Source organism: Notamacropus eugenii, chromosome 3, assembly GCF_028372415.1.
Source record: "Notamacropus eugenii isolate mMacEug1 chromosome 3, mMacEug1.pri_v2, whole genome shotgun sequence".
NCBI lineage: Eukaryota > Metazoa > Chordata > Mammalia > Diprotodontia > Macropodidae > Notamacropus > Notamacropus eugenii.
In genome coordinates this window covers 15,196,699-15,262,571 of record NC_092874.1, presented here as the reverse complement: position 1 = coordinate 15,262,571, position 65,873 = coordinate 15,196,699, and the positions used below count along the sequence as shown (strand labels likewise).

The 65,873-nt window shown below is 43.1% G+C and overlaps 2 protein-coding genes across 4 annotated transcripts in view; both read right to left on the bottom strand.

The window, feature by feature from the left end:
• Window positions 1-7,168: 7,168 nt before the first annotated feature.
• Window positions 7,169-36,289, bottom strand: GPNMB (glycoprotein nmb). Its single transcript, XM_072650917.1, has 11 exons — window positions 36,142-36,289; window positions 31,340-31,495; window positions 29,246-29,389; window positions 26,296-26,469; window positions 22,827-22,985; window positions 21,498-21,815; window positions 14,255-14,392; window positions 12,684-12,786; window positions 10,543-10,751; window positions 8,536-8,629; window positions 7,169-7,555 (listed from the first exon to the last, which is right to left on the bottom strand). The coding sequence occupies exons 1-11, from the start codon at window positions 36,209-36,211 to the stop codon at window positions 7,408-7,410; spliced, it is 1,713 nt and encodes a 570-aa protein (XP_072507018.1). The 5' UTR covers window positions 36,212-36,289; the 3' UTR covers window positions 7,169-7,407.
• Window positions 36,290-63,514: 27,225 nt separating this feature from the next.
• NUP42 (nucleoporin 42) overlaps window positions 63,515-65,873 on the bottom strand; it is a 12,873-nt gene continuing 10,514 nt past the window's right edge. For all 3 annotated transcript variants that reach the window (XM_072650915.1, XM_072650914.1, XM_072650916.1), the window contains one exon: window positions 63,515-65,124. In XM_072650915.1, the coding sequence (XP_072507016.1) occupies window positions 64,544-65,124 (581 nt within the window). In that variant the 3' untranslated portion in view covers window positions 63,515-64,543. The remainder of the gene's footprint in view (window positions 65,125-65,873) is intronic.

Here is a 65,873-nt window from a genome sequence, read left to right as displayed (position 1 = left end):
TTCCTAATTCATGTGTCATGGCAGAATAGGGCACCAGTGTTCTCTACAAGTTCATAATTCCCAGACATCCCTGGGAGGTGGATCAGAAATACTGTGATTGCCATGGGGAAATCATTGAATGCTAGACCCAGAGGGAACTTAGATTAAACATCATCTGGTTTAGCCAACCCCCTCATTTGCTAGGTGAGGTAGTTAAGGTATTGGGAAGAGAAGTGACTTCCTCAATGTCATGTCACCGATAGACATACCTAGAATGAAAGTTTCTTGGATCCCAATCCACTCAGTTCAAATCAACAAACATTTGTTAAACAGCTGCATACATGGAAAGCTGAGGGGACATGGGTAATTGGAGGGATATGGAGTTTAGCTAAGGTACCTATCATATAATGAATGAGAGCCAGAATTAGAATACTGAGATGGGTGTACCATATTCCACTCAATATCAACCTCAATCCCTAAAGCTTCACATCCTAAATGAAGGAATTGATGAGTGAATGAATCTGATAAATTCAGCAGAAATGCCAGGTGAAGAAATCTGGCAGAATCCTTTTATAATATGAATGAGATTGCCTAGAGAGATCTAAAGAGAGAATAAGGTGGAGGACCTTGGGAAAGGCTCATCTTCAGGGATCTAAGGGATCACTCATTTCCCCCTGATTTTCTGTTTCCTGATTTTTCTGTTTAATAAGTTTGTGATTTCACACATTAGCATAAATATATTCCCAGGATGAGAACAGTACTATTTGCAGGTTCTTTCACCATTGAAATTTTTCTCTGAATTTGTACTATTATTATCACTCTTTTTATGTATTTCCTAGAATTTTAGTCAGCAATTTCATGACGTTAAAGGTTCCCATAGAAACCATTAGCTCCTAAGACGTGGTTATGTTGCTCTGAATGTTCCCTTAATATTCTCCTCTTTGTTTGTGACTCATTGAGCTAGAAATTCCATATTTTCTATAGGACTAATTTTCTTAATCTCATCCAAAGTCACGGACAGTTCTTCCTTTTACCATGACCTCACCTTACCATGCCTTAGGACAGTTTATTTTGGCATTTGTTTGCAATTTGGAAGATATCTGACAAGCAGTTGGAAATGTAAGGCTGATTCTGAGGAGTGAAGCCAGGGCTAGAGATTCAGATGTTGGTATCACCTACATAGGATTCAAGACATCTCTGGTAAACCAATGGATCTGTGATCTCCTCAATGGGTGAATTATTTCCAGGATACATATCACAATACAAACACACCTATCCATCTTGGGTGATGTTCATCAATGTCTCCCAATAAAACATGCTAGGAGCTTTCTTCCCTCCTCTTAACACTGAGGAGATTTCAATGGAGGAAGGAGTGGACCATTGTTTCCTGCTTAAATTCTGTGATGGTCGCACCTTTTTGTTGTTGTCAATTCATTTTTTTGATCCTGAGTAAGTATTCATTTAGAATATATTGTAACCTGATTCTACCCACTAAGTATATCTCCTCTGAATACTCCTTACCTTCAGTTCTTTGAAGACTGTAGTACTCAATTAATCATTAGGTATTGATTAATCATTTATTAATCAATCTTTTAATCATTTATTAATCACAGGAGTCAGACACCATACTATTACAAAGGACCCAAAAGACAAGAGTAAAGCAGTCCTTGTTCTCCAAGAGCTTAAATTCTATTGGGGAGAGGGGAGTCAACATGTACGTAGATGGGCATAATATAGAATATAAATACAATGTATGCAATGATTGGGGAGTGAGGGGCACTAGCAGCTCAGGAAGGGGTGGGGTTAGAAAAAGCTTCATGTGTTGTTTGAGCTGTCTTGTAAAAAAAGTTTTTACCCATCTTTTTTGTTTTTTATATCACCATAGTTTTACCCGGTCTCTATCCCTTCCCTCTGTCAGAGAGGTATCCTATATAGCACATAGCATTTTTTAAGACAAAAGAAGAAAAGGAAGTTAAAAAAAACCTTCAGCACAACCGATGAAACCATTGACCAAGTCTGAAAGTCTATGCAGTGCTCATGGACCTCCCACCTCTGCCAAGGGTGGGTGGGAGTGTCTTCTCATATCTTTTCTTTTGCACTTGTTCTTTCAAATTTTGCAACATTCACTTTTGATTTTGATTGTAGCTGTCCCTTCTGTTTACTTTGTGGCAGTTTTTGTTTCTATTTGTTTTCTTGGCTCTGCTCACTTTAGTCTGCATCAGTTCATTTCACTCTTTTCATGCATCTCTGTTTTCAGCACATTTATTTCAGCTGTGAGGACGTAATGTAATGCTGTGAGAACAGCACAGTGACATTCACGTATCACCATTTGTTCATCCATTCTCCAGTTGGGGAGAATCTACTATTTTGTTTCCAATTCTTTACTATCACAGAAAGTACTGTTATAAATATTTTGGCATATAAGCATGGGGACTTTCTTCTTATCAATGGCCTCCTTGAAGTAAAAGCCCAGTAATGCAATCTCTAGGTCAAAGGGTATGAACATTTTAATCACTTTATTTGCATAATTCCAAATTTTCAATTGAGTCATCAAAGAAACTAGGAATTGTAAAGTGTAGAGGTGAGGATGGGGTGCCTTCTGGATGATGACAGGCAATGCAAAAGCAAGGAGCACTGTCTACGAAGATCATTTTGGTCTAAGAAAACCATCTTGACTGGATTGTAGAATTCACAAAAGGCAATTATGAGAAATAATATGTAGGATTCTGTGACTTACAGCCACTAAATATCATCAGAAGACTTCATCAGAAGACTCGTGTTAAAAGGGAGCCATTCCTTTTTGGGAAAAGTTTAACATGATTAATAGAATTCAGCAATTTCTGAAAGACAATTTCCCTATTTATATCTTGTTCCATTCTGGACTTTGTTTCCTGTCTGTCTGCAGTATCTGTCCTAGACTTAAGTATTAATGGATCAGTCCTATAGGTTCTCTATCCAAGAATAGAAATCCAGAATATTATTACATTCTGAGCAGGAGGTATTCTTCATTTTTTTTCCTGTGTGGACAGTTGAGTGGTTATATAGTTCATTTAGGAAGTTTGACGATGTTCGGGGATTTTATGCAATCAGCATGTTTGGGAAATCATCGTACCAGAATGTGAGCTCTTTGAGGGCAACGATTGTTTTTGTCTTTCTTTTTGTCATTACCAATGGTTAGCACAGTGCCTGACACAAAGTAGGTACTTAATAAATGTGGACTTGATTTCATCTTGAACTTAGCACTGATACTATGAACAAATGGATGATGTGGTGATATTAAGAGCTTGCTCTGTGCCAGATACTATACTGAGCACTGGAGATACAAGAAAGCAAGACAACCTCTGGCCCCAAGAAGTTTTTACATTCAAATGGAAGATAATACATGGTGGGGAGAGGGGCTGGGAGAGGGGCAGAAACATGTGTGAGGTGACCTCATGTGGATGTACGTGTCAGGAAGTGACAGGGAAGTCTTGTTCCTAACAAAGTAAGGCAGGAGTCACCCATCAGAGCCCAGGCTGACTCCAGGGACAGAGCCCAATGCTCTTTTGGGAGAGGGACAGGAACAACAAAGACAACGGTTTGGGACAAAAGTGGCCAAATTTGAAAATGGTGTCAGGAAGCGACTCCTTCCATTTCCAAGGTGATCAGTTTCTAATGACCCAATCTCATAGACTCAGACCTTGTAATGGGACATTCTGAACATTCATTTTGGTCCAGTCAAGAGGTGCTATTGGAAGGATTCCTCATTAACTCCCCACACAAGGTGATTTTACAACCCAGCATATGAAAAAACTCTCCCAAATTGCAGTATTGAGCAGATGGTGCGGCTCTGCAGCATATGCAGCAATGCCCTCCCTAGAATTTTGATTATGTTTGTGAAATGTAAACCTCATAAGGATGACTTGGTGCTGTTAAGGAGAAGTGTGCTTTCAACAGCCCCCTAAGTTTATCAACTTTTGGGGTTGTAGGCATAGCAGGGGCAATGAGGGATTTTTATCATGGCATATGTTTGGAGCCTACAGACTGGCAGGAGACTTGTGTTTGCTTCCAGAGAGAGGTGCTGTGTCTTGACGCCACCAGAATCCCAGAAACCAGGTCGACGCCGGGTTCTTGAGAAGGATTTCAGAGCAGCCTGCCATTTGAAGTTCAGGTCTGCTCATGTTCCAGGGTGGAGGCAGCAGCCACTTGCTCATGGGAATAGTACTTGAGTGTGGTATTCTATCATGTGCATTTGTGCCATTTTCACAGGGTCCCATCCACTGCCAGGATGAGTGTTAGGGCTGATATCAGTAACAGGTGAAGGGCTAGCAGACCTTCAATGTGACTGGACTTTATCCTGTAAAACCACTTGGGAAATCTGCAGTATCAATTACTTCACTAGAGCTTAAAAGATGCAGAGCTCTTAGCAACCGTCTGCTGTACCACAGTGCCCCCTGGCCATACAGAGGAACAGGAGCAGGAGCTTAGAAGCCTTAGCAACAAGCACACTCTAATTGAATTCATTGAATAGGCAATCATTTCCCAGAAACACAGTTTTAAAACTGGAAGGGGCCACGGGGATTACTGAGTCCAACCCTTTCTTAAGCTTGTAGATAAGGAAATGGAGGCCCAGCAATGGGGAACTCTGATTTATTTTTTCATTCTTGTAGGAAAATCACTATAAATCAACCAATCTATGATTTTCATGATATCAGGGACTGCTAACGATAACAAAACCAAGCTATATAATTTCTGATTCCATAAAAATGTATTGATAAAGGAGATGCAAGAAGAGATTTCTAACTACAGATATTTTCATCTTAAAACGACAAAAACCTGTGGATCTGACTGCACAGTAATTGGTCATTATTAACAGATGGGTAGTCAGAGGCGATGGGAGAAAAGATTAGAAGCGTGTGATAGGAAATGAGCATTTCTATGAGTACATGGGTTTGCCTTCAGTCTCTCAGGGGTTGACTATTCTTTTGTCACTTCTAAAAATAAATGATCTCCCTGCCCATCTATAACCTTGCTTTCTCAAAATTATGGAAAACCCCAACCACACACACATCAATCCGTAGTGTTAAAAATGAGCACAGATCTGCAGTTTCATGTGTAATCATTTTAAAAGTTATACTATGCTGTGGGAATGCTTGTTTTATTCTAGAAATTAAGAATAAATAATTTTTTAAATGAGTATAATGTATAAACAGATGCAGGGTTCCCATCTAGTGGTCTGGTCTGCATAATCCACTGCTCAAGGGTTCTGGTCAGCAGAAGTCAACCAGTCCAGAAATCGTAGCCCCTATAATGTGAATTTAAGGTTACTTTATAACGCAAGCTGGCATATTGCAAGACATGTGTTTTAGCTAAGTTATTATTCTATTTTTACAACTTCATCTGGGTAGATCTGCAAATACAAGGCTTTCCTGTTGATATTCTTCCTGTGAAAATAAATGCTTTTTAAAAAATGGCATGGGGCTTCATGCACTCAACATAGCTGAGGACTGCCAATGTCATAATCCATCCCTGCCACCGTAAACCAAATGTACTTTGGAGGCAAGATTTCAGAATAAATTGTTTTTTGTACTGAAAGCAAATTCATGCTGAGAGATTGCCTGCCGCGGCGAATGGAATGACAGCGCCACCTACCTAACGCTGGCTGAATTGCCATCCTTTCAGGGCATAAATAAAAAAGATACTAGAGATCTGGCCAGGCCCTCCGTGGCCATCCACCCTCAACGGCGTGTCGCCTAATAGCCCCAACCGGTGAACCAGCTCAATTCAGCAGCTGTGCTCCTGTATCCTTGAGCTACTGAGAAGACTGGCACCCACCCTTTCTCTCCAAGAGGATACAGACCATTTCCATTTCATCAAATTCCTGTTTGTCCTCATCCCCTCACCAAGGAGACAAAAAGCAGGTAACCAATTTACAGAAAAGAGGTTGTTTAAGTTACACAGGCCTATTTTGAGTCACATGATCAGTGAGGTTTTGGCAAAAGAAAACAGCGTTTTGATCATGTTTGACCACCTCATTCTGCATCTGTGGGTCACAATCTTTCCTCTAAAAGGGGGAGGCCAATCAAATTTCTATATTCCTCAATGGCCAAAGGGCCCATGGCCACCTGCATGTAAAGCCCACTATGTGCCATCTTGACCCAACATTTCTTTAAGGGAGAATTTAGATTAAAATGAATACCCAGGGAAGCCACCCATGTGAATAGAAATGGAGGACACATGAAGCATTTTTGGTAGTAGTGGAGACAGTAGGAAGAGAAAGGCAAGGAGGGCTTCTAGTCACAGATCCCTGAAGGGATAGAAGGCACTTTAGAGACCATCAGCCTGCAAGCTCTGCCTGAACAAGTGTCCCCTCGCCCATTGAGCCCCTGCCTGAAGGCCTCCAGTGACAGAAACCAAGACTTTCTTAAAGCACACCATTCCATTCGTGGACAGTGCTAATTACTAGGATGCTTTGCCTCCCATGAAGCCTTAATTTGTCTCTCTGCAAATTTATTCTTAAAGAAAACAAAAGCAAAGCACTACAAAAAGGCATTTTTCTCTCTGTGAAGTCAAGGACACCAAGATACCAGGTCATGGAATGTTGGCATTGACTGTCTCATTTGTCTGTCATCTGCAGTTCTCAAGGTACAGGCGAGCTCCCCACTGCATATGGTCTGTGGGCAGTGGCCTAAAAAGAGGCAAGCAGTTGCCGGGACAGATTCACACTCATTGTCTAGGTGAGCAGGACTGGGGCAGAGAGAATGTCATGATTATATTTATTCAGTCCTCTTGGTCTCAGGTGTTCTGAGTTGGAGCCGACCAGGCAACATCCTCCCTCCCCTGTTATGGCCTCAGGAAATACCACTAACCTCCTTTATTAGGACTTTTCCACAAGTATATGTGAGTACTCATTCCTTTTCTATAGGAGCTTGAATATATAATTTTTTAAAAACCAGGGTGAGGATCTGTTCAGAGAATCACCTAGAAGCAGTTTATTGTGTAGCTCTTTTTTTTTTGCTTTGGCAGTTTTCTAACACAGAAGATTGTGAGAAGTTGGTAGCTTTCTTGTTAGTACTGTCTCCTCCCTTAAAGAACAGCCTTTTTGTTAAGCTAGATAAGATCCAAATTAGGAAGGTTGGCTTCCCTGGGGAGGTGTCTACCCTAGGACAGATACTGGGAGTGCTTAGGGAACCATAAATCACAATGAGAGTAAAAGTTGTCAAGTGCTTTTATTAGTTATAGAATCTGACCAAGGCTGCCTCTTAGAGTCTCCCTCTTCAATTCCTCTACAATATCTTTTAGCCTATATAAAAAAGTTATACCTACAAGCAATGTATACCACTTACAATATGCCTTTTCTTATACAGTTATCAGTCATCCACTCAAGGACAGCTCCAATGTAAAGTACTGTACAGAGTGCACTATAAAGACACAGATTTGCTGGGAGGGTTAAACAATCCCAGCCTCTTTCTTCAGCAGCGGATCCTTCTCATTGTTTCCTGGGAAGAACATAGCCTTCTTCTTATGGAAAGAAACGTCCAGCCCATTGTTATTTGTCCCAGGGCAGCTTTCAATCGGTTTGTATTCTTTGAATCTTCTGTAAGTAATGATTAAAAAAGTTACTCAGAAAAGACCTTCACTGATAAAATGTTGCTCTCTTTAAAAAAAAAAAAAGTCCCTTACATGCTTTTATTAAACACAAAATGTGCTAAATAAAAATAAATAAATAAAAGGAAAGAAAAAAGTTAATTCTCTTTAGCCTCGATCTAATGCCAGCCAGTTGCTAGGGTGCAGAAAGAACATCTCTTGTTTGAGGAAAGCTTTCCTCTTTCACTCTCCTGGGTGAGAGAGAAGGGCTAACTTAGCATGGTTTTCGGCGCATGTTAAAAACCTTTTGAGACATTCAGCATGAAATAGTCACAGTTTTGTTTTTGAGAGAAGGAAGTAGAGCACAGTGGGCAGAGAACTGGCCTTGAATTCAAATCCTAGCTCTGATGTAAGTACCGTGTACAAGTCACTCACCCCATCTTTGCCCCCAGGCAACTCTCTAAAGACTCTAAGTTACAGGGGAGTGGCTGATTTACACCAGCAGAGGGACTTTCCACACTAGGACTTCTCTATACAAATGAAATCTTAGGTCCAGACCAAAAAATAAGGCTAGTTGTTACTAAAAACCGGAAGATTTTTTTAAACCCCTGGCTTTAATTAATGGAGTGTTTGAGCAATCAGAGCTCATTAAAATGGAAGGGGAGAGGAGAATTATAGATTGATAACTGGAAGGGTCTTTGAGGCCACTTAGTCCAATACCTTCACTTTACAGCAGAGGAAGCTGGGGTCCAGAGGAGATAAAGATTTCCTCAAGCTGTATCTGAGGTAGGCTTTGAGCTCAGATCCTCCAGAGCTCCTTCCACTGAACCATGGGAAAAATGCTTTGTTCAAGCAAAAAAGGAAGCCTGCAAGCCAGCTCCCTGCTCTACCGTACAGGCATAGAAGAGAGAGACCACTTGTAGAGAACCAGCAAATCTTGTTCAAACAGCATCTCAGAAAATACCCAAAGAGTTGGAGGCAGAAACTTACTTGTACACAAAGAAGGTTAGGAGAACAGTGAATACAGTCAAGGCACTGATAGAGACCAAGATGCCTGCTCCCACTCTGGCAGGTGACCCTGGAGCTTGGGATGAAAAAAAAGAACTTTGGAATGGGCTCTTCCAAGGAAGGCAAGTGTTTCTCCTGATCCAGCACAGAGCCTGGCACAGGAAAATGTGTGCTGAACAGATGAGCCTCTTTCTTCTCAACGTAGCTCATATGATCTAGATTCCTATTGTATCGCTTGGGAGACGGTGAGCTCCTCGAAACCAGGACTGGTCTCATTTTGATCTTTGGTGCTTTCGTACCCAACCTAGTGCTTGGCATTTAATAAATAAATTGAAATAAAATGAATTCACATCTTCATAATCATCCTGCCGCCAATCTTCCTCTCCTCCAATTTCTTTTAGAAATGACCACTTCCATCTTCCCTAGAATGTATCCACCACAAGGTCTTCTAACACTGAAATAATGGTTAGTGCTCATGTCTCCTCAAGCAGCTTTTTCTAGCTTTAGGTTTGCCTTGAACCTTTTTAATAAGAAAGCATATGTTGATATATGTCATATATATACACTCTATATGTACATATATACATGCACATATATAGTGTATATGCCACGTATGTATGTATGTATGTATATTGACTGGTGAGAGAAACTGGGAATCAGTGGGAGCCATAAGGGAATAGATTTGGCCTATCTCTGCTCAAAGGAAGCAGTAGAACTAGGGATAAAAGAGGCCATCTTTGCTGTCCACCCCCCACCCCACATTCAGCACCTGCCCTTTGAACAGGGGTGACCAAGTAGAATCTTTCGATAAAATCAGCTCTAATACATATTCAATGACAGAGTGGTGGGGCCCACTGGACAGGCTCCTAGGCCAAATGTCCAATGCCAAATCAAGGCCCCCTCCTTTTCGATTCTGTTGGAATTTCATGTTTATAAGGAAAGTAAGAGTATACAATAATTTGGTTTTAAAACCGCTTGCTTTTCCCTGCTGAACTTCTGAAGAATACACAAGTGAGTTTAGCACAGTGGGTTTGGTATCTTCATCTGGTAGAAAATGGGAAAGTGAAATAGAGGTTGTATGGGTGAGTTAATAAGGGATCCAGGAACCCACGGTTTGTTTACTTTCTCTTCTCCACTTTGAATTTCTGACTATGCTGCTGTCTCCTCTAAGTGGGCATACAGCCTGACACTGGCACCAGGCTACCTAGGCTATTTAGAGACGTGAACCAATATTATTATTTATAGTACCCTGACCTTTCAAGTTACCTTTGGAAATGTGGCTACATTCGAGGAGAGGCTTGACTGTATAAATATAGCCTATTAGTACTTGGTCTAAGGTCACCATCTGGAGTTTCAGCTGAGGACTTGGCCCCAGTCAGAATTTTCTTTCTTTCAAATTAGGTTCTAGAGAGATGTTATTTTATTTTAATTCTAGCCTAGGAATCCTTACCAACCATCATTCAATAAATCTTCCAGTGTGTAAGGGGGAGAGGGAATTGTGGGGGAGACAATAACAAACTCTGAAAGTAAAGCTCTAAATAGCTCAAGGAAACATGGGTGTTCATTTTCTTTTATAAAAAATTACTTTCTTTGATACTTTTTTTAAAAAAGTCTCACTTCCCAATAGTGCTCCCCTTCTACTCCAAATTCTCCCTGTACATTTTCATTCTACAATACTTCTCCACACGTATCATGTTGTTGAGAGGGAGCATGGTATCATGGATCAAGGTCCAAGCTAGAGTGAGGAAGGATTCAAGTCCTCTCTCGGACACCTCTCAGCTGTGTGACCCTAGGCAAGTTGCTTAATCTCCAAGGCACTCAGATAACTTCCTAAGACAGTAAGTGACTGATGAATTACTGATCTGCATCAGCAGAGGTTTCTACTTGAGGAGTTCCTCTCACTGATAACATCCCAAGTCTGGATCCCCCAAAACCACAATTGTTGTGATACAACCAACAATGAACATTTGCCTGAGAGTTACTACTTACCTCTTCCACTGATAGAGACCAGTGTACTTGTAAGGGCCAGGCTGGCCTCATTACCCAAAGTAAGGTTCACACAATACATCCCAGCCTCACTGAAGGCTCTCCTTATGGTCAACAAGCATTGGTCATCGATTTCCACAGGATCACAGATTGTGTTCTGGGGCCACAGGCATGTAGGGTCAGAAATAACTGTACAGACATCGGTAGGAGTGCTGAAAATGGCAAGAAGGTTGGGTGGGGAAGAGACAGAGAAAGGGGTAAGGAGGATGGAAAAGAGGGGGGAGAGAAATACTTTGTAAATGGTGTGTGGCCTGTATGGGCTATGAGCAGCATTATTTTAGGGAATACCCAGATTGATGAGTTCACAGGTACATTTGAATATTGGAGTATGGAGCATCTCTAATATGCAATGAGTGAATGAGCAAGGGGAAGAAACAGACACTTCCTATACATCAAGAATCCATCCATTCCTCTTCCTGAGTCCATAGAAAATACTTTGGATTAACTTAGTGAATCTTTTCACCCAGCCCTGTGAATGCTGGATTCACTCCTTTCTCCAGGATGGAGGGTATATCCTGACAGCAATAGCACTAGATTTCATTTAGTTATTTGACAAGTACTTCTTAAAGTACACCAGGAGGACAAGGAATCCCTGGATGTGAAGGAGTTAGACATTGTCTTCACCACTTCTCCAAGACTGTAGAGAAAGCATTAGAGTAGAAGCTGCATGAGGTCCAGATTGGTCAGGTAGAACATATCTCAGTGAACTGATCAAAAAGGTGAACTTGGTCTGACCAATATCCAGACATCAATTAGTCAATGAAAAGTCATTTCAACTAGATGCAGCAGTCTATGCAGATTGGTGGATGGGACTGGTCATGGCGTGTGGGTCTATAAAATAGCAGACCAGTTCAGAAACCAAAGGTTCAAACATCTGATGGTAGAGAGGAAAGAGCCACTCCTAAGAAGGAATCACTTGGAGAGTAGGGAGATGGGGGGCGAGGAGAGAATCTTGGTCTCAATCTCTGTCCCTTCCTCTATCCCCTTGGCCAGAGAAGGACCCAGGAAACTTTAAGTGAACTGGGCTATTTCTTGGACATTCCAGACACATTGACAGCTTTGGGAAGCAGGGTCTATACTGGCAGAAGAAGATGGATTGGCTAGGAAGGGGAAAAGCAGAGTCAAGTTTCTCTAAGTAGCCTAGCTATACCACACCCCAAGGGAACATGCTCCCAGAAGCTGTGAATTGCTGCTTGTCCTATGCACCCTCTAGGCTTGATCCCACGTTCCCTAGGACACTATATTTACTTGGTGGGAGGGTATGCCATAGACTTTTTCCTTGCTACATCACTTTAGTCAATACTTCTTTTTAAAAGCTAATTAAATCTGGCTCACTACTTGTATGTTGTTCAGTCATTTCAATTCTATCTGACTCTTCATAACCTCATTTGGGGTTTTCTTGGAAAAGATACTGGAATAATTTGCTATTTCCTTCTCCAGCTCATTTTACAGTTGAGGAAACTGAGGCAAACTGGGTAAAGTGCTCAGGGTTACATAGCTAGTAAATGTCAGATCTAAAGGCTTTACTCCAGGTTCAGCACTCTATATATTATGCCATCCCCTGCCCCTAATGACATGTCCCATCCAGCATCCCTTCCCCAACACTGAGTGATCTGAAGTTACCCCCAAAAGACTGTGATGTCATTGGGAAGGTGACATTTTGACACCTTTCCTGTCTCTTGGCAGGTTATGTCAATAAGCTGGAATCATTCTGAAAGTTTTAGTAACTTTATCAAACGTGGCATGTATTGGGCCTTTTTCAAGGTCAGCCAACCCATTAGTCCTCTCACTCCTCGGACACTTTGTAAATTCGATCATTGTTCTTTATCCAGAACTGTAACTAGAGTGGGACAACTGTTGGTGCTGTCGCCCAGGACCGTCCTTTGTGCCATGCCCGGCTTGCCACCCCATTCAACTGTTTTGGCCCTATGTGAAAGAATTCCAGTTACAGCTCTATCTGGGTCTGCAGTGAATTGGGCAATTCTCTTCTTGTTTAGGGGGTGGAGGCATGTTACAAATAGCCTTCTGCCTGGGCCTGGGAGCCTGCTAGCCTCTGACTGGTCTAATTCTGATATTGTACTTACTTCCCTTGGCAGGTGACAACAAAGTCGATTGTAGAGTCTTCAGCCTGCGACACTGACTTCTGAATATTTGTCATCTGGATGATATTAACTTCAAGGATTCCCTCTTATGAAACCAGCCCCAAGCACCCCCGCCAAGGGAGAGAAAAAAAAGAACCCAGTGAATCAGAAGGGCAAAACATACAAAGACTGCCTTCTCCTGCTTTCCCTCTCCCCACTGTTGAGAAACCAACAAACCAAATCAAAGGTCCTGGATTCTGCCCAGTGGCTCCGTATCCATGGAGCCCAGTGTCCTGAAAAGCCCAACTGAGCTGCTGACTTCTCTTCTAGTTTGTTTTCATTTCCCTTCTTACATAAAGTGTGAACTTGTGATAACTAGCAAGTGGAACAATAGTGCCCAAAGCCAAAGCAGTCAGTGCCTTCTGGGCAGCGGGATCAGAGAAAGCCAACATGACCCATGGCCACCAGATTCAGGGAGCCCTATGTGGCCAGTCAGGAGCTGCTGAGAGTCAAGGCTGGGGCAGTCACACTTAACAGATTGTCTTTTAGTACAGCCCTGCAGTGTAGCCAGCCCCCGCTCCACCCCATCCCAATTTGGCAGACCCAGGATTCAGGAGCTCCTGTCCTATGATTGGAGCCAGCTCATTAAGTATGAAGATACCTCTATGCTAGGAGGGATGCCAGGGGCAACCAGGAAATTGCTTCCTCTTCTTACCACACCCCCCCATCCCCAAATACATCTCCTGGCACCTGTCAGGCTGCCTGAAATGCCAACACTGGAGATTCATTTCTTTGTGGCCTAAAGGCTTTTTGGTTTTTCAAGAGTACCCGATTGAAATATATGTATCAGTGGGCAATAATATAGGATCCCCCTGGAAATAATACAGGAATATTCAAGAAGGGAAGAGAGGGCACTTGGTAGGTGGCAGCCAAACTGGAGGATTTCTCAGTTTTGCTGAGATGAATGGCCTGGTATTGTGTGGCCTAAACTTGGAAATACTGAAAAGCTGAAGCCAGTCCTTAAGAGATGTCCATTTAGCTCATTTAAATACAGTGGAAATGGGACTGGGTTGGTGCTCCTCGACTGTCAGCTCTGCTACTTGGGAGGTTGGGGATGGTGAATCCCCTTGAGATCAGGAGATCTGAGTTTCAATAGGGTTAACACCAATCTAGTACCCATACTACATCTGGCACCCATATGGTGAGCCCCAGGAGCAAGGGGGTTACTGCTGCCTATGAAGGAACAAACTTCCCCAGGTCAGAAACAGAGCAGGTCAAACTTCTGTGTCAAGTGGTCGAGGGAAGTGGTATCAGGCCCGTGAGTGGCCTCCACACTTCTAACCTGGGTGAGATAGGGAGAGCCAGCTTTGAAATCAATCTTTTTAAAAATGATGTAAGGAGAGAGGTTTATCCTCTCTGTCCAACTAGAGTTTAGTTTTTTGGAGGGCAGCAATCGCACCTTGGACTTCTGTATCTCCATGAGCCCCTAGAGCAATGCTAAGAATGAGTTAGGAGATCAGGAAATAAACGCCTATGGATAGAGTTGGGTATCCCAGCGGGCTCCGGGTGCTTACCTACAATTGTGAGAGATGCCACAAAATGGCCGTATCTGATGACCTGGCAGCTTTCATCAGGAGTCTCTCTCCTCCAATCTTGTAGGCTGGCATCAGTGGGCAATGGGGTGGGAGCATCAGAGGCATTTACAGTACTAACTGAGAATTGAGAAAGAGAAATCTATGGCATAACAACAGAAACTAGTAAAACATTTTAAAATGATGTTTCAGCAAAGCATGGAAAATAAGATGTGATTGAAAATGCTTTAAGAGTTTGGACTGAATTGAATGGAAGAGCAGACAATCTGGTACCAAGCGTATGAGTTTTCAATGGGGATGGTAGACAACCCCAGATCATGTTCCATCAATCCAGCAACAAGCATTTATTAAGCTCCTGCTATATACCTGGCATGGCCCTGGGTACAGGGACAAAAAAAGTGAGATAGCTCAAAGAAATAAGGAGAGGGATTGGTGGGAATGGTAGAATCCAGGCTGAAAGCCAGTCTCCTGATCCAGGTCACAAATCCATACAGCCACATTCCTGCTAACTGATGCATTGGGTGTATAATAAAAGTTTCTTTTGAGCTCTAGGCTTTATTGATGTAATCAAGAGAAAACAACAGTATTAAAGTATCAAGAAACACCAATCCCAGTATCTGACTGGGTTCCTGAGGGTGTGCTATAATGGAAGGGCCAGAGCTTAAAACTCTCAGGGTAATTACACAAAGCACTTTTTCCCCCCTTTGTGATTTCAGGATCATTTCTGGGAAATTCACTTTTGGTTGGCATTTAAAAGATGCAGAGTCTTATTTATCACAGACAAAACCTTCATTAAGTCAAGGCCATTTAACAAAGTGGGAAAGATTGCAAAGATGTTCAACCTTATTTTTTCTTTCCATTTCCAATGGTGTTCCACACCTAACATAAACTCCTTCCTCACCTCTGCCCGGAGCAATCTGAGCTCCTTTCAAGGCTCAGCCCTGGTGCTGTCTCCCACACGTGCCTCTGCTGCTCTCTCCTCCTCTCTCCCTCCCCACCCGCCTAGCCCTTGCCCCATCTCTGAAACTACTTTGTAAATTGGTATCCATGTTGTCTCCCTCTGAAGACAGGAGCTATTTTCCATTTTTGTCTTCATCTCCCCAGTACCTGGTATAGCATCTGGTGTGTGGTGGGCCCTCAACAACCACTTATTGAATGGATTTGAATTTAAAAGGCATGCCATAACAAGCACTTACCCAGCAACTTTAAGTTTGCAAGGGCAGCTAGGTGGTGCCATAGTGGATAGTGTGGGCTTGGAATCAGGAAGATTCATTCATCTTTGTGAATTCAAATCTGACCTTAGACACTTACTAGTAAGTCATTTGACCTTGTTTGCTTCGGTTTCCTCATCTTGTAAAATGAGCTAGAGAAGGAAATGGCAAACCACTCAAGTATCGGGAGAGAAAACCCCCAAAGGGTCATGATTGAAAAGATAGAACAATAAAAGGTTTGCCAATCACTTTATAATTTTTATCTCATTTGATCCTCACAACACCCCTGGGAGATAGGGTTTTACAGATGGGGAAACTGAGGCTGAAAATAGTTAAATGACTTGCCCAGGGGCACATAGCTAAGTGTCTGAGGCTAGATTTGAACTGAAGTCTCCCTGACTCCAGGTCCAGCACTCTATCCATTGCATCGAGCTGAGAAGGAGATGGGCAGACTTCATAAAGAATAAAGTCCCCAAAGCTACCATAAATGCCCATTTCAAAAAAGCAAAAAAAACCCCAAAACCTTCCTTGGAAACTTCTATCATGACACTGAGATGTGATTTCTGGAACTTTGTTTGCCCCAAAGGACTATAAACTTATTAGTGGGAGGAATTGTGGTAGTCGAAATACCAACGTGTAGGGAGTTTGGATTTGATCCTCTGGAAAACTGTCATAGCCCATTGAGTCTGTGGCCAGAGGGCCAGCTTGGGTCAAGTCCTGCCCCTGACATGTACAAAATGGCTGCGGGATCAGGGACAAGTCACTCACCCCGAAGTAACCCAGCTAGTAAGAGTAGCAACAAACATAACACAATAGTGGCAACCCATCCAAATTTCAAAGACTGTAAGTTAAAAATGAGCTGTTCACCTGCATCACTGGAGGGAGTTTCCACACCAGGCATTCTCTATCTTGATAAATCATCAGATGGGTATTAAAAAAAATCTGGGCTGGGTCAGTGAAAGGGCTGCTCTGTTCATTGATAAGGTCCTGATATACAACATGGTGTTACTCATTTATAGAAGTCATGAATGTTTACTAATTTTTCGCAGTGAAATTATAAGGTTCCTTAGGAAATACTAGAAAGAGAGAAGAAAAGCTTCAGACAAAGAGCTAATGTAAACTTTTGGGGGATGAATTCAATATGTTGCAATAGCCAAAGTCATATCTAGATTTCAATGATGTAAAAGGTATATAAATTATATAGATCTACAAATGCTATGACTAAATTAATCTTCCTAAAGCCCAATCTGATCACAGTCATTGCCTGGCTCAAAAACAGTCCATGGACCCCCGTTGCCTCCTGAATCAAGTCCAAACTCCATTTCTTGGCCTTTGGGCCCTTCAGGATTTTGGCTTCAATTTATTTTTCTTGCCTTATCTCCTGGCATTCACTCACCCTATGCTCTAGTTAAAGTGGACTGCAGACATATTCTCCATCCTTGCCTCAGTCAATATCATTCTTCAACAGTGTTGTTGACACATGATATCCAAGGCCTATTATATATCATTTGGAATCCCATTCTAAGGCTGTTTGGGGGAGAAGAGTGGATAAGAGGGGAGGAAGAGGTTCCCTTGAGCTACAAACTTTCCTCTTCTCTCTTCTTTCCTATTACATTTCAAGAACAAATGACCTTATGACCAGAGCCAGAGCTAGGTTGGGAAAACAGGGCACTGCCATGCGAAGCTCAGCTTGGATGCTCTTGGCTCCATTCTCTTTCCTCTGATCTCTGAGCAGAAGTTACCTTTCCCTCCTCTGGACATGGTGCTTTGAACCTCTTCTGAAGCTAAGGGATGCAGCATGATTCAAGAGTAGGGTCATTGACCCTGGATCAGAGGACCAGCACTTTGTCTCACCTCTGATGCTTGCTACTCGTATGACTTTGAGCAAGTCACTTCATTTTCCTGGGTTTCTGTTCCCTCCACTGTAAAATGAGAGGGTTTGACATGATCTCTGAGGTCCCTTTGAACACTAGAGCTGTAATCCTGTGAAAGAATTCAAGATATCACTAAGGTTTCAGAAGTGTGAGACTGGGCAAGTAGAGGAGCAGGTGGAGATGGAAAGATAGTAACTTTGAGCTTGGACATGTTGAATTTGAGGTTCCTCAGAGAATTCCTGGCAGAAAATTCCTGCTGGTTTTGAGCTGAAGGTCTGGAGCTCAGAAGAAAGATCCAAGCTAGAGGGAGATTTGAGAATGATTTCCATAGCCATAATGGTTGATGATGGAGCATGGAATGAGATTACCAAGAGAGAATTTAGTAAGGAGAGGACAAAAGCCCAACCCCTTAGAGAATAGCCACCTTCAGGAGATGGGAAGAAGATAAGGAATAAGGAATGCTAAGAGAAGAATCAGGAATAAGAGATATCTCCGAAGCCAAGGCGGAAATCATTACTGGCAAGAGAGGAGAGAAATGTCACCAGCCTTACATATAGCAGAGGGGACAAGGAAGGAGACTGAAAAAAAAGTCATTGGAATTGTCAATTAAGAAGTCACTGGTTATCTTGGAGGGGGTGTTCTATAGACTATTAGAACAGAATCTACATTGCAAGATGAGGAAAGAGTGTAGGTCACAATAAAAAAGAATTCAGGGGAGAGTGTAGGCAACTTTTTAAAGAAGTTTAGCAGGGGAGGGATGAATAATATTGGGATGGTTATTCATGGGGTAGAAGACATTTTTAGTATTGGGGAGATCAGAGCACATTTGTAGGGACATGGGAAGAAGCTAGTGGAGAGAGCCAGATTGAAGATAGAAAGATGGACGCCATGCCCGGCACATAGTAAACACTGAAATGCTTGTTGATTGATGGACTGAAGGAGCCCAAGACTAGTGATGGCTTCCAAGGATGAATGGCAAAGTATTCTTCCTGCTTGCAGCAGAGAGATGGTAGACTAGAGGTGTGGACAAGGCAGGCATTGTCAGGCATGGCCAATGTATTGCTTTGTTTTTCTCAACTGTCCTCATCTGTGAAAAGGTAGGTAGAGTTCAATTGGTGGGGAAAGGGAAAGAAGAGCTGTTGGGAAGCAAGCGACTTTAAAGAAAGAGAGAGAGAAATGCATCAATAAAGCACTTAAAAAAGGAAAGGGTGATGCTGAGAAATTTTGGAAATGGGAATGGGGGAGCTGGGGAAGGTCTGGCTGCATCATGGCGCCTAGCACAGTACCTCATATATCAGAGCTGTCTAATGACTATCCAGTGAGTAAACACACATTAAATGCATGTCATTTAAATAGAAATATTCCACTGGAGTAAATAAGCACCGTCTATTTGATATCTTAAAGTAACATTTTAAAAAAATCATGTAACAAAAGCTATGAGATTCCACCTTTGGGAACGATTCCATCATTTTAATTCCAGTAAAAAGCCCATAAATTTGAGCAGGCAGTCCCCCTTACAGGTATTATCCTAGCCATAAGGCCAGGATTAAGGTTCTTAGAACAAGTAGCTGAGACTTTCAAAGATCAAAAGCTACTTTCTTCTTCTCTTTTCCTCGCCCTCCCACGAAGCTCTTGAAGACTCTCCCCAAGTTTATACCCATGATTGAAATATGCCCTTTAAACAGAGACTGTCGTGAGAACAGAAAAGCAGGATGCACACGTTCAACGTAATATGATAAAAGTGATTTTCTTGCCATTAGAAAATAAGACACCAATCAAACCAAGTCTCATAAAGGCCACTTTTCTAGACACGCTCATGTCAGTCAGATAGGTGAGCATGACAGCTCCCACAGGACACCGTCATCCAACGCCTCTAAATCACATCTGTCTCTGCAGTTGCTTCTTTAATGGGGTTACTCTTGAGTTTTGTTTTCCAGGCTCAACTTTCTTATCTTGAAAAAGAAGCGAGAGAGCTCAAAGTTTTCTGCACTGTCCATTTCAGCAACTAGTATACAGAGTGGGATCAGAGGACCTGGGTTCAAATCCCTCTCCTGTTTGTCATCTACCATATGTGTAATGTTGAGTGAGTTGCTTGATTTCTCTGAGATACAGTTTCCCCAACTTTAAAATGAGAGTGTTTGGTTAAGGTCTCTTCCAGCTCTAGAGCTATGGTTATGAGCCAAGTCCTGGGTTTACTGGACTGTACACCTTCATTAATTTCTCTCTTCAATACTGAATTGACCTTGCCCATAATCAGACTCATAGAATGGCCATCATCACCATGAATCTGTTATTATTTAAATGTAGATGACCAGAATCATCCCAATGGAAGTGCATATGGAGTTGTAGCAAGGGGTAGCCTTTCTATCTAAGCTAGAAGAATGGGGAAGGGAGAAGTGCGTTTCTTAGGTGAAATCTGAATTACAGAATTTTTTTTAAAATGTCATTTTGATGGCCGAAGACTTGAAGATGCAGAGGCAGCATGGGGTAATGGCTTCCAGTCAGGAAGCCTGAGTTCAAATACAGCTTCTGACACATACTAGCAAGTCAGTATTCCAGGCAGCTTTCTAAAATGATCAGCTGGAGGTAATGGGAGTCCCCTAGTTGGTGAAATCCTAGGGTTAGACTACATTCAAAAATACTTTAAAATCTCTACCAAAGCCCAAGTAGTCCCCACCCCCTGCTGCCTGCCTGGCTGGTGTCATCTCCTAATAGGTCTTCCCCACCTCCCAGACTCCTCCTGCCTCCCATCTACCCTCCACATCTCCATTGGATTAATATTCCTTTTCTGCAGCTCTGACCATTGCACCCCTTTCTTCAAAATCCTCTGATGGATCAAGTCCAGGTGCCCTGGCCCCTCTTTCTAGGCCTTGCCTAACCTGGCCTCCTCCCTTCTCACTAGCCTCGCCTCACCCTACCAGGCAAACAGTTACTGGCTCTCTTCAATGCTTGGGCTGAATATTCTTATCTCTCAGGCCTTTGTTTATGGTCTTCCATATTCTGGGAACGTCCTCCCTTCACCAGTCCCTCCCCCACAACTATATCTCCCCCTCTCCAATAACATCCTACCCAGATTATAGATGTCACCTCCTCAAAGCCACCCAGTCCCTGCCCTCCCCTCTCAGAATCAAAGCTCTCCTGGAGCTCTCTCTTATATTCTGTGGCTTAGCCATTCATGTATGGCTGCATGGGTACTGATAATACTAAACATTACGTTCTAGAAGGTTAGGGGCTGTTTATTGTCTTGGTTTGGGTTTTGTAGAGGCTTGAACAAAGACTAGCGAGTTCTTCTCCCTTAGGAGAATGAGGAGAGAAGTAGAAATAGCACTTGGCACAGCACTTGGCACATTGTAGGCATTTAAAAAGCTTTTACTGATGTTGATGATTGACTGATATAGGAAGGGCTAGGAGAGCAGCTAGGTGGCGCCACAGTGGATAGAGTGCTAGTCTTGGAATCAGGACGATCTGAGCTGAAATCCTGTGGCAAATGCTAACTATGGGACCCTTTAGTTTTTCTTAGCCCCAGTTTCCTCACCTGTAAAATGAGGGGGTTGGGTTATGTCCTCTAAGGTCCCTTCTAGCTCTAAGTCTATGGTGACTAAAGCCAATGGACCATAGAGCTTTGCGGAATATTAGAATTTTTGTCCCAATTGTGAATGTGATATGTGATATGTGATAACCCTAACACATATCTCCCTAACCACTGAAAAGGAAGAAAACAGGAAGAGAGTCCCTCTAACTGGAGGTCTCCAAGCAAAGGCTATACAAACATTTGCCAGTACTTTACAGAAATTTGTTCTGGGGGTATGTGATGGCAGCAGCCCTTCTAATGCCAAGACGCTGTGATTATCAGGAGTCCTATAGCTCAGCCTCCCAAGCTGCTTTGAACCTTTACCCTTTTCCCCATTTAACAAGCAGCATGCATGATCCCTGTCATTCTTCCTAACCCCAGTGGTGATTAATGATTTTTTAAAATAGGTGCTGTTACAGGATAATTGCATTATCTCTAGCCACTGCTTCAAATCAGCAATCTAAAAATATCACTGGAATTGAAATATCTTCTTCTACTGGGGGAGGGGGGGGGGCAGTGCAGATATCCACCATGATGCATTGGAAACTTCTTACCTGCTTTGTGCTTACCTATAAAGTAAGGAGAGGTAGGTGTTGGGGGACTGGGAGAAGGCCTAGGACATGGTCCCGGGGCAGAGGCTTGGACGGTCAGGTTAAGAGAGAAGGTTCCATTGAGTGTGTAAGTATGATTAAAAACAGGACCACTGGAAATGAAGAGGCCACTGTTGTCTCCAAACTCCCATTTGTAGTGGATGGTGGAAGTATTCAGGAAGTGACTGGGATCGTGGAGGTGAACATCAAACACAACAGGAAGGTCCTTGATGAAGATGTCATCAGATGAATTGCGATCATTCTTTTGGGACATATTCACAAATACAAGAATTTCATCTGTAAGACACGCCCCCATACACAAAAGTAAGTGAATAAAAATATGATGATTTGGCTTAGGGTAATGGTCTTTAAGCCCTGAGGCAATAAAAATCAAAGTGTGAAATATAAAAATTATATTGGATTTCCTATTTACTAGCGTTTTCCTAGAAACTAAAATGCCCTCCATGTTTTCCTTCTTTGGGTAGCTAGGTGGTGCACGTTATAAAGTGTTGGATAGAGTTCAAATCTAGCCTCAGACGCTTACTAGCAGTGTAATGCTGGGCAAGTCACTTTAGCCTGCTTGCCTCAGTTTCCTCATCTGTAAAATGAGCTGGACTAGGAAAGGGCAAACCACTTCAGTGTTTTTTGACAAGAAAATCCCAAATGGGGTCACAGAGAGTCAGAGATGACTGAAAAATGCCTGAACCACAACTTTCCTTCTTTTCGGTGTTGGCTCACAGCATTGACCATGTCTTACATGATCTCCTTCCATTCCTGCCACTTATGGGCCCTTATTAAAATCCTTTCTATGCTTCAGGGAACAGATCAAATGACATCTCAATACTGGGAGCCTTCCCTGATTGCTCAGGTCGGAAATGATCTTTCCTCTGCCACTGAAATGGAATTTGGTTATCTTTTGGCCTATTCTGTTCCATTCCATTCTATTAAATACCATACTATATTCATCTACTAAATTCTGTACTATAGTCATATATGTACACTTAACTTGTATGTGACATACGTGCCCTATATAGTTGTAAGTTCTATGAGGGAGAAGTTAATTCTTGATCTCTGCCCTCAGCCTGGCTCCTGGTGCTAGGCACCTAGGATACATCATTGTTGAATGGAACCATGAAGTCATATATGGTGCTCTGGAGTAGGTGTCTCTAAACTACCCCAGGGTGCTGTAACTGCCCCAAATCCACATTGCTCAGATTAATTGCTTTCTTATTGGTAAGTTCCAAATTTCTCAGAATACTGATGAGGATGTTACTGATATGAAGAGTGCCAGAAGGGTAAGTCATTTACCTGTTACCATATATATGTCCCTGGTAGATGTGACTGGGACATAAGTTCGGTGCCCTCTTCTGTACACAGTCACTTCCATGAGTTGGGGACCAAGAGTCATGTTGGCTGTGTTTATAGAAACTGCAGCTGAAGATCGTCCCAATTTGGGGAAATACTGGCCTGTGAGAAAAGGCAAATTGCAGTTACCCATTCGAAGAGGTATGGTTCTGAAAGAATGGCTAGAGGAGTTGGAAGGGACCTCAAGCATGTAGTCCAAACTCTACCCCCAAAAGAATCCCCACACTAGCAAACCCAACAAGTGGTTCTTCAGTCTTTGCTTGAAGACCTCCAAGGAAGGGGAGGTCATTACTTACTGTGGCCCCCTGCTCCATTCTGGGGTAAATCTGTTAGAAAGTTAGTTAAGCCTGGAGTTACTTCTTTGCCACTTTACTCATCACTTCTGGTTCTGTCCCTTGCTCTTGATAGATTCTTCAAACCTAGAATGCAGCTCTGGCTTTATATTTCAGATAGGATAACACTTAAATCCGTACTTACACAATTCATGAAAAACAATTCCTTTCCAGACTGCTATGTAACCAAAGAGTAACACAGTTTTATCAGATTCCAGACTGGAATACAGGTCATCTTATTGGCCCAAAAAGGAGAATTTATTTAAAAATCAAGGCCTAAATAAGAAGCTCACTGGACCTAGGGCACAGTGCCATTCTTGGCTCCCCTTGGATGGGAGGGGGTTTTGGTGGAAGAGAGGAAATGTAAATAATAGCCCAGTATTTTCTAAACCCAGAAACATAAATTACTAAAGGAAAGGATCCCTATTTTACAAGAACTGCTGGGAAAGTTGGATAACAGATTGGCATAAATTAGATTTAAGACCAAAATCCTATACCATATGCCACAATAAACTCCAAATAAATATGCAGATTGAACATAAAAGAACATTTTTTAAAATAAGGAAAATGGAAGGAACTACTTTTCACATCTATGGGCAGAGGAAAAATTCGCCACCAAATAAGGCATAGAAGTAGTCACAGAAGACAGTGGACAATTTTCATTACATAACATTTAAGAAGCTTTCTCTGAACAAAATGATTGAAGAATGGATAAGAAAAAATGCAGTGCAGAAATTGTTTTCATCCAACATTACTGATAAAGGTCTAACTTCTAATACATACAGAGAATTGATTAAAGAAAAAAGTCCAACAGCCATTTTCCAATAGATGAGTAAACAGGTATGAATAATTTTCAAAAGAAGAATTGCAACCATAAGTGACCACATGAAAGCATGGTCCACATCACAGATAAGAGAATGTAAATTAGAACAGCTCTGAGGCTTCACCTCACACCCTGTGAATTACCAAAGATAAACCAAGATGGGAGCAGTTAGTGTTGGAGGGGCTGTGGAAAGACAGACATGTTTGGAATGGAGCTGTGAATTTCTGACTCCAGACTCAGTGCTCTATTTGCTGAGGCCCCCAACTTGCCGCAACGAAACAGAGTGGAGTGGCTGAACTTAGAAGTCAACAGAGACATGGGTTCAAATATGACCTCAGACACTTACTAGCTGTGTAACTATTTTTGACCTCAAGTTTCTTCATCTGTAAAATGGGATAGCGACAGCACTTTCCAAGGTTGTGAGAATCACAATGAGATAGTGTTTGCCAAGCACTTTGCAAACCTTAAAGTACCATAGATAAATTAGCTATCATTACGCTATCCTCCTCTCTGCAGAGAGGTTCAAGGTTGTAACACATTGTTAGACCTAGTGGCAGTGCTAGCTATTTTTGCTTAACTGTTTTTCTTTGTTGCAAGGGACAGAGAGGGGACTCTATCCAGAAAGGTTTGTGGTGTTAAAACCAAAAGGCAGCAATAATCTTTATTGGAGGTGGGTGGTAAGAATGTATCCGTGACTATCACAGCAAGAGGCTGTCTTGTACTTGTTTGTTTTCACATCAAAGACTCAACGAGGCGGCCCAGGGGACAGAGTATTGGGACTTATATTACTGAGTTCCTGAATTCAAATCAGGTCTCAGACACTTAACGAGTTGTGTGATCCTGAGCAAATCACTAAACCCTGTTTGCCTCAGTTTCCTCATCCTATGAAACTGGTTGGAAAAGGAAATGGCAAACCATTCCAGTATCTTTGCCCAGAAAGTCCCAAATGGGGTCATGAAGAGTCAGACATGACTGAAATGACTGAACAGCAAAATGAAGCACAGATTTCTTGGTGACTCTCCCTGGGTTTGGATAAAATGAAATGTGGATTATGGCATAATAGAGGCAGATTCTAACGTATCCATGGCTTTTAAGAAACTAGTCATAATTATCGCTCCTTCTCCAAAGGGCTTTCCAGTTACAAAGAGCTCTGTACGCATTCTAGCTGGCCCCTCCCAAGATAGCAGCAAGGTTAAGGACAGAGACGATAAGCTGGAATCATTGTATTCCAAACGCCAGGTTCTGTCCATCCTGTCAGTCTTTATGAATGAGTAGAGATAACCCTGTCAGACGGGTGGAAGGGGGGAAATCAAATGAGCTCCTAGGATCTTCACTGGAGGGGACTCTGGAGAATAAAATGACTATCAATTCAAGTTGAACTGAATGCATAAATCTCATGAGGACAGACTCCATGTTACAGATAAAGATTATATTCCCAAGACTAGACAAAAAAGAAAAATCTTCAACCATAACATAGCGTTACAATGTTATTGCTGATGATGGACAAAGGGCAGAACACCAACTCTAACTGAAACCTCAAAAGGGCAGGAGAATGCCCCCCAACCCCACAGGGCAATCTTGATTAGAATGTGAGGACGGACAGGCCAGTCAGGATCTGCAAATGTTCCCTCTGGAAAGGGCTTTGGGGATCATCTGGCCCAACCCCATTGTCTTACCCATAAGGGAACCGTGGCCCATAGAGTCAGAGTCATAGATCATGGCCACACAGCTCGTTATCAGCAGGGCTGGGCTGTAAGCTGCCAAAGTTTAGGGAATTGAACAGAGCAAACAGTTCTTAAATTCTTATAAGCAGAGAAAAAGATGTCAAAATGCCCAACCCCAGTAATAATAATGATAAACATTTACAGAATGCTTTAAAGTTTGCAAAGCACTTTACCTCTTCCTCTGCAAAATGAGACAGTTGAACTCGGTATTCTCTACAAGAGCCTTCGGACTCTAGGTCTATGAGCTGAGGATTATTTCAGTTGCTATGTCTCACAATAATCTTGTTTAGTGGGTACTAATGACAGTCTCCTTGCACACTTCATACAAGGATGGAGCAGTTGTTCTAGGATCTTGGACTGAGAGTCAGAAGGGACCTTAGTGGCTTGATTTACAGATGGGGAAATGGAGGCCCAGAAAAGTGAAATGACTTGTTGGGAGTTCCCAAATTCTAAGTGTCTGAACCCAGGTCTTCCTGATTCCTTCTAGAGGAAGCTACGGGAATAGAAAGGAAAAGATCTGATAAAATACCAACCAAGTGTATGAAAGATGTAAATAAAATTCTTCCTCTTCCATCCAGGATGGCAAGGAAAGGGCTTCCCATCTGGAAACACATGATGGGTACTTCTGTTTGGGCATTTTCCCCAGTCTCTCTCCTCTGTCCATCCAGTCCAGTTGTACACATAAGAATCTGAAGATGAGGCAGTGACTATACACAGAAAGGAATGGGTCAGAATCCATACAGGAGGGGGGAGAATGGAGGGAGATGGGAGCTGACAGTAGGGTCCCCCCAACCCCCATTCCATTATAAATGTAGAAGGGCAGTTGAAAACCTGTAATTCTGTCTGGGCTTAGGCTAATTACCTAATGTGGCACTTATCTACTGATTGGTTCTCAAATCACCAGCCCATTCAAATCCAACTGATGGTTTTTTCATGAGAAGTTTTGTTTAAAAAAAAAATCACAAGGACTCTTTTGCATGTATGAAATTACTGACAGGAGCCTGGTCTTAGAACTAGTTAGTTGAGCTAGACTTGAAATTCAGACTGTGGAGCAGGAGTGGGGTCACAATGGCCCCTGCATTCTTCTTTGCCCATCTTCCAAGATCATTATCCCACTAAAAATAACAAATGGCCAAGCTCTTCTCTGACTTCCAACTCAGAGCCCGATACAGTGGCCGGGCCTCATTAGCCAGAAGACTTAAGTCTATTTATAAAACTAAATGAATAATGAGGGCCCCTAAATGTGCGCTAATTAAGTCGCGCATCTAATTGTAGAGATTGTAAGCAAAGACTCTCATCTAGAAGAATAGAGCCATCCCATGGGAGCCAGCGCCTAATTGGGACGTGGTCACCGATTATTCCTTATTGTTCCCCTTATCAAAGACGAGCAAAAAGGATATTTTTCTATTTTTCAAAGGTTCTCTTAAATCTTAAATTCTATATTCAAGGCTTTTCTCCGCTGCATTCTTGACATCAATGAATGGCCAGTCATTTTCAGTTAATATAATCTCTCCTTGAAATATGTTACTTAGAAACTATGCAGAGCTGTTGTGCTTGGTTGTTTTTTTTAAAAAAAAAGAGGAAGGAATCCGAGGAAATTCCAAGCACTTTTTAATACCAGCCAGTCTGGGTTTTCATTTTGGAAAGGGGAAAAATTCACTGGAACGGAACGTAGATGAGGTTTAAGCGAGGGATGAGAAACGGGAAATTCTCAAACTGGTCTTGCTAATTTCCCTTTTGCGAGCTTTCTTTGATTAACTAAAGAAGTTGATGAATTCCACCCCCTCATTCAGGGAAGATGTCATCTTCACAGCATCAACTAAGAAGTCCTTTTTCTGTATTGATGTTAACATTCAAAAAAGAAGTCTCCTTGAGTCTGAAAGGCTTCCTCATCGAGCCGAGCCTCTGACAGGTACTAGACTGGTGGCTGACCCCGAGCAAGTCCCTTAACCTCCTCGTCCCCCACCCGCCCTCTGAGACAGCTGCTGACCTACAGCAGGGCAGAAATTTCCCATCCCAGGCTCTCCCACGAGGATAAAGGCCACCCGTCCGGAGCAGAAATTTGTGTTCTATTTTCGAATTTTTCTTTGGTTAAAGAAGTTGATTCATTAGATCTGTAGTTCACCAAATATTCTCTCATTACGACTACTGTTTTTTTATTATTACTACGATCCATTATTATCATTACTACTACTCTTATAACTATTATATTTGCATACTATTATTATTAACACTGCTGCTCTGATTAGTGTAACCATTAGTAATGTTATTGCTACTACTCTGGTTATTGTAACATTATTATTACAACTATTACTGATTATTTTAACTGTAGCTATTATTATTATCATTATGAGAACTACTACACTATTGTTATTATTATTAGTCTAATAACAGTAATTAGACACATTCCATTTGCTATGAAATACAAAAAACTGGGGGTGGTATCTTAGCTGCTTTACATAAAGATAAAATGGAACAAGTCTCACAAGCCTTGACTGGATCAGGCACATAGTAGGTGCTAAAGTTATTGAAATGAAAATCATTGGACCCATCTGTCAAATTGTCTGCTGTCTGAATAACCTGAAGAGCTTGGATTCCCAGCACAAAAAGCCTGTTGAGAACCAGCCTGGAGAGTCCCACTTGAGCCTAGCAAAAAGCCCGTACCTGACAATACAGTCTTTGTGAGGTGGTTCTGCTCACCCAGGTCCCTCTTAGAAGAACTAACTCTCTCTCTCTCTCTCCCCCCGCCTTTCTCTGTCTCTTTCTCTCTATCTCTTTCTATCCCAGCTTTCTCTCTCTCTCTCTTTCTCTCACTGTCTCTGTCTCTCTCTCCCCCCTTTCTCTCTCTATCTCTCTATATCTCTGTGTCTTTTTTTCGTTTCTTCTTTTTTTTTAAAAAGAGGAAACTAGAAGGGGCCGAGCAACCTCCCTGCTGTCCCTCAGTTGTGGGCAGCTGTATATTCAGGCCAGAACCACGGATCACTCCAAATTTCCATGGCCGAGATCATTTTTATTTCATGGGCTATCCTAACTTTGTAATTTTGTCTACTTTAGGCTGTGAGAAAGCTGAGAGATGAAAGATGAAAATTAAGGAGGGCCCTGACCAGCCATCGATCCCAAACTGTTCATTTTAGAGAAGAGAAAATTACTGAACAGAGAGGGGAAAGAATGTGCACAAGCACCCGCCCCCCCCAGCAGAAAGGGAGGGCGGCACAGGGGACAGGCTAGGAGACAAAGGAGCTGGGGTCAATCCTGCCTTTGGCACTGAGGACCTGGGTGGCCTTGTCATCATCTAACCTCCGCAGGCCTCGGTTTTTTCAGCTGGACAAGAGGGCTGGACTGGACGGACCGTGAGGCCCTTTCCAGCCCTAAAGCTAATCCCTTAAGCCAAGTGGCAGAGTCAACATTTGACCCAGATCTTGGGACTTCAGAGCTAGGGCCCTTTCTGGGGTTGCTCGGCTGCGGCCGCAGCCGCCTGCTCACCGTTCTCGCAGCTCCGATCGTAGACGATATTGCCGCTCTCGTCTTCCTTTTGACATCTGGGGAACACCAGGCTCACGACAAAGGTGATGTTGGATCCCACCAGTGCTGGGGAGTCACTAGTAAGGATGGCCCGCACCTTTCCCCCTGAGAAATGAAAACAAAACAAGGAAAGTCCATGGGGCACTGACCCAGCAGGACCTATTCCTTTCCTTTGGGAGTGATCACATAACATGCAATAAGGACAAGGGATGGACCTGGGATTTTACTGGTATGGGGGACTTGCAGATGAGGAAACTACCTCTCCCAATGTAGGTAAGGATCTCTCTGCAGTTTATAGCTTCAGAGTTTCAGGGGCACAGTGGGGTGACATGATCTGATTGGAAACAGTCACTGCATGGCAGAAGTGAGACTGGAACCCAGGCTTCTGGACTTCCAGGCTAGCTCTTAGTCTCTCTGCCAGCCTTATAATGAATCCAGTTCAGTACCTGCATTTCTCCTAATGGTTATTATAAACTACACATATCTCTACAATATTAATGCTCAGAACTGTTGCTTGGAGCCCTCCAGTTCATTCATCCGTCGTGAAGGCTCAGACCACGGCACTCTTTGCCATTCACATGCACTAAGGACACTATTGGGGGACACTTGGGGGCACAAAGTTAGTGACTGTCTGAAGCCCCTCTCCCACTGTTCAGCTTTTGTGCACAATCTCTTCTCCATCTGGTCCCAGAACAACCAGTTTGTAAACCGTCTTATCCAAAGCCGTCCCCCATGGAGCGAAGAGTGTGCGTGTGTGGGAGGTGGGGGGGGGGGGGGGTTGGTGGAGGATCCAAAAAGAAAAAACTGGGTTGCAGGAGTGCTAGACAATGTTTCTTTTCAACTAAAGCGAGCTGTAATATCTGGCGTGATTTTTAAAATGCTGTAAAAAAAGGATACTTATTATTATTGTTAGTTTCTGTTGAGGAGAAAGCAAAGTCCTGCAAAATCCAGGTAATCCTGATTTGTAATTACAACTCTGTCATGTAAAATAACAATAATATTATATAATGCTAAATAACATTATATTACATTATAAAATAATATTCCTATTTTTTGCCGAGTGGAATGCAAACTCCTACAAAATCCAGGTAATATTGGTATGTGATTACAGCTTGGTCATGTGCAAAATAATAATATTGTTATGAATATTATTAATATCAATCAACATTATTAATATTAATATTATCATTAAGCAGAAAACAAAGTCCTACAAAATCCAGGTAACATTGGTATGTGATTACAGCTTGGTCATGTGCAAAATAATAATATTGTTATGAATATGATTAATATCAATCCGCAATATTAGTATTAATATTATTATCAGGCAGAAAGTAAAGTCCTGTGAAATTTACTATATATAATGACACTTCTGTCACAGGCAAAGTAATATTTTGTTATGATAACAATGCTATTATTATTTTTGTTACTGCTACTACTGAGCCAAAAACCAAGTCCTGTACAATCGAGGCCAACAATCACATCCTATTACATTATATTATGTCTTAATGTCTTTTATAATAATGATTATTTTTGCTAAGCAGAAAGCAAAGTCCGGCAAAGTCTAGGTAACGCTGGTGTGTAATTACAATGCAGTCATATGCAAAATAATATTTAATATTATTGTTATTTTAAGTGGAAAACAAAGTCCTACGAAATCCAGGTCATATTAGCATTTAATTACAGCTCTGTCGTATGCAAAATAGTATTTTATTATATTAGAATTCCTGTTGCTCTTACTACAGAGCACAAAGCAAAGTCCTGCAAAGTGCCGGTAGTGTCTGCATGTAATTGCCACTGTCATATTGAAAATAACAATAAGAACATTATGAGATACGATATGATGGGGGTTATAGTAGAGCATGATATCATATCACATCATTTTAACATGGTTTTTGCCGAGCAGAAAGCAAAGTCCTGCAAATCCAGGTGCTCCTGGGGATTATTGCTCTGCCACGTGCAAAAGCCATCTGGGTGACTGGAGCAGCAGCGGGGCCAGACTAGACCAACTCCTTTTTATTTTCCTGGCAGCTTCGGATGTGTTGGCCCTCTCACTACCTTTCCAGCAGCTTTTCCACCGGGAGTCCCCCTCTTTCCAGACTGGGTAGAGTTTTTCATTCCATATGTTCTGGTCAGGAGACCAGCCGTGGAGTCGGTCCTGGTGCCTGATGGCAGGGGCAACAGCCCTTCCGTGGCTCACCACATCTCGAAATCCTAAATGAGGATAGAGAAGAATACAAGGGGCCATGGGTCTCCATTGCACTCTGGTATCCAGAAAGGAAATCTTGCATGAGCGTAGGACACATTGGAAGCAATGTTTGCCCCTTCTGCAAAGAGCAGAGAACATCCACCCATGGAGAACCTGGTTTATCAGGCAGACAGAGGAATAGGACTTTATTATCATTTATGTCAATCAACAAGGATGTAGGAAGTGACTGCTGAGTACCAGGCACTGTCCAAGGCTCCGAGTTGGGGATACAAACAAAAATGAGCCACTTCTCGCCTTTCAGGAGGTTACACCTCACAGCTCATTATCATTTATGTTTTAAGATTTGAAAAGCATTTTGCAAATATTATTTCATTTGGTCTCACAACAATAGGTGCTATTATTATCCCATTTTGCAGATAAGGAAATTAAGACAGGCAGAGGTTAAGTGACTAGCTCAGGGTTGCCCAGCTAGTGAGTGTCTTGAGGCTGGATTTGAACTCAGGTCTTCCTGACTACAGGTCCAGCACTCTGTGCACCACGGTGTCCCCAGGACACCATTTAATAGATAAAAAGTAAACAGAAGTATAACTGAGATGATCAGGGAACCTGCCCTTATCTGCTGGTCTGGTACACCTTCCATGAGCAGACCTTCGTAGAGTAGCTGCTGCATGCCCTCAGTCATGGGGATACAAGAAAGGGCATTCAACTAGGAGTTGCTGGAGAAGTATGTTCCTTCAGCAAGGGTCCAGAGCTCATGTCCCTCTAGCAGACTCAAACTCCCTGGGAGGTGCCCTGCTTTATTAACTGATAACCCATATTATGATAAAGAATTACAAAAAGAAAGACACTAAGGGCTGAGGCTCCATCTTGAAGTGGCCCTTGGGCAGAGTTTTGGAGAAAAAAGAACAAGATCTCAAGAGGCAGAAGTAAAGACAGACACAGGTTTTCCCAGCATGGGCACAGCCCATGCAAAGCTAAAGAGGTGGGAGATGGAGTGGCAGGTGTGAGAGACCGCAAGAAAGCCAGTTTGGTTGGATCATAGGGTGGTTGAAAGAAGAGTAAAGTATAATAAGCCTGAAAATCATAGGGAGAGTCAGGTCACAAAGGCCTTTAGATGCCCAAAAGAGAGATGTTTTATCCTAGACTAATAGGGATGATTAATAAGGCCAATAACCTGACATTTCTTCAATGGGGAGTGTCATGGTCCTACCTGCATTTGAGAAAAATCATTAATAGATGATAAGCAGTCTATTTATCTGTTCTATACCAAATATCACCATTATGGGAGTCTTTTGTAAAAATTAAAAAAAAAAAATAAAAGGAATCTCTTTGACTCCATTTGCAACATTTCATCCGATTCCACAGATATCTGTTGACTGCATACCATGCACCCCAACAGTCCTGGCCCTTGGGGACCCTACTACAGTAGTTGAAACTACCTCTTGGGGCATGAGCCAGTGCTGAGGCAATCTCTTCATGTCTGACATTTGTAGAAGAGGAAAACCCACATTCCTTGCCAGTTGTTTGGTTTCTTAATTATAAACCTTTGGAAATTGTTTTTCATAAAAGCCACTCTCAGAATGGATAAGTTGGATAGAAATAGCAGTCATCGAGAAGGACCAAGACAATTCCTGCTCTGAAACCAGCATTGAGAAGGCTGGTGTAGTGGAAAACACAGATTTAGGAAAACACAAAGGGCCTGGGTTCAAATTCTGTCTCTGTGGATTACCATAATATAACAGCTAGCACTTACATAATGCCTACAATGTGCCAGGTGGCATGTTCAGGGTTTTATAATTATCATCTCATTTGACCCTCACAACAACCCTGGGAGGTGGGTGCTGTTATTTACCCTCATTTTATAGCTGAGGAAACTGAGGCAGACAGAGTAAAGGACTTGCCCAGGGTCCCACTAAGTGTCTGAGGCTGGATCTGAACTCAAATCTTCCTGATTACAATCCAGTTTGCTATCCACTGCGCTAGGTAACTGCCCCTTGGTGGGTTAGGGGACAGCTTAAAAAAATTTCTTATCATTCTCATGTCATATATTTCTTTCCTCTTAAGTCTCCCCTCACCTTGGACCCAAAGAAGAAAAATTAAAATTAAGCAAAGTCAAATTGCTTTTGAACCAGCACATTTGAAAATGTATTGCATGGTCCTCTGGCAGTTAGGTGGTATAGTGGATAGAGTACTGGGCCTGGAGTCAGGAAGACCTGAGTTCAAATCCAGCCTCTGACACTTCCTAGCTATGTGACCCTGGGCAAGTCACTTACCCCTAGTTTGCCTCAGTTTCCTCATCTGTAAAATGGGGATAATAGCAGTACCTACCTCCCAGCGCTGTTGTAAGGATCAAATGAGATATTTTAAAAGTGCCTGGCACATTGCAAGGCCCTATATACATGTCAATCATTATTATTATATATTAGTATTAGTATAGCCAGAGTTTGAACACAGGCTTTCTGTTGACCAGTCCAACCTAGGAGCAGAGACACAAAGGTTTGAAGGGCTGGTGAAGGGTCCCAAAGGGTCCCTGACTGGGAGTCATTCTCTGGTAGGCAGTTTCCCTGCCCACCCCTCAAAAAAACAAACTAGATTTCATCCATTTCACATCCCAAGCCATCCAGCCCTGTAGTAATCCCCAGCCCAGAGGTGTCCGCAGATCTAGTCCCAGCAGGCAAACGGATAGAAAGGCTGGGAAAGGGCATCACCTGCCTGCCAACGCCCAGGGAAGGTCTGTGCCCATGATCCTTTTCTTGGTTACACACTGTAGGCTGAGGCACTTAGGGCAGCTTTGCCTGTACCAGGTCCCAGCTCACACCCTGGGGCTGGGGCTGGGTTTGGGACCCACCTGGAGCTCTGTAGCCCATCTGGAAGAAACATTGAGCTGCTACTCCCTGCCAGGACCAGGCAGGCTCAGACATCTGCCTTTCTTCTCCACCCCACCCATCCCTAGCTGGAGAAGCTGCCCCGCATGAGAAAGGGGCTTTTATGACTCAGGAGATCCTGGGAACTCAGAGGGACTAGTCAGGTCTCCCCCTCCTCCTTCCCTCTTTTCATTATTTCCCAGAACCCCATCTGCTCTCCACCCCTTGGTCAAAGGATTGTCAGTCTAGAGCTGGAAGGGACCTTAATTCAACTCCCTCCTTTTATAGATGAGGAAACTGAGGCCCCAAAGGCTGACTGATTTGCCCAAAGTTACATAGGTAGTAAGTGAGTGAGCTGAGATTTGAACGCAGTCCTTTAACTTCAGATCCATGTTCATGGATTAAGTGAAGGATTCTGGGATAAGAATCCGGAAAGGAGAGGGGTCTATCTATAGCATCTCTCACGAAAATAAAAAGGATGAGACTGTGAGAAAAAGAGCACTCTGGCACACAGCCCTAGGGTACCTCCCGAAGCTCTCCACAGAGTTAGAGCAGGTTAAGGAGAGAGGTATTTCCTGAGGCAGATGGGGGCAGACACAGGACTTTCAGTGGGGTGGCTCTTGACCCTGAATCACTGACTTGGAGTTCCAAGGGACCCCAGATCAACCTTCTCTTCTAAGTTTATGTTCTGGTTACTATCTTCTGAGCATTTATATGTGGTCTCCATAGGGTAGGAGCTTTATTTCCTCATTGTTTTGTATCCCCAGGCACAAAGCAGCAGGAAAGTATACAGGAAATGGTCAATAAATGTTTGGGTACTGATGAATCACAGATCCAGACCTACAAGAAACTTCAGACACCATCTAATTCAATCTCTCATTTTACAGATGAAGAAACCGAGGTTTCTAGTGGTGAAATAAACTGCCCACAGTGACAAAGCCCCTGTGTCCCAGTCCTATGCTTTCCCCAGTAAGCCACACCACAGTCAAATCAGCTAGTACTAGTGGAAGTCTGGACCAGTCACTTGCTTTGGCTCACTTGCCCTACTTTAGGTTCTCTCTGGTTCAAGGACAAGTTTTGAGACACTCCTCTTTTTTTTCCATCCTCTGATCTCCTTAGACTTGCATACAAGGACCTGGGCCAACTCTGTATCAGCCATGTGAGCCCCACCCGAGGCAGTTAACAAGCTTCTGCACATCTCTGGGGGGGAAGCCAAGCAAGGGAGAGTTTAGAAACACCCCTTTGGAGACTCTGAGGGTTGCTGCACTGCCAGGGTCCTCAGCCCTCTCGCCTGGACCTTAGGAATCAGTTTATCTGAGATCCTTATCAGAGAGAAGCCAGAGGGGTTCAGTGAGGCCAGTCTGCTCTGGGGTCAAAGGCAAGAGCTGGAAGGCTCAGGCCCAGATTAATGCAGACATCTGGCCAAGACCATGAGGTATCACCAATGGCAAATCGGCTCAAAGGGTGAGTGGGCCATCTTTGTAATATGTGCCAGGCACTAGACTAGGGGTCGGGAATGGGAAGTTCCTGCCCTCAGGGAGCTTATGCTCCAATGGCTGGATGAATCAGAGCTACAAAAATGTTTCCCTGTAAGCACAAATGGAAATGGTTATATTACAGACCTCTCTTTGCTCCCGTTTTCTCTCCTCCAGAGACCAACAGGGACAAGTTTCCACTAAGGAAAGCCCAAAACCTAACTGGGGGAGCTTTCGCGCAGACCCCAGCTCAGGCCCTGGCTGCTCCCCGACGCCCCCGCCCCCCATTCCCTGCTGCAGAGAGCTACTCACGTTTAGCGGCGTTCAGGGGGATGGGACCTGCCAAGACCAGGAGCCCCAGGAGAGAACAGAGGCCTGCCATAGGGGCTGGGGACTGAGCTGGCTGATCTGACTTCCTGTGCTCCAGCCACTTGGGGGAGAGCCCCAGCCGAAGGCCAGCTCCTCCTCTCCTCAATTAAAGAGGGCCTGGGGGCACATCATGTGATGGGGCTAAGCTTGGTTGCCTGATCTGGTGTCTTCAATTCAACCCCTATACCTCGTGCTCATGAGTCACAACTCTAGCCTTTCCTTCTTTCGTTATTTGATTGTCTATTAAAAAAAAGACAAAACCAAAAAAACTTCAACTTCATCTTTTCAAAGACTGTTCTGCAGACACTTCCAGACAACTCAAGGGGTACAGGGGTGAGGTGCAGAGGACCAGGGTTCAAATCTTTCTGGGCTGCTACTATTTATATAACTTTGGGCAAGTCGCCCAGTCTTTCGGAACCTCAGTTTCCTCATCTGTAAAAAGAAAAGATTATTCCAAATGATCTCTCAGTTCCCTTCTAGCTCTAAATCTATGATTCCCTGTTTATTTTATGATTCTGCCACCCATTTTAAAGAGATGAATTTTCATATAGAAAGGCTTTTCATTTATTCATTTATTTTAGTGTTTTTCATTCACTGGATTTGTCAGTGCCCAGTCTCAGGGCACTTATGTGACATAGTGGATAGAGTGCCAGGCCTGGAGTCAGGAACACTCATCTTTCTGAGTTCATATCCAGGCTCAGACTTTTCCTATCTGTGTGACTCTGAGAAAGTCATTGAACTCTGTTTGCCTCAGTTTCCTTGTCTGTCAAATGAGCTGGAGAAGGAAGTGGCAAACCCCTCCAAGTATCTTGGCCAAGAAAACCCCAAATGGGGTCATGAGAAGTCAGACTTACTTACCAATAGCCGCAATAAGCATCATGGGTTCATGGTGTGTGGTCCCATCTCTAAATCAAAGGCAGGGCTGAGGACACTGTGGCATAACTGTAGAAAATCTCCTTGAAATCATAGAATTCCAGAGCCATAGAGTTTTCTAGAGTTAGTAGGGACTTTGGTGGCCATCCTACTCAGTCCAGATCTGAAAAAGAATCCCCCCCTCCATACCTTTGCACTGGCTGTTCCCCATCCCTGGAATGCTCTCCCTCTTTCTTTCCTTCCTTGTGCATCTTAGTTTCTTTGGTATCCTTTAAGACTCAGCTCAGAAATCTCTCAGAGGCTCTTCCCAGCATTCCCAGATGCTAGGATATCTTCCCCTCTTGGGAAGACCCACTTCCATCTAATCTATTCTGTCAGTGTCCTATATATCTGTAGCTCATTGTTTACATATTGTCTCTCCTCTTAGTCAATAAGCTCTTTGGAGGTTGGACCTGTTTTTTACTTTTCTTTGCCTTTCATCCCCAGGACTTGGTATGTAGGAAGTACTTAGAATGCTTGCTGATTGATCATGGAAGAACTTAGAGGATCCACCAACTGGAGTCCACAATTCTAAGGCTCCACCACCTGGATACTTGGGCCCTACATAAGCCCAGGTTCACTACATCAACGTGGTTCCCCAGTAGAACGGTCTGTAAGTGATAGGTTAGAACTGTGCTTACATAAGATCACATTGCCAAAAAGGCAGAAGTTTTTAAGGAAAGAAGCGAGAGCTAGGGAAGGATATCAATTACTTGGAGTGGAAAGAATATTAGTTCTGAAGTCTGGAGAACCTGAGATCAAAGCCTACCCCCAACACACTTAAGAACTGGATGACTTTGAGCAAGTCACTTAAGTTCCTGTGGCCTCTGAGGTCCCTTCTAGCCCTAGATCTGGGATTTTTGAAATTGGTAGAAAAGCCAGGATGGGGTGAGTGGCCTCTTGAGAAAGACTTGGAGTAAGTTTTGCAACTTAGATTCCCAAGGCCTCGGAGAGTTCTTGGCTCCTCTCCATAGTCCTGGGATTGTGGTGGGGATGAGGGCTTTCTCATTCTAATTGGTGACCACAGTCCCTCATTGAGAGTAGCTATAAATAGGACCAGAACTGGGGGACTTGAACCCCAAGTATCCTCCCAAAGCTCAAGCTTGCCTCCTATTAGCAGTCTCTAGCCCAGTCACAAGGAGCCCAGAGTGGAACTTGGAGGGTGAAGGCAACGGCAGGCTGAGAGTTCAGGCAGGCAGCAGGTGCAGAGATAGTTCTTTTGGCAACAATAAGTAGAAAGTTAGTTGCTTTGAATAGTACCCCTTCCCCCTATGAATGTAAGCTTTTGGGGAGCTTGGGCTTTTTGTCCTCAGCCCCTAGCTCATTCCCTGGTACAGCAGAGGTCCTTGATAAATGCTAGTTGAATTAAATGCTTTGGAGGCAAAAATGGATAGTAAGCTTCATCTAGAATGCCAAGCCAACGACCATAGAGAGTATTGTTTGTAAAGTTAAATCAGAGACATGACTAGCAGCTCTAACAAGCATGGCAAACATGATTGAATGGATGAATAGGGAGAGACCTCTGACCTTTCAGCACAGGACCTAGCGGAGGGTGAATTTTCAGGACATTTTAAGTGCACCTTCCTATTTTAACCAATTCTTAATAACTGCCACTGATGATTTTTACCAAGTACAAAGCTCTGACCTGTTGAAGGAATGAAAAAGCAACTTTTTCTAAATGGAGTCCATGGACAAAGGCTCACTTTCCCACCCTAGTTGTGTCTTTGTGTGAATTATTATTATTATTTGGTCTTGAATTGGGATTTTAGAAAATAACTACTCTTTTCCTTTAAAAAATTCTGAACTTAACAAAGACCAAATAAAATGAATATATTCATGGAGGCCTGAATGAGATTTTCCAGGAAACCCTGATTAGATGACCTCTTCTAGGCTCTCAGAGTCCAGTAAAGTTGTTCAATTAGAAGAAAAGTAGATTCTAGCAACTTCCAGGGCTGGTGGGGGGTGGGAGGAGAGGGGGGAAGTGTTTGGAGCAATGTCACTCAGGGGAACGATCCAATTAACCCCAGTCCTTAATTAACTCACCTTTCTTCTGATAAAGTGTGATTGTGCCTTTCTTACAGATGTAGAAGTACCTCTAGTGTTCTCCATTTTCTTAATCATTAAGCATAATCATATGGCTGAGAATGTATTTAATTTTAAATTATTAACTTAATAGCCATCAATGTCCAGAATAAGAGACAAGAAGTGATGGAAAGCCCTTACAATTAACAAGGTAGATGCAAATTTAATTAATAAGTAGTGAAGTATCATGCAAGGAAAAAATCCTTTTGTTCTCCATCAACAACCCAGGCTGTCTAAAGTTCTACTTTGGACTTTTCTTTTCTTTTCTCTTTTTTTCTTCCTTCCTGTCTTTCTTCCTTTCTTTCCGGTCCTCCTTCCTTTCCCTTCCTCTCTGTCTTCCTTCTGTTTTTCTCTTCCTTCCCTCCTTCCATTTCCTTCCTTGTTTCTTTCCTTCTCTCCCTTTCTTCCTTCCTCTCGTCAGTGCAGATATGGTTTTTGTTCTGCTGCTGTCACTTTCTCTCACTCTGCAGAGGTTTTTCCATATTTCTTGCCTATTTCGCATTCGTTATTCGTTCAGTTCAATAATATTCTATTATTAGTAGTAGTATTAGTATTTTCAGGGGCTCTATTATTCCATTAGAGCAGGGAGCTGCCAGCGAGGAACGACCTCTCCAAATAGCACTTAGATTCTGAGGGAATTGCTGGGGCAACGCGTCGTTGCATTTCTCTTAGGGTCACACATTCAGCATGTGTTAAAGACAGAGCTTGAACTCAAGTCCTCCTGCCTCCAAGACCGGCCTGCTAGCCACCACACGGGCTGCCTCGTTTCATTAATGAACAAATATGTATCTAACCATTCTCCAGTTATTGAGCATATTGGTCATTTCCTATTCTTACCATTACAAACAGGGTAACTGAGAATATTTTTGTACTGACGGACCTCCCTCCCACCCTTTCATGATTTCTTTGGGACCAAGTCCTAGCCCAGGAATACCTGGGTGGAATTAGGAGGGTACGTCCCTCTCTGTGACTCACTGCTCTAGACTTTTGTCTGCCAGAATGTTCCTAATTGCTGAGATGTTAATACCAAATTCTATGCTGTAAACAAAGTCAGGAAAGGAGGTACAGGGTATAGGGGAGTTGTCCAATGTGGGGTAGGGAGCAGGCTTGTCAAAACAAAACCCTGGATATTTGGCATAGAGGAAAGACAGGAGTAAATTAAAGATAAATTAGTCAGTTCAAAGAAAGAAAGAATTCATGTGACTGGATTTTCCTGATGGAGACTGAGACGTGTGTAATCTCAGTCACGGTTTGGAGATTTGGCTCTTAGCAATGACTCACCCTTGAGGGTTGCTCCTGTCTCTCCTGTCACTTACCTTTCTAGATGAGTAAGTCATTATGCTTTCTGTTCCCAAGTTACTAAGCTCTAAAACTGTTTACTTTTTTAAAACGTCCCTAAGTTTTTCTTTTTTCTTTGCTTGAGAGCCTTTTGTAACATTTTAAAAGGAATGTCTTTCCACTTTTCACATCGCAGTCCTTTGCAATCCACTCCCAGAATCCTCCCTGCCTATAAGGAAAACCAGTGCAGCTGCTCTGGCTCCCACTGCCTTTTGACCTCTGGCTCCAGGACCAGGCTTTGCATTTACTGTAGGAGCAGTTCCCTTTCTTACTGTTTTCGTTGCCATTCTTTGGGCCAGTTTCTAGCTCCTTCTCATTGCTTGCTTTGTTCTACATTGGCTCAAACAAGTCTTTCCATGCTTCTGTTCAGCTTTCGTGGCCACCATACAAACTGCTCCTAACAAAGCATCCTTGCCTGGCTTCCGATGGCAGGAGGGGCCCCGGTGCAGACCCTCCTTTCTCAGGCTCACCCCCAAACGCAAACCTCCAGCTGTTGCTCTTTTACAGGCTGATGTTCCACCTGCGAAGTGAGGCTCTTTCGCTTGCTGCATTCATTTCAAACACTACTAACGGAACTGTCTCTCACTCTTGTTCCATTTCAGGGTGTTAGGAGCGTCAGAACTTAAGTCAACTGGAATAACAGAATGTTTCTGACTCAGTAGCTTTTGCTTGGCTCCAGATGACTTGTTTGGGTTACTGAGTCTGATCTATTTTGATTTTGCATGTAGTAGGCATTCAGCAATGACAGCTGAATTTGTATGTAATGAATGAAACGACAAATATCTATGTATAAGGTCTTCAACAGTATGAACCTCCAAAATACTATAGTGCACACAGATATACATAAAACGTACTACATAAGCACATGTTTACATACAGGCACACATATAGTATATGCGTGTGCATGTGTGCGTGTGCGTGTGTGTGTGTAGGGACAGGTAGGTTTCTCTGCAGTGGACAGAGCACTGGGCTTGGAATCAGGAAGATAACCATCTTCTCATCTTCCTGAGTTCAAATTTGACCTCAGATATTTCCTAACTGGGTGGCCCTGGGCAAGTCACTCAATTCTGTTTGTCTCAGTTTCCTTATCTGCCAAATGAGTTGGAGAAGAAAATGGCCAACCACTCAGTATCTCTGCCAAGAAAATCCCAAATGGGGTCAGGAAGTCTCAGACATATCTGAAATATTTCCACAACAAGATTGTGTGTGTGTGTGTGTGTGCATATACGCACGCACACACACACACACAGATGCATGTACATAAAGTGCTAGACCTGGCGTCAAGAAGACCTAAGTTCAAATCTAGCCTCAAACGTTTACAAGTGATCTAACCCTGGGCAACTTCTCTGTGCCTCATTTTCCTCATTTGTAAAATGGAGACAATAATTGCATGGATCCCCCCATTCCACTGTTGTAAGGATCAATTTAGATGATATTTGTAAAGCTTATTGAAAACCTTATCCATCCATCTAAATGCTAGCTATTCTTTTCGTCATCTTTATTAAGTAATGAATACCTGAGAAGGCAGAATGCTATGGAGGAAAGAATGCCACATTGACAGTAAGAAAATCCAGATTCTAATACCCACCATTGTATGACCCTAAGCAAAAATTTCACTTCTCTAAGGCTCAGTTTCCTTCTCTATAAAATAAAGAAGCTAGACGAAATGACCCGTAAGGTCCCTTCAGTCTCCAAGGCAGGAGGATGCACTTTCAGAGAATATTTAAGCAACTGGGATCAGGAAGTTCATGCTCCTTTGGTTGAAGGGAGATCTGGCATTCTCCCAGAAGATAGAAGGAAGAACAGGCAGACATGTGGACAGGGTTCACATAGTGTTAATTGGTCTAATGAACCTCCAGACAGTCTGTCTCTGGGAATCTCTTGTAAGTCAGAATGGACCTTTCAAAACTCAGTAATAAAACTCTGATATAAACTTAGTCATTCATGTCTTATTCAGGTTCATCTTAACATGAGCAGAGGTCAAACCCTCTCAAATGAAGCAATTGGAACTGGTCTCTAATGTAGGCTCCCAGAACTTTTAGACAACCTCCACTCTTTTTTCCTCCTCATATTGTTCAAGTGACCAAGATGAAAACACTAAGCGTAGTCAGACTTTCAGCCCCTTGCTGTTTGAAAGCTTTGACAAAGACATGTTTGGACCAACGGGGGCCTTCATCCACTGGTGTAGATTACAACCCCTCTGCACCTTTTCACCTAGAGGGGTCCTTGCCCATGTTTCCTCATAAATCTCCCCTAGAAGATAGCAAAGGTAGCAGTGTACTACACATCACACGTATCTGTGATCTCTCGGTCCTACTGTATTACTGGCCCATCTTTGTTTCTCACCATACTTGTTCTAGATAAGGTCTTTGGGGCATCTTTTTTTAATGCAGGTTGTCATTGTAGCATGGTGCACAGGCCTTGCACTTGTCACATAGTATCCTTTTAAGTCATTCTCTCATTTACAATTGTATTCTTCTGATGTGGTAGTTAGTGCTCTGTGCCTTGCAGAATGACTAAGAAGATAGTAGGATTTAAGAAATGGGTTTTGGGGAGACACTAGAAGATTTCCCAGTAACTACAGGCATAAAGCAAAGTCACCTCCCCAACCCATCATTATCTGTCATAGTTCTAGAAATGCTAGCCCTAGCAATTACACATAAGAAAGAAATTAAAAGACGGAAGGACAAAAATAAGAATTGTGCCTGCCATGGGCCAGGCTCTGTGAATGCTTTATAAATATTATCTCCTTCTATTTTCAGAACAACAGCATAAAGATGGATGAAGAAGAGACACACTATCTCTATTTGCTGATGCCACAATGATTTATTCCGAAAACCCCAGGCAATTAGCAAAGAAGCTGAGAAAATTAACAGCTTCACCAGAAAATCAGGCTATAAAAAATTTTAAAAACCCACAAAAGTCAACAGCGTTACTACAGAGTTCTAAGGAAATGGCTTTGGGGGAATCGCTCAATCCCAGGCCCAATTCATTATGCACATGCAATATAGGTCTAACACGAATGCACTGATTAAACGGTTACCTGTTTAGTTTATCACATCCAGGACATATGCCTTTTCATCCATTTTGTTTTTCTATCATGGTTGAGTACAGCATTGTCTTCTGCCTTACTGGAGATCTCTTTAAGAAGCTTTGTAGTGTTTATAGGCTTAATGAAGCCTTGTGCACAGTAGGTAAACAAGCAAATAAAAATTTAGATGAATGTTTGTCAACTTGACTATCAAAATGTAAAATCTGAGATAGCATGTCACTGAGTAGTAATGAAAGTTAGCTTGGAAACATTTCCTCTTTCAGTGGAGACATTCAAAATTGTATATTTCGGAATAACAGCTTCTCTTATGACCGAAGAAGCAAGAGGAGGTAAGAATGATGAAAGTCCTTTGTCCTGGTGTTGTCCTCACCAGATTTCCGAATGTCCTGTTTCTCTGTCCATTGCTTAGTCCTTGGTTGGGCTGTGTCTCCTTCACAACTCTGGACAAAAACATCAGTGAATTGGCTCTGAAGTGGTGAATGCTAGTCATTGGCTTCTCCACTTTGGATTTTTAGGATTTTGAGATTTGGGGAGGTGCTTCCAGAAATGACATTTTATTTGTTCTGGGAAGAGATCCTGCATAAGAGAACTAGACAACAAGTCGAAACTCACCAGAAAAAGATCAGACCAGGGATTTGCCAGTCCAGAGCTGATGCTTTAAAGAGAATATGCCAATATGGTGCTTCTGCATAGAGAAAACAGTGAGCTGACATTTATATAGCACTTCAAGACTGGCAAAGTTCTTCACAAACATTACTTCCTTTTATGTTCACAACAGTCCTTGGAGGGTAGTGTTATTATTATCTTCCTTTTACAGATGAGCAAACAAAAGGAGGCAGAGATTAAGTGACTTGCCTAGGATCACACAGCTAATAAGTATTTGAGGTAGGATTTGAACTCAGGTCTTCCTAACTCCAGGCCCAGCACAATGCCCATTTCCATCTACTTGCCTAAAGACTTTCTTAATCAGATAAGCAGTGGGAGCAGTGGACTGTATGCTGGACATTGAATTATTATTTAATATTAGGAGGATTTTACAGAATTTCAGCTTATTGAGGGACCCAGAACTCATACCTGAATACAAATCCCCTGTGTAATATAAGAAATGGATAGCCAGCCTCTCCTTGAATACATCCAGTGATGAAGAACTCGCTACTTCCCAAGGAAGATCATTCTTCTTTGTGACAGCTCTAATTGTCCTTCTACCTTACTGAAAGCTTTTTTTTAATAGCAAACCCAAATCAACCCATTTGCAGCTACTAATCCTGACTCCTGTGACCAAACAGAACAAGCCTAATCCCTCCCCGACATGAGAGCCCCACAAATACCAAAGGACAGCTCTAGTGGTCATCTTCAAACCTTGACTTCTTCTCCAGGTTAAATTGCCCATCTGGTCCTTGCTCAGAATGGTTTCTAGTCTCCTAACCATCCTCATCACCATTCTCTGGCGGTTTCCTAGCTGATCAGTATCCTTCCTAAGGCATAGAAGAACAAAATATAAGGTGTCTGGCCAGGGCAGAGGACACTGAGGAGAACCCCCCCGAGGCCACCTCTCCCCCTTTCTGGCCACTACCATATCCCCTCCCCTCTGCCAAGTACGCTGGGCTCTCAGGACACCAGCTAGTGGTTGCTCTGGACCTCCACAGCAGGACCATATTTCAGTTTGACTTCAGAAATATCACCATCCCATGACTTTACTCCCCTATTAAAACTCCCAGTTGCATTCCATTTCTTTGGGCCCCTGCTCTTAGCGAGATGAAAGCTAATCAGTCCAATAAACCACTGGATCTTCGATGTTATTGACAATTATGATACAACAACCAGCATTTTTTTTTAGTACCTTAAGGTTTGCAAAGATCATTTCATTTTATCGTCACAACAACCCTGGGAGGAGGTGCCATTACTATTCCATTTCACAGATGACAGCTCATTCTCATTTATCTCCTCTCAAAGTACTGCTACCACTCCCTTGCCTCTTTATCTAGAGCAAGGTTTCCAACCTAGGCTCTATGGACAGATTTCAGGGGCATGTGAACTTGGATAGGAAATGAATTATGAAATTATGAAATTACTAACCTCTAAGTGAAACTTAGCATGTTCTTCAATTATGGATGTAGGCAACAAACTTGCTTCTAAGCAAGAATTTTGAAACTTCCCCAGATTGCTGGCAAGAGGGTCCTTAGCATGAAAAATGCAAAGCCCCTGATCTCAGCACAGGGTCTGTAGATCCACTTTAGCCCCCCATGGTGGGATCTCCTGTTATTATGTGACCACAGAGCTTGAAGGGACCACAGACATCATCTCATCCAAGTCCCTTATTTTAAACATGAGAGACCTGAAGCCCCAAGAATGAAGCGAGAGTCCTAGGGTTACACAAATAAGAAATACACAGCAGAGGGGGAATTTGAACTCAGCCCTCTGCTTCCAAATACAGTCATTTTTCCTAATGGGCCAAGCAAAGGCAAAAAGTCATGTTGTTCTCTCATTTTTAGCAAGTTTGAAATCCCAGCATACTTTTTGGGGTACAGGTAATGAACCCCCAGATATCAAGCACTATCTATGAGCCCACACTGTGTTATTCAGTGAAGCCATAAAGACAAGATGGTGATTTGACAAATGGAGAGTGATGGGATGGACGTTCAAGACAACCATTTGGGCCCAGTAAAGCCATATCTGAGCCAGAAGGATTTTTAGAATAGAATAGAATTGCAATGTTATGGATGACGTATTAACTTTTTAAATTGCGGTTTTACTGGTGCCTGTTTTTCTGGCATTACAGTCATTTCACACACACACACAATTGAACAAATGAAAGCAATTAAGCAAAAACATCTGTTACAGAGACCGACCTGCCAATGGAGACAATGTTCCTCTAACTAGTCCTTTACTTCTCAGCTGAAATGTTTAAAGGTTTGTTTGCCCATTTCTGCTGCTGACGACACATAGTAGGTGCTTAATGAATGTCTTTCCAGATCCTGGAAATAAAACAGCAGAAATGAAATCATTCGTGCTCTCAAGGAACTCATTGTGTTATGGTGTGTAAATAGATATGATGGGACAACGTGAGGAAAGGGGTGAAAGCCCTAACCACCACAGGGTTTAAGAAATGTTTTCTGTGGGAGGTAGAACATGGAGGAAGTAGTTCTAAGAGGTTGAGGTAAGGAAGCAGGGAGGACCCCACAAAGCCACAGAATGGGACAGGGCAGTGGACAGGTCTGTTGGGTATGCCTCCATTGTTTGTCATCACGGCTTCTCCCGTCCTCTCAATGCCTAGAAATACAGGGTAGCTACTCTGTAGTGTAAGACACCGCTTCGCAACCAGACACCTCCCCAGGGCATCCTCATGTCCATTGGCCGGACCGCTGGACCATTGGCCAGGAGGACAGAGCAGCTAAGAGACTTGCGGGTAGACAACCTCCAGCATCCTCCAAGTCCATGACATCGACCTGCCAAGAGCCTCTTCCCAGATGGAGCAGGGACCCTGGTTTTGGTCTCGTTTATTGATACTGTCTTCCTTCTTAAGTGACTGGTTCTCAAGAGCAGGTCTCTTTCATTAAGCCTCTGTGGCTATCCAACAACTGACTCCAGTATACATACCAAACACTGGGAAAGGAGCCATAAATCTAGCCTGAAGCATGTGAGCTGGGGAATAAAAGAGAAGTGATCTGTTAGAGCCTGCCCCATACCCAGTGACTCTGAATCACTGCCTGGGCTCACGTGTTGTGTGTCTAACTTGTTCATTTCATCTAAACATTCCCATGCAAGGGTCTGCGTCTCCACAAAGTCATCAACTTCTTCCACTATGTTGACTAAGGCAGATTCCCTTCCAGGAGATCAATCCCATGACCCTCAAAACAAATTCATTCTAGAAAAGTTATGAGAGTCATGGCCTCTTCCTCATCGCCCATTATCCTATCTATAGCTTGTTTGTACGTAGATGTTTCCATTAGCCAAGAGGCTTCTTGAGAGTAGAGACCATTGTTTGCTCTTCTTTGTATCTTCATGGATTAGCACACAGTAGGTGCTTAATAAATGCCTGTTTGACATTAATCATTTAATTATGTTAAGATTCTTTCAAGGGCAGACTTTTGTTTCATACATACAAGAAAGCTCATGCTTGGGTAATATTAAACTACTAAATTGGGGGGGGGGGATAAAATACTATTAAAAAACCAAAACCAAAACCTTGTAACCTTATGCCTTGAGCTAATACAGACCTAGGCTGGGATTGAGCTCAAGGATATACCGAAAGATCACCTGATATTGGTGTGTTAATGTCCCCACCCAGAGTAAAATCTGGAAAATTCCCCAATATAACTTAAGAATAGGTCAAGTCTGGGTTTCCATAAATGTGTAAAACTATCTTCTGAACTCATAACATGGCACTTGTAGGCATCTTCCCATCTTACAAGGAGCGATCAGAATTTCCAAACCTAGACTCACCTCTTGGTAAGTTTACCAAATTGGTCAGGGAAATCACTTCACAGAATTCCTTAGAAAAGATAAAATAGCCCAGGGCCAATGTTACTCAGCTTATATTTTTTGGGGGGAAAGATTCATGTTTCTGAAACTGTTCCTGAAAAAGGTATAGCTCTTATTTCCAAATGAATTCTTTAACAAAAGAAATGAGAGCTAAACCATAGTCTCCTTAAATGATTCATATTGATAAAGCTACTTCCATGTAAAAAATGGCCTTTTTTTCAGCTGCCATCTGGTTCATCAATTAATTCATCACAGTCAATTATTCAACCAATGTTTATTGGCTCCTGAGATAAACTAGATGTTGAAGACTCAGATGGTATTTCCACCTCTAGAAAACTTACAGTCTAATTGAAGAGATGGGCAGGCCTACAGTCAGGAAAATTCATCTTCCTGAGTTCAAATCTGGCCTCAGATACTTCCTAGCTGTGTGACCCTGGGCAAGTCATTTAACCTTGTTTGCCTTAGTTTCCTCATCTGTAAAATGAGGTGGAGAATGAAAAGGCAAACTACTCCAGTATCTTTGCCAAGTTACAAAAAGTTGGACATGACTGATCATCAACAGGAGATAGGACTTTTAAAATCTCATTTGAAAAAACCAAACAGGACCTGTGATCAAATGAATGTGGGTATTCACCTAGCCCTTCTTTGCCTACCCAGTGTGGGTAACTCTCCTCCTCATCCTCCCAAGTTTGCCACAAGGAGTTGCCCTGATGTTCTGGGAGTCTTCCTCACTTCCTCTTGTCATTGCAAGGATAACCTCATTGAAAATACCATTTTTAAAAGTAGTGGGTCCATACTCAGGCCCCTTCATGTCTAACCCAGCATTAGCTAACATATTTCATATTGAGAGGGAGCATGATATTATAGATAGAGGCTGGCCCTCCCGTCAGACCTGGGTTCAAATCTTGCCTTTGGCCCTTACTAGTTTGGGAGAGCAAGTTAACTTCTTTGGGGCCTCATCTGTTGAGTGGGCATCATAAAAACTGTAGGTACTACCTCCAGGGCTGTTTGTGGGGCTCAGACAATATACTTGAAGTGCTTTTCAGATTTCAAAGGCTACACAAGGTGTCTCCAAAGTCTCAGTGTGCTTTTAAGCTATTAAAGCTGGCCTCAGACTCAGTAAAAGCAGAAATTCAAGTCCTGTCTCCAATGCTTCCCCGCTGTGTGGGTGCAGCAGCCACCTCAATCTCCAAGACTCTAAATTAGACGGCAGTATGGTCAATCTGTGTTGGTAGATGGAGTTTCCTCCCTGGGATTCCCTATGTCAATGAATTTTCAGTCCCAAATGTAGAAATCAATACTTGTAATTATTATCAGATCTATGATAGAGAAGGGGTACAAAGCATATTTAAAAACAAACAAACACTCAAAAGGGTTCACAAGTAATTTCCATCTAAGAGAGAACCCAGGAGAGAAGCCAAAAGCTTGAGTCAGTTTGACTTGACAATTTAATTCAATAAATAAGCCTTCAGCCTGTGTTCTGGGCAGGGCCCCCATGTTAGGAACTGCCAGAATCTGATCTGCCCTCAGTAAGGGGGTGTCGCTCCCTGTCCCCTGCCCCCCACCCCGGGCTCACTCTCTGCCCCCTTCCCCTTTCCCAGTTTTTTCCCATTGTGGTTGTCCTAGTCCCAAGCTCAGCATTGTCCACGCTGAGTCTCTCCCTTCCGAGGCGTACTCAAACGCCAGTCCAGAACACATTCTCACTGTCTCTGGTTGCTTTCCTTTCCTCTCTCTCACCCTTCCCATTCCAGGCTCTCCCTGCAGTGACTTCCCAAGGCTCCTAAATCCCAGGTGGAAAATAGCATCTTTGTGGGGTTTTTTTTTTAAAGATCCCAGGCAGCTGGATGGGGCAATGGGCCTGGAGTCAGAAAGGCCTGAGTTCAAATCCGGTCTCAGATAGTTACTAACAATGTGACCCATGGCAAGTCATTGAACCGCCAGCTACCTCAGTTTCTTAATCTGTAAAATAAGGATAATAATAGCACCCACCAGCCAGTGTTGTTGTGGGGAGCAAACGAAATTACATTTGTAACATAGCAATCCTTACAGCGCTATTTAAATGCTAGTTCCCATTGTTGTTCCAACCTTGCCAGCCTCTGCTTGTGTCTTGTATGTACCTGTTTATCTACAAGTCATTTCCTCCACAGTAAGTTCCTTGAGGACAGGGATTGTTTCTGTGCTTTTTCCTTTTCTTCAAATCCTCTGTGCTTAGCAGAATGCTCCGCCCTCAGTAAACGTATCCTAAATGATTAAAGGATTGGTTAAGGGAGAACCACAGGTGGCAGCAAATTGAGGAAGGCAGGGCTATAAAAATGTGCATACCCTTTGACCCAGCAATACCACTGCTAGGACTGTAGCCCAAAGAGATCACAAAAATAGGAAAAGGACCCTCATGGACAAAAGTATTCATAGCAGCTCTCTTTGTGGTGGCCAAGAACCGGAAATTGAAGGGATGCCCATCCATTGGGGAATGGCTAAATAAGTTGTGGTTTAATGAACGTGACAGAATACTACTGTGCTATAAGAAATGACAAACAGGTGGACTTCAGAAAAACCTGGAAAGGCTTACATGAACTGATGCTGAGTGACGTGAGAACATTGTACACAGTAACAGCTACAGTGTGTGATGACTTATTTTGATAGACTTCTCAGCAATGCAAGGACCTAGAACATTTCCAAAGGACTCATGATGGAAAATGCCATCCACATCCAGAGAAAGAACCATGGAGTCGGAACGCAGAGCGGAGCATACTCTTTTCTTTTTTTTGTTTTGTTTTGTTTCTCATGGTTTCTCCCATTAGTTATGATTCTTCTATGTGACATGACTAAGCTAAAAATGTGTTTAATAGGAATAGATGTATAAAGCCCATATCAGATTGCATGCCATTTGGGGGAAGCAGCGGGGAGCAAGGGGTAGAAAATTTAAAATTTGTAGAAGTAAATGTTCAAAACGAAAAACAAACAAATTAAATTTAAAAAAGAAAGACAAAGGGAGAAAAAGAAGCAAGTATCTTATTCCAGGGGGAGGGGTTGGGAGGGAAGTATATCTAGAAATGAGTAAGAAATAAGTAAGAAATTAGAAGCATCAATAAATCTCACTTTTCAAAAGAATTCGTGTCTAGTTAATTTGTAATGATGGCCAGCTTGGCTCTGCCATTTGCTATTTTCTCTTTTAAATTCAAGAAAACATTGAAATCAATTAAAATTCACCTTTTCTCTCTTCAAAAAAAATAAATATAAAAATTTGATGAAGGCAAAGGAAAGTTGGGAAAGACATTGTGTAGGCTAGAGCGACCTCGGAGACACATCTTCCCCTCCTCCGCTTGGAAGAATGCTTTTTTGTTGCCTTTTTGTCTGCTGGACCCCATCAGGGTCCCAGTAAAGAGCCCACCCAGAGTACAGTGGATTGGAGATGAATTCCCACCCCAAGGGTACCTGGACCTGTGCCTCCCAAGCTGTGTCAGACCCAGCTACATCATCTCTGCCACCCTAGTTATGCTATTGGGGTGTGCATGCGTGTGTGTGTGTGTGGTATGGTATGTGTAAATTAATCTTCCATTTTATAGTATAAATCTAGAGGAAAATCTAGAGGGTTGACTGGTGAACTTTGCTTTCTAGAGAATTTTTCAGGGACCTATTGATCTGTACATCCCAGAGAACCTGGGATTCTTTGTCAGGAGCTTAGAGGATATTTCTGTCAATCCCACCATTTTGTAGATAACTAACAGAGAGGGGAAGGGATTGCCTGGGGTCATAGAGCATGTGAAGTGGGATCCGAGCCTAGACCTTGAGTGTCCCATTTACTAGACAAGGTGACCTCAGTTTTATTTCTGTTAATTGCTCTGGCTCAGCCTCCTGGTGAATTAAAATGCCATAATGACTTCCTTGGGGCTGGCTCCACATTTGGAGTGCAGGGTTTTATTTGTCCTCTTGGTGGGTTTGGGGGTAGAGGTGAGAGACAAAGGGTGGGAAGAAGGGGGACATTGAGAGAGAAGGGGAAACCAGGAGAGCTCAGAGGTCAGTGAGACTTTCCAGGATCCCATCCCTCTTATTTGCTGTTTCATCGATGGGAGCCAAGCGATTTTTGCATGCAGTTCGTGACCTGCTCCGTTCTCCAGAAGGAAAAAAGGATGAGAATAACACCAATGAACAGTAGAAAAAGGCAAAAGGAAAGAGTATGCATTTTGAGCTGACACTGTATTGATCCTCCAGGCAAATGCTTTGGAATGTGTTCAAGCTCAGGAAAAAAGGCCAGAGTTCCTTGGGAGCTTGGAATAATAAAAAGCGTTGACAGAGTTGCCTTGATGCAGGGCAGAGACTCTAGCCAGCATGGAAGTAACCGGGGGGATAGGGACATTGTGCTGATTTGTGGTGTTTACTGATACCCCAAAGCAGAAAGGCCTCATTGATCTGGGGCTCTTGGGTTCCTGAATCATTTCGTCAAGTGTGCAAGAAATTGGCAAGATCCTCAAGGCTTGTCCAAGTGACACCATAAAAAAGGGGAGCCTGGAGGAAGTAGCCTTTTCTGGCTGGAACAAACCTTAGCCTGAGGGGGAGAACATTAGAGCTCTGTGGAGCTGGAGTAGGGAGAACACAGCTGTTGGCTGGGCACCTCGGGGAAGCACGCTGTTGCCTCCGAAGGCATCTGATGGAGGGCCTCCAGCAGGGTTCTGGGGACAAAGACATCTAGGGCTGGCACATATTCTCAAAGGGCAGGGTGGCTTCCCCAGCGTGCTCTCGGGGTATTGTCAGGAGCCAAGGTCCAAACACAGGGTGAAGCTCTTCAGCACAGACCTGCTCTTCCAAGCCCGGGTGATGAAGAGCTTACTCCAGCTAAAAGCCGATGAGTTTGTGAAAACATGCTGAAACATGTAGGTCCCCCAGGAAGCCAAAGAGCCAGAAAAAAAAAATATATACCCTCGTAAGTGTGATAAATGAAGCAGTCAATTAATCAGGGAGGCGAGGGAAAGGAGATAGTGACTGGGAGGACTGTCTCCTGAATGCGAAGATTAACTGCCATAAGGAGAGCTGGCTGATGGAGAGGAGGCTTGGGGAAAAGGGGGAACCGAATGATGGGGCCAGGACCGCCCCATTCCCTCCTGACTCTGCTTTCCATTCTGTCAAAATAGGCACTGAGGCTGCTGGGACAAGGGGCCCCAGACTCCTCTCTGGCTCAAGTCTGAAGTGGCGCTTCCTTGGTGCATCTCCTCCCCAGCCCTCTTCCTCTTTTTCCTCTTCCTCCTCCTCACCCACAACAACTCTCCCTGGTTGATCACAGGGTGCTGCACTTTATTTTAGGCGTATACAAAGGAACAACTCTCTAATGACAGAATTTCATTTACTATGCCATTTGTTGTTTCAAATCACAATACAGAAGGTGGCTGAATAGTCTGCCTGTGCAAAGGCTGCCATTCTCTAGCTCCCTGGGGGGTGAGTGCCAGTATAGAAAGAACAGTGACTTTGTAGTCAGAGGCCTGAGTTCAGATCCCAGCTCTGGCATTGCACACCTGCCTCTGCATGGATGGCACACTCACCCGTGTTTCCTTCTCCATAAAGCAAAGGGGGCAGGAGGACTCATTCCTCTGATAAGTGTTTATTGGGTACCTATCATGAACCAGAGACAAAGACCAGAGACCTATCTTCAAAGGATTTGTAGTCTTTGGGGAAGAAAACAACGTGTTCACAGGTGAGCAAATTGAAAATGCAAAGCAAATAAAGTTATTTCTGCATTTGGGGAGCATCAGTAAATGGGGGGATGAAGAGAGGCGTCTTCTAGGAGGTGCCACTTGAGCTGAACTTTTAAGGAGAGGATGTGTATGAGGTATGTGGGCTGGCTTATGCAATGGCCCAGAGGTAGGATATGGGCTATCATATGGAAAAAAGGGAAACAATTCAGCAGAATCAGCCACTGTGGGGTTTGGATCCGACAACCCAGGTAACATTCCCATTGCTCTGAGGAAAGGAGAGAGGTCTGTTTCCTCCCTTTTCTCATCTTGACTTCCTTTTCTTATTGCTTTGTCTAGTTTCCGAATGACATAAAGAAAAGAGTAGGGAACAAAGGAAAGAGGGAGGAGAATGAGGAAGAGAAGGAAGAAGGGAGAGGAGGGAGGAAGAAAGAGGGAAGAAAAAAGGAAGAAAGGAGAAAAAGGAGGAAGAAAGGGAGGAAGAAAGAGAGAAAGGGGAAGGACATAAGGGACAGATAAAGGAAGAAGGAAAGGAAGGGAGGGAGAAAAAGAGGGAGGGAGAGAAGAGGATAAGAGGAAAGAGGGAAAAAGAAAGAAAAAGGGAGAAAAAAGAGAAAGAAAGGAAGAGAAAAAGAAAAAGAGAAAGAAAGTAAGGGGGGATGAAGAAAGGAAGGAGGAAAGGAAAGAGAGGGGAGAAGAAGGAAAGAAGGAGAGAGAGGAGGGAAGAGGGAGAAGAAGGGATGAGGAGAAAGAAAGGAGAAAAAGAACAAAGAGAAAGGACAGAAGAGAGTGAAAGAGGGAAAAGGAAGGAAGGAAAAAAGAATAAGAGAGGAGGGAAGGGAGAAAGAAAGTGAGGAGACAGAGAAAGAAAAGAAAACAGAAAGAGTGAGAGAGAGGAATGAAAGGAGGGAAGAAGGAAGGGAGGGAGAAAAAAGAGAAAGGAAGGGAGAGAGAATGAGAGAAAGAAGGAAGGAAAGAATGAGAGGTAGAGAAGGAAGAAAAAAGAGAAAGAAAGAAGAAAGAGAACAGAAAGAAGAGAAAGAGAAATAAATGGACGAATAGTGAAAGAAAGAAGAAAGGGAAGAGGGAGAAAAATGAAAAGAGAGAGGGTGAAGGAAGGAGGGAAAGACAGAAAGACAGAAAGAAAGGAAGGAAGAAAGGAAAGGAAGAAAGGAAAGAAGGAAGGAAGGAAGAAAGAGAGAGAAAGAAAGAAAGAAAAAAGAAAGAGAAAGGGAGAAAGGAAAGAAGAGAGAGAAAGGAAGAAAAAAGAAAGAAAGAAAAAAGAGAAAGAAAGAGAGAAAGAAAGAAAGAAAAAAAGAAAGAGAAAACTAACCCCTAATGAAGTTCATTCCCTTTCGCTTGGGCCAGGTGTTTGAAACATTGTTGAGAGAAGATTGGGTGGGGCCGAGGCTGCGCATCATTTAACTCTGATTAAGCACCTGCGGAGTGCTGGATCCCCGATGGTGAACTGGGCAGGTTCGTCCCAGTTGCCTGGAAAGGTGTATTTTGGGTAATGGAGAACCTGTCTGCCGAGAGAAGAGCCGACGTCCAAGGCTGAAAATTATTATAGACCGAAACATCATCTAACACCGACGATGCAATTTACCAAAGCAGGCAATCGATCCAGCAAACCCTTGTGTCTTATTTCAGGTTCTTTAAATTAAGTAATGGGAGAAGTGTAACCGATTTTTCTTCATCACTGTCAGGTCCGCTTGAGGCATTAGATATTTACTCGGTAGGAGTTCGGAGGTGAGTTAAGTTCTTATAGAATTCCTTTTAAGAGTCTCTCTTCTAAATCTCACGAGTGAAAGAGAATTAAGCAGAGAGATGCAGAGACGAAGGGGCCGGAGAGCCGCTAATGCAGAGAGCCCTTAGGATTATAGAAAGTCTTTAGCAGAGCTGGGCAGGCTCGCCTTCCTGCCCTGGCCTCCTTTTAGGGAAAGAGAGGCTCCGAGAACGCCGGACTGAGAGCAAATATCTGTTTCTGCTTTCAGGGTGGACTTCTCAAATCACTTTTCGAACCACCCTGGTCCCTGCCGGTTTTCTCTCTTTGTGCCTTCGCTGTAGTGACTGCCTAACCTCACCTAGATTTCCTTAACCCTGGCCCGAGAAGTCTCCTTCCCAAAGTGAGAGTTCACGGAGTAACATCCTGGAGTAACCACTCTGGTTGCCCACAGTTTATCTATTTGGCCAAGCCTTCCTGGTTTAAAGGACCCTCCTTAGCCCCTGATGAAATTGACTCCATCAATGTTCCTCACTGGGCTGGAGTCAGAGTACCTGGGTCCAAATCCTGTTCTTGTTACTTCCTTGTGACCCTTAGCAAGTCACTGAACCTCTCAGAGCCTCAGTTTCCTCCTCTGTAAAATGATGGGATTACACAAGATGGCCTTTTAGGTCCTGTCTAATTCTAAATCTGTGATGCTCCAAACCTGCAGATGGTCGGGGGAGGGGGGTGGTATTGGAGCAGACCCCTCGCCTCCCAGATGCCATGTGTGAGTGTTGGTCAACCCCACAGGCCACAGGGCCCCTGCCCATGTTCCAGACCCCTTTGTGTGCTGCTTGGGTAGTGAAATGGGGGTTTCCCTAAGAGCTGCTTTCTGGGCTTCTGTGTGAGGTCTGGGGAAAGAAAGGACAGAAGGATGGGCTTGCATGTTTGCATGAGGTTGTGAGGATGCCTACATGTGCCTGTGGTTAATTATGTCAAAGGAGAAATACATTGAATAGCCTAATTATGGATGAATTCAAGGAGGGTAATATGCGTCTTTAACTCATTGTCACAGGAGTCCTCTTTAGGTTTGTCACCGCTGCGTGCTGAAAGAGCTTGTCAGTCATCAGCTTGACAGTTCGGGCCTTATTTGAGTGTTCACAGTTTGATATAGATTCTGTAATGAAAGGTCCTATCCTATATTCTAATTCTTCCACTTCCCAAGATCTCAACTCATTAGGCAAGGAGCATATAAAATAGAGCTATTTGGACTCATTAATTTTCTTCTCTTTGATGAAGAATTACATATTCCAGGGATCATGATGGCCTGTGGTAACTGCACTTATTAGGTGATGAAGGCTTTTGTCTTTGGGTCTAATAGCCATCTCTTAACCAAGGAGAACCATTATTACTCAAGGACCCCTAAGCCGTGATTCATTCTTTAAATATAAAAGATCTTTTCCCTCCCCATTTAAAAAAAAAATGACCTATTCACACCATTCTCAAAGGGTTTCGTCAAAGTTTCTTGGTGCTAATCAGAGAATTTAAAATAAACTAAAATTTGCGATGTTCTCAGAACAGCTTTGTTCTTGTGTCTATCTTCTTTGCATTGAAGGGCTTTCTGGGTTAAATCATTCAGTTAGAAGAGGGTGATGGACTCCCCCTCCCTTAGACCCCTTTTAGGTGACATTTTCTTATATTAACTCTTTCTTCTCCATCAGACCACCCTAGGAAAAAAAAATTAGTGAACTGATAGAGCTTTTGCAATTTTTTCTCCAAAAACAATTAGTGAACCCCCTGTCCACCTGACAATAAAGAGTTCACATTAGAAAGCAACCACAATCGGTAAATCACATTGGTATTAGCTTGTGTAGAACACTTAATAGTAGCCAGGCTCAGGCTGAGCTCAACAACACAGAAATCTCTCCTTATGTAGCTTCTTGACAGACAGTTGTTGAGAAAGTGGTGTCTGCACCAAAAATCATGAAGTCGGACCCCATCTGTCTTCAGCATCTCTGGTCCCATCTTTCTTCTCCCACCTTCAGGTACCTAGTACTCTTCTGTTTCCTGAATCCTCCTATTAAGACAGAAAGAAATCTGAAATTGTCATTACACAGGTCAGAAAAGTAGTGTAATGTCACCCTCTGAGAAGAACACAATGGGCATGGCGAGGCTGGACTGAGGATAGCCCCTGTGGGTGCTGCTGGTGCTGCCGCTTCACTGGGAATTTCTGGGAGCAGAGAAACAAAACCCTAATTTATCCAAAGATGCTCTACTCTAGAATAGTTTTTCTGGCAAGTCCCTTCCTTCTAAAATTTGTTCCATTTTTCCATTTTATCTGAACACACCAAAGCCCTCCACTTCAGATTTCGCCCTTCTCTTTCCTCGGTCCTTAATATTCCTTCCTTGATGCAAATCCCATTTTCTGATATCTTTGGTATTGGTTTTAGTTAGTACTTACTGAGATATTTTGTGTCCTAGCTCCCCTTTTGTGACATCTCGGAATTCACCCCTGTGTATCCTATGTTATTTCTACTTCAGATAATGAAGTTTCTGGCAAAAAAAAAAATGTTGTTGGAACATAATCACTTTGCTGATAGAGAAATTGCTATACAATAATGCACCTGCTCAATCTAAAGTCAGACTGGTAACCTCAGCTATCCAGGACACATGTGCCTTGCTTAATAAACTTTTATTGAAAGAATGAGAAGCCAGCTAATAATGGGGAACTGAGTAGAAAAGGGCTCCTGAAGAGGCAGTGACTGTCCTGAAGACCATTCATTCTATAATTCTATAAGAGAGAACCTCAATTCAGCCTTTTCATTCTTTTTTTTCTCACAATTCTAACAAATGTGCTTTTATTGGGTTGTTAGGAAGGAACTGGGGGAGGGGGTGGAGGCGTCCAAGCCGCGGGTGGACGCAGGGAAAGCTCAGCAGACTTCCCAGTCATCAGAAGACCTGAATTTGCATCCTCAGTTCTGACTCTGGAAACTTAATAGGGATGTAACCAAGGACAAGTCATTTTCTCACTCTCAACATGACATCTGTAAAATGAAGACAGGCCTAGGGTTACTCTCCACTTCACCGGGAAATACTTTGTAAACCTTAAAACACTGTAAAAATGTGCATAAAGCCTTATAAACCTTAAAACAGTATAAAAAGTGTATAAAAATATTTCTATTAGTAGAAGACCTCCCGATAGTTTCAGGAAGTGGCAGGCAATGAGAGTGGAGATTTTTAAAAAGCAAACCGAAGTGCTGTGGTTTTCACTGCAAGTGGGGATTCAGTTTCTCTAGGTAGAAATCAGGCACTGGAGCATCACTGGGGTGGAAGGCATTTCAGCGTTCGCCTCCTTCCACCCAGGGAAGCTTGATCTAGTAAGGTGCATTCAGAAGGAGCTTCTGTCCACTCCTCTTAAGTAGGAGGGTTATATGATTAAGACTTTTCTTGAACAGTTCCAATAAATGAAAAGTCATTTCTGTTCGATCTTTCAGCCTCATTTTCTATGTTCCCCTGCTGGGAGTTTCCTCTAAACCAGGACCATGTGAAAGACATGGGATCATAAAACATCTGAAAATTTTTCTTTTCTAAAAATATTGTCTTGTTTCCCGCCCCCGCCCCCGCCCCCGTCCCCTTCTCTTTCCTCAAAACAGTGACTTCAAAAAACATGTGATATACAAATGTTTTGTAGTGGTCCCTTTCCCATACGCAAAAGCTAGAGAGATAAAGCTTTTCACATTCTCCACTTAGTTAATGTAATCCCATGAGAGCTAACCATGCAGTATCTCTGCTTTAGGCATGTTTCTGGCTGTGGTTTAGTGGAAACAGGTAGTCAGGAAGCCCTGGGTTCAATTCATTCCGGGTGCCTCTGACATGTACAGGCTAAGTCGTTAAACCTTGCATGCCCTGGCAATGCTGTAAGACTAAGGAGCAGAGATGGTGTGGTAGAGGGGGCTTCGCCTTTGGAGAATTTCCTGTATCAGCGAAATCATAGGTCTAGTTCCTATTCATTTCCTTTGTCCAAATGCTCACTTCCTCCTTGTAAACACATAATTTTCTGTCTCAATTTTAAAAAATCAATTGAACAAACACCTGTTAAACTCTTGCTATACGCCACTTGCTTCCTCCTTTTCAGACTGACCCCCAAATTTTACCACTAATTTAGTCTTTCTTAAAAGTTACATCTGTATTCAGTAGTATGGACTGTGTTCTACTGTTGGAGACTGTGAGGTTCTTGGGGAATCATGTGCTTTATTTTCCCCATAACTTGCCTTGAGCCTCAATCCAGTGTTTTTCAGGCAAAGGGGTAGAGAGGCAACATGGGGGAGTAGAAGCCCTGATTCTGGAGTAGGGGAGACTGAGGGCTGAATTTTAGCTCAGCTTCTTGCTCGGTCATGGGCAAGTCCCCTGTCCTCTCAAAACCTCCATTTCTCAATGGTAAAACTGGGATAATAAGACCTGGATCACTTCCCTCCAAGTGTTGCTGTAAGGATCAGCCAAAGCATTTTGGCAAGTCAACAAGCACTTACTGTGTTCCAGGCATAGGGCTAAGCACTGGGGATACAGAGAAAGGCAGGAGCTCACAATCTAAGGCTACCTGAATGTCAGTTAATGCCACGGAAATGAAAAAAACTTGTTCAAACACATTCTTTTCTAGATCTATATACAAAATCACGGGAATGGTTTTGAATTCAGTTTTTTGAACAACATCAAAAGAATATAGAGGAATGTCCTGTTTTTGGGTGATGTGCATAGAATGTAAGTATCACGGGAGCCCCAAAGGGAGGTTCCGAAGAACCTTCATATTCAACGTTAGTCGCGCTAGTGGATTTCTCTGCTCCAATGCTATTTAAATTATAAATGGCTGAGGAAATAAGAAGAGACTTCCAGCTGGCTGATCGTATGTGCTGGAGAAAAAGGCCTCAAGGCAGCAGCTTAGCGTATTGATTGTAAATTACCTTTCTTGTCTTGTATAATTGGATAGACACACAACCTAAACACGATTTTTAAAAAATGGAATGAATTAAGCTTCATTTTTATTTATCCCACAAATACTCAAATTTCCACTCTCACCATTTCATTAACTCACTGTCAAATGTTAGCGCTGTTTTTTTAAACATCTATACTGGTGCTCATGGAAAGAATCACTAGTTTTGCTGCTCACTCTTTTTATATCTAATTGACACGCTTCGTTAACGTTGTGTAGTTAATCCAATGGACTTGGCTAAAGTTTGACAAACTTAAAAGAATAGTTATGGCCACTTCAGAAATTTGAGAGCTATTGGTCAGGTATAATCAGGGAAAGAAAAAAGGGATATTTCTAACTATATGGCTTTCTGTGGCAATATCTCCGGGAAAGAGAATATTATCACTGATAATTTGTAATTGCATAACATCTACCTTCAAAAACACTTTTCTTTGGATCTTTTTTTATGTGTGTGTGCGTGAGTGTGTGAACAGTTACTTTGATCTTTTCCTTTAATTTGTAGAAGAGAGGAAAAGAATTGAGGTTAGAAGGTTGAAGAGAGAAGGAAATAAAGCAAAGTCTTTATGGAGAATGTTGCCAAATTCCTAAAGGTTTGATTATTTTGCGTAAGGGCCCCTATGTGGAGGCTTTCCCAGGAGTTAGGTACAAAGGCTTTATAAAAACACTGTTCTTATTTCTCAGGGATTTTTAAAATTTTATTTCTGGGTTTGTGATCCGAGTTCTGGATGGCTAGGAGTGGCAGGAGTGTCTCTGTATAATACCTAGAACAATGCCATTCATCACAACATCACATTGAAATTATTTGATGATATAAGAGGAAGGCCAGAAGAGAAATTGAATTCATTAAGAACTTACTAAGCGTCTTTTCTATGACAGACACTTTGCTAGGGGAAAGAAAGAGACAATGAAATACTTCTCCACTCAAGGACTTTGCCTACCACAGTATGCTGATAAGTAAATGTGAGGTGTAGACAAAGTAAATACCAAATAATTTAGATGGAGACCACTCACAATGGGAAAAGGCCTCATGCAGGAGGAGGTATTGAACAGCGCGACAGATTCTAAGGGGTGGAAGTGACCCAAGAGCATTCCAGGCTTTGTGCTAAGTTGTGGAGTCGAGAGAGGGAATTTTGTGTGTCAGGAAGAGCAGCCAGCAGACCAAAGTGGCTGGAATGTTGAGTCTGTGAGGGACAGTGATGGGAGCTTAGTCGAGGCTGGATCGGACTGTGAAGGGTTTTTAATGCTAAATAGGAGAGGCTTTATTTTACTCTCGAGGTAACAGGGAACCATTAGTGCTTCTTGAGCAAGGGAAAAGTGTATCTTTTCTTCCCAGGAAATCCTTATTTTTTATTTAAGACCCTTCGTTATGATTATCAACACAAATCTCAACAATGCATTCTTTAAGGTGATTTAACTTAATCCAACAAAAGTTTATTAAGTGGAAAAAACTCAGAAGCAGTGTTCGATACCGGCTCCTAAATGACAAAATTCAAAATCCAGATACGTTTCCAGCATTTGTTATATAATTTCCCTATCTCCAACTTGCCTCTGCTGAAGGAGTACAAGGAAGGAAAAGAGCAGTTCGGCTTCTGATGGGTCATCACTCCTTAGCGGTTTCTTTTTTTTTTTTAATGCTTTAATAGACACAGTTGAAAGACAGAATTGAGAGAGACCTTAATTTGTGTAAAATTGCTACATTCATTCTGATAACATTTTTAAAAAGGATACTCAGTCTCAGTTCAGAAATGCAACTGATAGTGTCATGCTTAACACTTAAAGCAGCAATTAGAGTAAATTGGTCATTTAAAACGACATTTAAGCTGATTCCAACTTAATGGTAATATTCAAATAAGCCAGGTGGGACAGAAGGAAATATTCATTCATATTCATTCACGAAACATTAATTAAATGCCTACTATGTGCCAAGCACTGGCTGGGGAGAGATAGAAAATTTATTTTTTCTTTGCATTCTGTTGTTTTGAACAAGACACAAAGTTTAGCACTTAGCACAGTGCCTGGTGGGATATAGTGCTTGCTGACTAACAAAGTTTAGAAAAGACAGAATCTGAACCCTGACGGAGCTTTCAGTACGGTAAGGGGGAGAAAATATTCAGATGGAGATCACAACACACCGTACCGTGTTATTAATACATTTAGAGAATCACAGGTCAAAGCCTGCGGTAAAGTCTTCTGACTGGGGCTATTGGGGAAGGCTAGTTGAGATAAGGGGAGGCGGCAAGGCCACTCTGATTTAAAGAACAGGCAGGAAGGATTTTATCAAGTGGTGAAGAGGAGGGAGATCAGGCACCCTGAGCATACACAGGCTGTTTAGGGGACACAAAGGAGTCCAATTGGGCTGAATTCCAGACTGTGAATAACACAACGCTGGGGATTGGTCATAAATTGTGGAGGGTCTTAAATGCCAAGCAAAGGAACCTGGACTTGACTCAGTGGGCTGTTTGGAAGTGTTGCAGATTCTTGAACAGGGAAGGTTGTCCTGGCACCAAGTATTAGTAAAAACCAAATGCAAAAATAAATCAACAACGTGGGCTTTCCCCGGGGCAGGACTAGCCCGCAGAGGTAGCACTGCTGACTTCAAAACCCTCATCTCAGGGAATCAAGCATGTGCTTTCTCAGTTATAAGATGGGGATAATGAGCTTTAAACCTTAACCGGCTTCTCATCATTGCCTAGCAGCTCAGTTCAGATCTGGGAAGTCCAGGTACCTTCAGAGGGGGCCATCTTGGTCCACCCCAGAAGCCTGGGAAGACACTTTAAGATTAACATGATCCTGAGGTGCCAGGATAGCTTTGTGGGGCCTCCACCAAACTCCTTCTGGGATTTCCCATTTTGATGGCAAAGAAAATTTCACGCAGTCAGTTCCTGGGAGACCTTTCTGGGGTAGGCTGGCTCCAGGACTGCCCCAAGGCTTGGAAGGGTGGGGAAGTGTGCGGATCAGGAGCCCTAGGCCAGGCAGCTACAAAGTCTCTTATGTGGCACTTTGAAAGGATGCCCCACTTGGCTGCTCTTTGCTGGTGGGCACCATCATGCATGCTACATTCATACAGAACACAATTGCTAGGCAGTTTTTATTTGTCTTTAAAAACCCAGTCCAGTACAAAACACCAACGTATATAGCCATACTATCGCCAGTGCTGGCTGTGGAGCTCTCCAGGTTTAAAAAAGCAGGCTTATGAGACTCCCACACTAGACAACTTAGAATGTATTTTATCAAGTGGTAATTGCAGGCCTTTGCCTTCAGTCCTTCACAGGGTAAACGGTACAATAGCCCACTCCTCCTGGGCTGAGGACAAAGAGGAGACTTCAATGTGTTCAACCACTTTCCACAGAAGGCTCCCAAGCAGAACCCGGAGAAGCCTGGGTCCATTATCCGCTCACCATGAGCTCATGGGGCAGGTCACAGCTTCCATTTCTCTCCCTATTCATTTATCAGATGAGGATCTTCTTCACAAGACATTGAGAAGAATCAGGATTATAGCAATCACTTTGGTATCAAGATGTTAGTCATCATAGAAATGCTGAAAGTAATTCAATTGGCAAAGCCTAGGATTGAAACTGGTTTTTTTTTTTTCAAAATCAAGAGGGATAGAAACTTAGGGGAGGGAAAAAATGCCTATTTATTGCCTAGGAATAAAAACTTTTCAGATTCTATTTAAACACACACTTAACACACGTCCTCTTTATCATGAAGGGAAGTTCTAAGTTTCCTACATTCCTTTTCTAAGCTGGCTCTCTTCCCCACTGTCTATCTTATTCTCTTCCGGCTCGAGACCACAGCACACCCTCTGAAAGTCTCGGTGCCAAGAGGTGAATACACTCATGGTGGGGGGCCAGGACAAAGCCACTCAGGGGGTACCGGCAACACTTGGCCGGTTGTCCCTTTCATAATTACCTTAAGAAAAGCCCCCAGCTACTAATGTTGACTAGCTGTGATTCCAACTGCCTGGCCTAGGACATGAAACTACAACCAAGGAAAATAAAATATTTCAAAGCCAAAAAAACTCTGTGTGAAGCCTGGACATCTTCGTACCATCACATGCACAACACTATCAAAATTGCCACTGAAAAAGCACGCTCATCCTTTTAGATGCTCAGAAGGCCTTCTGGGGGCGGCTTAAGGGGAACCTTTCCTAATGTAAATTTCTTTGCCACAAACTGTTTGAGTTCTTCTTCAGTCAGTTCATTTTTGGGTGTGAATAAGTGCTCGGCTGCAACTGTGTTACTGTTCCCGGACGAAGGGGCAGAGGACAAGGCACCGCTCTGCCCAAAGCCATTGGAGGCCAGTCCAAACAATGTGGCCCCTGAGCCAGAGCCGGAGCCAGATCCCGAACCCGAGGGGCCAAAGGCAGCTTTGCCACTGGTACCTGAGGGGCCTAATGGGGAGGAAGCAGGAAATCCTGAAAACCCAGCTGATCCAAAGCTAAAAACTTCTGGGCTTTTAAATGAAAAAGAGGCAGCCGAGATGGCTGCCCCCTCCCCGAATCCAAAGGAAGTGGGAGCAGAGGTGGTCAGAGTGGAATTAGAAGAAGATGCAGCAGCAGCCGGCATCACTGGAGACCCAAACACCGACGTGCTGCTGCTAGAAGGGCCGGCACCAAAGCCTGAAGTTGGCTTAAAACTAAAATTCTGAACACTGCTTCTGCTGTTACCGTTCACCGGGAAACCTGCAATGGAAGAAAAAAAGAGAAATCTGCTAAGTCCAGAAAATCCGCTGGCCTCCTCAGCTCTTCCCCCGCTTTCATTCCGGGGAGACGACCTGGCCCTTGGGGGGTCCTGAAGCCAACGCTTTCTGGCGGGGTCACTGGGGAGGGGGAGGCACTTCAACGACTCCAGGCTCTACTTTCTCTGAGAGAACGTTGAGTCGAGGGGCCTGGGGCTGCCCACCCCCCAGCATTGTGATGATGAAAGTGCTTTGGGAAATCTTAAAGCACCACTGCTCTGGGAGTAATTAGGAGGAAGGGAAAGAGGAGACAAAGGGCTGGGAGGGGGGGAGAGAACAAAGTCCCTTTAAACGGTTCATTATGTCCAGTGCCACGACTGGGCATCTTTGCTGGGGAAGTAAGTTCTGCCTAAACAATCCCGAAAGGCAGGGCATCTGAACACACCTCGAATGCCTGCGTTCCCAGCTCCAAGCTAGGCTGCGGGTGGGCTTGGGAGCAACAAGGACCAAAATCTCATCCAACGCAGATCCCTGTGCCACAAAGATGAGGCAAAGGGATGGAGGCAGATGGGGTGGTGGATGCAGGGACTCCCAACATAAACTTAGTCTCATGCCACTTTTTAAAAAAGGTGCCCCCCCCAAAAAAAACCCCCAAAGAACTAAACAAATAAGGGAACTCCTAGGTTCTGTAAACAATTAAGCAGAGAGCTGCTGACCGAGCAGTGGGTTTATGCATCAGCCCCTTCCCTTTAT

Excerpts from the sequence above, each read along its gene's own strand:
- GPNMB (XM_072650917.1), bottom strand. The coding sequence starts at position 36,211 with ATGGCAGGCCTCTGTTCTCTCCTGGGGCTCCTGGTCTTGGCAGGTCCC. Across the intron at positions 22,986-26,295 it reads TTACATCTTTCATACACTTG|GCCAGTATTTCCCCAAATTG; the intron begins GTTGGTATTTTA and ends CTTTTCTCACAG. Across the intron at positions 12,787-14,254 it reads GGCATCTCTCACAATTGTAG|AGGGAATCCTTGAAGTTAAT; the intron begins GTAAGCACCCGG and ends TGGTTTCATAAG.